This window comes from Apteryx rowi, unplaced genomic scaffold, assembly GCF_003343035.1.
Source record: "Apteryx rowi isolate R43461 unplaced genomic scaffold, aptRow1 scaffold_191, whole genome shotgun sequence".
Lineage (NCBI taxonomy): Eukaryota > Metazoa > Chordata > Aves > Apterygiformes > Apterygidae > Apteryx > Apteryx rowi.
This window is the reverse complement of record NW_020448208.1, coordinates 1,486,590-1,558,678: the sequence shown is the minus strand read 5'-3', so window position 1 is coordinate 1,558,678 and position 72,089 is coordinate 1,486,590.

Sequence of the window (72,089 nt, the reverse complement as noted above, 5' to 3'; positions counted from 1 at the left end):
CTTTCCCGCGTCTTCTCTTTCTCTCCGTATCTATGCCACTAATCACCTCTTAACTTGGAAGGTACAAGAAATAAACACCAGCGGCCCCAAGGTTCAGGCAGTGTATATTAAGGCCTGTGAAAATGGCCTTTTGCAAGCATTTATCTTGAAAATAATACTTAGCTTAAGGATTTAAAACCCAGTGAAGTTCTTTGTTGTTTCAGGCTTTTGGAAAGTGGTTTTTTTCTTAATGTGATAAGAAACTGAAATGTTTTCAAAGAAAGAAGAAATTTAGCTGTGTAGCCTGCATCGATTAGTAAGACTGGAAGCTGCTGTTACATGAATCCCCTAATTATGACAAACTTTCTCTACTGAGCTGCTATATTTACTTAATAAAATATTAAGCTACTATTTTTACATGTATCATAAAGGTATTTAGGTGCCACTGTTTTCTTGCAGTCTAATAACATTTGATTTGATTTGATTTACTTCAAGTTTGGGTAGGCTTGAACTTGCTATTAATTTCCTCAATGCTGAGGGATAAAATAATGGGGCGATAAAGCCTTTTGAGATTCACCAATATTGTTTAAGCATGGCATTTGCAACTAATAATAAGGACTATGAAACTCTGAATGAAAATACGTCTAATTATCATGGCACTGGGAAGATGGTTGACTCATCTTCAGCAGTTTGGATTACATGTGTGGGATTGTGTTTTGGATGGAGCACTCCAGAATAGCAACACTCCATCAAAAACACAGTCATGCACCTGTACTCCAAATGGCTAAGTAAGGCAAAACACATGTCATGAGGGCACTGTGAATCAAATTAAAAAAAAAAAAAAAAAGAGAGAGAGAGAAACGAAAGCTGGAAGAGAAATAAAGACGAGTACCATAACATTGGTGTGTGTGAAGACTTGTTTCTCTAAAGCTCCCTGAGTGATTTATTTATCGCTAAACCTCTGTTCGCAAGCCATGTTTGATTTTGCTTGATGCTGATACAGACACTGTAACCGGATCTTATGGAAAGGGCTGCCAGCAACTGTTTGATCCTGATAAATTACAATAACAGGCACAATTTACAATGAGAAGCTATTGCTGCTTCTGGCCCTAACGTGTGATGATGGTGGGCCGAAATGCTCATTACCCTGTGGCCCCCTCAGACCACTTACAGAAGAGTGTAAGAGAGCCACAGAGCAGGAGAAAATTACATTCCCAGCAGGAGTCAGGTGCTATTTTCTATCTAAGGTATGCATGCATGTGTGTGTGTGTGTGTGTGTGTGTGTATGTATGTGGAGTGAAAGAGATGGTGTAAGGAAAAAAAAAGGCACAAGAAGAGTTTATAAGCCACATGTTTGGAAACTTGTGTGTTAACTGAGCAGTCCATTCCCCTGGTTCCTTCTACACATGTGCTTACACAGACACAGACACACACAGACATTTATGCCTGCAACACATATGTGTTTTGAATGCTGAAGTTTTCTCTTTGGAAAGTTAATTGGGGACTGACTGCTTATTTGATCTTCACAGTGTCAAGTTCAAAATGTAATAAGCTATAAAAAACACCCAACAGTTGAACATGTAAGAGAGGCAAATTCAGAAAGGGATGTGAAGCAATACAAATGAGACCCCCGTGTGTATTTCCTTTGCAGTAGCCTTGCAGGACACCTGTCCGTGATTTCAGAAATGTATACAAGCTGCAGTCCACACCCAGAAGAGTAAAGCCAGGTTTCTTAAGATATTGCATTGCCTAGAAGCTTTTGATAATCCCCTCAGATATTTCTTTGCCTTTTTAGGTGACTTTGAGTCTGATTAGACTGAGATACACATCCTTACTGACGTGCTAAGAATTTGCTGTCTCAGAGGTCAATTGTTAATAAGCCAAAAAAGATGCAAATTAAAGAATGAAGTGGAATGAAAGGGATGTCACAGGGAAAAGAGGTACAAAAAAAAAAGATACAATCTATGTGTGTAGAAATGTATGTGTTACCCGAGCAGTTCATTGTGCTGGTTCCTCCTGTAGGAAAATATACAAAGGCAGAAGTGACAATTTCACACATTTTTGTTAGTGAGATACCAAGAAGAACTGTACCACTGGAAATTTTCTGAGAGAGGCTTCAGAGTCTCTAAAAGTGGTGGCATAATCAGGAGTGGCTCAGGAATTGTTTACTGTGCTTCTGAAAGACTGCAATGCACTTCTCCCACCACTGGATTTTAGCCTCCAGGAAGCGTTAAATGAACCAAGCCCATATAATAGCTCTTGCCTGAGCTTGTCTTCTGCTGGTCGTCTCATCCAGCTGCTGCTGGTCTCATACAGGCTATGTCCAGAAAGCACCAGGAGAAGATTTCCTCTATTTCCAGCATGATTCTCCCTTGCTCCCACATACATGCACACTTGCACATGAACAGTGGAAGCTGTCCCAATTTCTCCTATACAAGAACATCCCCAGGCTCAGTTAATAAGTGCCCTGTGCCCTATGCAGCCTTTAAAACTTTGAAAACTAAAGTGGCCTTTCCTTTCCTTTGCTTCTGCTCCTTCATTCCCCATTTAAATGTACGCATATATTGCACTAACCATGCCTCTTCTCCTCTGAGGAAATGAAGATATACATGCACCCACCACCCCATCTCCCTGCCTCCACTCTCCAGCTTTTATGTAGTATCAGTATCTCCCATGTCATCCTTTGGAGAGAGAGTTTTTGTGGGCAAGCGGAGCTGCTGTCTGTATTTGAAATGTGAGTGTCTGTGCATGCACACACGTGTATTGGTGCAGCCCATCGCAGGGAGTGAATAGGGAGAGGGGAGCATGGGGCTGTGCCTCAATAGCGCGTAAGCTGAGTGGAAAATCTTAGAGGGTATGAAATATAGGTCTTGAATGCACAGAGAGGGGGTAGAGAGAAAAAAAGGTTTCTGTAATTCTAAATGTAGACAAACATTTTATGCCAATGTCTGCCTTCTTCATGTGAAGGGGCAGATCATCTGAAAAAAAAAGAGGGAGGACTGTGAAAAAGAAGCTGAGAATCATTTCTTGAGAGCTGACTATTTGTATTAACTGTTCTGTAGGAAACTGGAAGAGCCAAAAATTAGGTTGGATAATTCCGGGCCAGATGCCTACTAAGGCGGCATATATTTGAAACTGGATTTAGCCATGACAAATAAATCATAGGGGAAAAAAGACTTGAAGTGAAAATGCTCTGACAGAGGGATTGGCCTGAAATTATATTAACGGATGTAGAGAGTGGCTCAATTGGAAATGCCTTAAATGGGTCTCGTTTTCTGAGAATAGCTATTCAAATTGCTGAAAATTTGCCTGGTTTGAGGTGGTTTTAGTTGGAAATTGTAAAACTGAAGTATTTCAACTAGCCACTTCTGCAAATGTATTCCAGAGTTTTTTATTCTGCAGGCTTCTACTGCATTTACACCAGGGAAACGCTCGAGTTTCGTGATTACATGGAACTAAAAAGCCTAGGGAAATGCTCCTTTTCCTCCCCACAGAACCGAGTGAGGATTCCTCACATCCTGCAGTGGGAGATCAACCGTAATTGCCATCTTTCTACACTTTGGTGGAGCATAAGTGACGTATCCCCAGATCTGTGTATTCCCAGAATATAAATGGTGAAGGATGACAGATTATGTAGTCTGATCCGCTGTCAGTCAGAAGTCATTACTTTCATCTGTTATTGTGGCACTGGGACTGGTAACTTGTTTGACTGTGACCTGCCTTCTAGGAAGGCAGCCATAAAGACATCACTTCCTCCAGTAACTAGTTCCAGTCAGCAATAAGGGTTAATCCTTTTGTTAAAAAACATCTAATTTATCACTGAAATGTGTTTGGCTTGAGCCTTCAACTGGTTAGACCTACCTCTGCTAGCTTAAGGAGCCCTGGAGTGCACTCTATTTTGTCTCTGTGAAAGTACTAATATGCCAAAGCCAAACCACTTCTTAATCTTCCTTTTGACCAGTTTTTGACTTGAAGCAAGTAGACATGCTTCGTAAGACTACTCGTTTCTGTTCAGCATTTTAAAACAGCATCTATGATAATGTAAGAGCTGGGTGTGCAAGGAAACAAAGTTTACATTTCCACCTGTTTGTTCTGACTCCAGGCAGCAAATACCAAGGATGAGAAAGCTGATGATCAGAGACAGTAGAGTTGGCCACATGCACTCCCCTTATGTCAGCTTTGCTTCAACTGCACTGGCATTTCTACATGGGATTTCAGAAGTTTTAAGAGAGATTTTCACCTGTCCCTTCTGCCTTCTCTGTTCAGTTGAAAAAAACTCTACCTTACATAGTTCAAATTTCATAATGATTCATGTTTACTGAGTTGTCAAATATAAACTCAGCTCTTTAGGCAAATGTTAGCAYGAGTAACAGAAATGCCAGCAATGAGCACATATGGCACTGTTTTTACTCTTAAGTTTGAAAGRACTAAACAAGTTAACAAATACAGATGTTTAAAATCAGTAAGAGTGTTTAATGAAAACAAACAAAATACTGTAGTCTATAAAGCAAAACCTGTTTTTCTTTTACTCCTTTTGACCAGCTGGGATTAGTGTATTCTGAGCCTATACCCTCCTTTGACATATGGGACGTTTTCAAGGGACATTAGTCTCAGCAGATGCTGGGTGGTGCTTGGGTGGATGCCTCTGATTTTTAATTAGTTAATAAATCAGCTTTTACAACCATGTGTATCCTATGATTTAACAGATGCATAACAATAATACTGGATTAGGAAGAACAAACTGTTTCACTGCAAAGGATATTTTATTTCTTAGTAATATTGCATACAGTATGAGTTTTTCTGTAAAATAAACAAAGGATTCATGCTATTTTTCATTTAGCCAATGCCCTCCATCCCCATGGGTCAAATTGTGCTCAGAACTATTAGTACAAATGCAGAGTACCTCCGCTGAGTTCAGTAAAACTCTTTCCATTCACTTCAAAGGGTACTGCTTCAAACCTCATGTAGACTGCTTTCTTTAGGCATCAGGAGCCGCTTCCTGCCTAATAACCCCCTTAAGTGATGTTCCTTCAATTAAAGAGACTTGCATAATACTTTACCTAATCAGTAGGTTAAATACAGTGTCATGTTGGTTTCCTACAGAAATCTATTTTCTATGTATCCTGGGCTGTTGTTTTAGCCAGTAAGACCTTCTTTTTAATCTTCAAGCTCCCACTTCAGATACGTGCTAAACTACCAGAATAAATGACATCATCCTTGGCGCCAGCCTTTGAAAGTGAAATGGTATTTAAAAACATGAAATTCTGGTAGCAATGTCACACCCGACGTTGAAGTTTAAAACAAAACTGACAATAAAATCAACTGCCAGGAAATTGACTATTTTTTAAATTAGACATCTATCATGTCAGCTTTGGGTTAATCTTTGGAGCCAGCTCAAGGATGGATGAGGTAATATTTGCACATGTTAGGGATAAGATAGAATGGAAATGGATTTCTTTTTTCTTTCGGGTAATGTGCTACAAAGATTATGAGCCTGATGGTTGGAATCAGTATGAGCTGTGATTGAGGGGTTATGTGTGAAGCAGCAGATTAGAGTAGTTTTAATATGTTGCATGATGGCCTCTGAAAGTCCCAGACTATGTACAAAGTGTTGTGAAGAGGGGCATTTGCAGGAGGTAGGAAGATAAGTGATAAGTGGAGGGTTGACACAATTCTGGAGAAAGCTCTCAGAGCCAACACATTTAGTGGATAAGTTTAAGGACTTGGTCTCATTGCTTTAGTTAGGAGTGTCAGAGATCGAGGCTTCAACAGGGAGTCAAAATTCAGTGACAGAGCCATCTAAAAGATGGCTGCATGTAAGTTATAATGCATAAAAGAAAAYGAAACATTGAATCATAACCTGTTATAATGGCAAACACTTTTGCTATTACAGAAACTATCTGAGAATTTGTTTTTGTCTGTGTTAATAGTGTTTAAAACACACACGAATTATGGCTGGAGAAGGGATTCCATTAATTCCTACTCTGTGTGCTTTTTGTGAAAGTTTTTCTTAGCTTTGTCCATGTAGCCTCTAAAGCATATTCCTGGCAATGGCCAACATTTGATCAGCATTTGCACCAAACAGCCTTTGAAAAGTTGACATGTGCTGAAACTCTTAAGAGGCAGAGCCTAGAGAGTGTGGGTCTCAGGTGGCTTCAATCTATCCTGTTCCTCCTTCTTCAGTGGCTACAGTGGTCTTTTGCACAATCTTGGCCATTCTGGAGGCCCAGTTAAGTTTCATCAGTCTTTTCTAAGAACCTGCCAGAGTYGCATGCTGCAGCCTTGCTCCCCGCAAACTCCCTTTCACTCCTTGGAGTCTGTTAAGGGTCCTTTGCAGCATGGCCCACAATTTGGGTAAGGAAATAGTTCTTCTCTGGGTACACCAAAAGCTTCTGGAGGCACTTTCTGTTCGTCTGACTCCTTCTGCTGGCATAAAGGGGTCCAAGTGAGAGTGGGAATGTCAGTTGTTTCTAATACATTTCCACATTTTAACCTCCATGCCCCTGAATTTTAATGAACAATTATGAATTGTTGGTCCTTTTAGTCTGGTCTGCCACTCCACTGTAGCCATTTTGGACCTCCTAAAAGTGCAAAGGAGCAGGAGGCAGAAGAGAACTGCAGGGTAAGGCAAAGAAAAGAGTTTTGTTGTGCCTTTTGTGCTCATTCTCCTCAAGTCCTCTGGTGGAAGAGGACTGAAGGAAATGCAGAGGGCAAGGAAGAAAACCATGAGTTGCCTCCAGAAGACAAGCATCAGAGGAATAAGTGAGATGGGCATTGCTCTCTGAATCAAAGAATCAAAGGTCTGTCCCACAACTGTTTCTGTTCCTTTTGAGAGTTATGTGGACAGGAGGCAGATTAAAGCCTGTAACACCAGGTCTGCAGGTGTAAGAGTTGAACTTTCTCCCAGGTTTTTTCACCATGGGCAGCCACAAGTTGAATTTGTTACAAACTTCTTGTAATTCAATAGTCAGGAGGGGAGGGTTGTAGTCTTTGTATGTGACTAAGCATTACATATCCAAATACACTATTTATATAGGTAGTACTGTATGTTTGTCCATGAAAGATATACCTAGTGCTGTGATACATTGTTCAAAAAAAGACAGAATGATGGAAACATTAACTTTCTTGTACCTCCTACCCTACTGTCTTTATTTCAATCTCTCAACTGTAAAGAAATTAGAAGAGTTTCCTTTTAGAGTTATACTCGTATAAGATTATCATCATCATCACAAGAGATTGCCAAAAATCCCCCATAGGGCATGGAAAAGCAAGAGTTAGCCCAGACAACAGCAGGACTAAAGTCTGCATTTTACTGTCAAGAATATGAATTCGAAGAATCATATATTTTCTACATGCAGCTGAGCAAAGGGTCTGAAAAGCAGTTAGTTGTGTTTGGGGCAAAGGCATGGAGCTACGCTATGGTCATGACACCGTCTTCACTGGGCAGAAATTCTTGCAGGAAGCATGGTAGGACTTGTGTCCCACATGTGAGGAGGGGCTGTGGCTGTTCCCGTGGATATTAGTATTCCCTTCTCTCAGCCTCGTGAGGATATCCTGAGGAATCAGTGCTAGCAGAGGTGATGATAGTGCCAGTTCCCTTGCTGAGATGCTGCCTCTTGTCTCCTTGCTGGGGAGGCATTCACATGTGTGGACAGAGAAGCCTCTGTCTGAAGGATTTGTGTGCTTAAAAGCTTCAGAGGATGCTCAGGTGAGAGCCTGGAAAGGGTAAAAAGATTTAYGCACGCCTTGACTGCAGACACCGCTCGACCAGAGAGCTCAGTTTTCCCCTGAAAAGAACACATTGCTAAGAAATAAAARCTTCTTATAGGACCACACAGAACAGGACATAACACAGACCATTTTCACAGCCAGCAGCAACTCTGCAAATGGATAGAGAAGTGAAATCATAAATGGAAAAGTCAGTTGTTGTGAAGTTGTTGGGCTTTTCAATAGAATGTAAAATCAGTACACAATATTCCAAAACACTATTTCCAAAAAGAGAGTAATTCCAGAAAATGTGAAGTAGTCACAATTAAAATKGGCAGTAGATTTAAAAAAAACATTGCTCTTCTCTATCTTTTACTTTCCTAAGAGTCTCAGCTTTTTCTGCATTCATTTTGACTAGTGGAAAGCTGTTTACATGTTATTTATGCTGTTATGTTATTTATACCTCTCTATGAAAAAAGTTATACACAATGTGCCATCAAGCACATCATGTATAGAAATGGCAGAACAATTTTACTGACAATAGCATGAGAATTATTATGAAACAGATGTGAAACAAGGCAAATATTAGCAAAAAGAATACTTTCCATCTAGCTGAGCACGACAAATCTTCATAAAACACTTTGATACTGATTAGATATGTAATGAAAATAAGTGTGTGATGCTCTGGTTGGAAGTTGTAGGCTGAAGTTCTGGATGAGCAATAGCTCGCTAGTGACACATCATCTGTATTAACACTAACCAAATGTCAGTCATCCTTTCCATCAGGTTTGAACTTTCCTTACAACTCCAGAACGACCCACGTGGGGAAGAAGAGACGGCATCCAACCAGRGGGAAAGATGTCATCAAACCCTCAACTATTTTCTGCTCCACAATCACAGCTCTCTAATGCATGTGTACGGAGCCTGATCCCAAAGTGGTTTAGCAGGTTTATACAGCAGACAAAGAGGGTTTGATTCAGTTGTTCAATCTTTGGTGACTGGGACCATCCACGATGCTGCAGGGTGTCCCCCGGGCGGCCGGCTGCTGCTGCGGAGGGGCACGGGTCCCTGGCCACGCGAGGATGCAGGGTGCCATAGGTTGTGTGTCACATCCACCAGCCCCTCGTGGATGTCACAGGCACTCGGGCCATTCTGAAGGGCACYGATGCCTAATTTTATGCAGCTGAATCATGCCCTGAGTGTTTCACACACCGATAAAATGCAGCCAACTCTGATGTGAATATGAATAGCAACACTGCACTGTGGGTTATAGCAGAAAGTAGAAAATAGTGTAACCATGGCATTTCAGAAACCAAAGATAAGTTTTCAGTTTGGAATTTACCAGGATATTGGTGCTAACATATATAATATATTATCCAGAATAATCACACTTTATCTATTTAACTAAGGTTAGATCTCCTTTTTATCATCAAGAAGTATTTACCAACTGACCAGGTTTCTGTTGAGAATGGGCAAGGGTAAACTGTATGATTACAATCTGATACTTTTTTATTTACCACTTTTTTATTTCTCACTTCATATGAGAACTTCAACAGCCCATCTGGCCTCAGCTGGTGGTTTTCTAACTTGCCAGCTTTGCTTAAGCGTATTGTGATAATATTATTTCAAAATAGCCACATCACTGAGTATCTTTCAAAAYGTTAAATGTTTATAAAAGTATATACCCTTGGTTCAATTTATATAATCCCTGCCATCCCTTAACTAGCAAAACTGTGGCATGAAGCTTTTATTCCATTATTAAAAGGGAGATGTAAAGTCATGTGGCCATACTATCACAAGCTTCTGCCAGCTGTAAACCTCATCACAGTTCCTGTAAAGTACATTTCCACAGATCAAGTTACTGCCAGGGAAGACTTTAACAATCTTCTACCCTACTTTCAACCAGCAACAATTAGTATTAGCAAATGGTCCAGGCCACTGCCTGGAATCACATATGATTTCTATTCAAGAGAGACAAACTTTTATTCAAACCAGACCCATAAGTTAAACACATGAGTTTCTCTGCTTAAAATAATGAATCTGAAGTAGTTTCTATCATTCATTTTAAAAATCACTCTCACATTTGAAATCAAGTTGGCTATTTTCCCTTGTCTGTATTAGCCATCTGGTAAGGGTGACTTTTCTAACATTGGTGTCTAGGGCTAGGATTTATTCTTTTTTAAGAATTCCCCTTCCCCTTCCCACTTTTTTTTTCAATTTTGGAGCTTGTCCTTCTAATACAGGCAAAACTCATCATATCTTTGTAAACAGAAAAAAACCACACATGGCATAACTTCCTCTATAAGATTCTTTAATATATTTTACAGTCAAAATGTATTTTGTATGTGCTGATTTAAGAAGGCACACACATGCTCTCAGGTCATTAAAGCTCATTGTAAAAATAACAGAGACACAAAGGGCTTATTCTCAAGTAACGATGCACACCCTCTTCTCAATGGAATATTGAAGATCTGTTTCATTTTTCAATATAAGGCAAGTTCAAGATGCTGTTTCCTTACCACATACCTCAGCGGTGCATGACCCCAAAAATAAAACGTGAGTGGATTTATACGCAAAAGAAAAATCTTGGCACTTCTTAACATTTTACTCCTCTTCCTAAATAAAAGACCTTGAGAACATATCCTTTTTCTGCTGCCGTTACTAGGTTAGGGGCTTGTCATATCTTACAGCAGATGCCTTATCTTCTGTGGATGCCAAACTGAATGAGCCAGGAGTTTAAATATGTTAGACACTTCTTTGCAACAAGCAATAGAGATTTGATACATAGTGTAAAACTGCACTTTATCCACAATTGATAACCAGCTATCCACCATGAGGATAAATATCAAGCAAACACGTAACAGTGAATGGTTGCTGATCCCAAAACTCATGTAAATATGGAGTATGAGCCTCCAAGGTAGGAGGCACCTAGAAGACAAAATTGAAACCAGTACGAGGTGGAAACAGCTGGCATCTCCCAGAAAAAAAAGGTTTCCAGTGAAAAAAACCTCCCACTGATTTTACCTAAGGATAGACTTGGCCCATGGCTCTGTCAAAGCAGCCAAGTAAAAGAGCAGGGTGGAAGCTGCTGTGTGCAGCCATGTGCAACAGATGGGCTATCAAGGTCCCTGATGTTGCTACTGGCATTTTTTCTCTGTTTTTCGCAAGTGGAAGTGAGGGGTCTGACTAACACCCTCACGGCACAGTGGTTTCATGGGAACATGGTCCACCCTGTGGCATTACAGCCACGAGCTTAAGGCTGGTACGTTGCAGAGCCAAGCTGACTTCATGTCATGAATGACTGTACCTCTTGGAGAAAACTCCTGTTCCCTATTGAAAGGAGGAGAAAATATAGTTATCAAAAGGAAAACAGACCAAAGGAGGGAAACTGACACACCTGCAAAGCTGTGGAAGAGAGATATTACCTGTTTTATTGATGGACTAACTCTAAAAGAATTAGAAGTAAAATCCAAAAGCCTGTTGAATCAGAATATTGTTCCAATTAAATATACTGCAAGATCTCTTACAAGGCACATTTTGGCAGAAGGAAGCTGTCTGTATTTTTTGACCTCCTTTAAAAGATATGAAATGTCTTGATACACAGAAATGGGGACCAATAAATTTCTTCTCTGCTATAGTATATCATGTATGGTATTTCTGATAGCTGTTGGTCTTGGTTTATTATCTGTCCTTGCAATGGTTCAGGTCTGTGTTCTGCGAAGGCGTTGGTTCTCCCTTGAAATAGAGCTTGGAATGAATGGAAAAGAATTCAGTTTATACCAGATTACACATCGCCTCTGGCTTTACTCCTCACCTGTTAACAGCCGATCGGCAACATAAATTCTATGTCATATGATAAATCGAAAAAGAAGAACATGATGAAACTTCGTAACAGCAATCCTCAGAGGCATTCCTGGAACTGCAGCAGACTGTGAAGACAGTTGGCCATTAGCTCAGGTAAGGACCTGAGCTGTGTGCATGAAAGCGTCTGCAATGGTCCTCTCCTCTGCGTGACCAGAGGCAAAGCAACTTCAGTGTGTCCGGCTGCTCGGCCAGCCTGTCCAGTAACGCCTCCTGTTGTCGATTAACCAGCAACCTTCCCAGTGATGAGGAAAACAAGAAAGGGCAGTCTGGGGCTCACAAGTACCAGCACTCTCCAGACGAGAGCTGGGAAGGGAGGAATAGGTGACCTGACACCTTTGGCGTGCTTGGTGAAAGGGCATCTGAAACCTCTGCTGGGGCAGAAGAATGATATGACAGTGGCCTCCAGCATGCCATAAAAAGGATTGGACACAGAGCCTCTAATGGCCATCCGCATCTCTAACTGGTACAAAACTGGGCTCCCTGTGCCACAGACCGGAGATAAGAAGTTAAAAGTTTCAGGCAGGAGAGTGTCACTTTGGTTTCCAGCATCCCTCTACGGGAGGTTTTGAAACCTGACCTTCTAATCTGAATGAATAATATAGTACTGATGGAAAGAACATTTGCAACATTTTAATCAGTCAACGAGGCAAAGTTTGTAAGGGAAGGCAATATCTTTTATTTTACTAGTTTGAAAAAACAGGTAAGCTTTCAGCATACAAGCTCTTTCTCAGGTCAGTAAAGGCAAGCCTAGAGAGCCATGAAAGTTTTGGTTTTGTAATCATTTTTCTGGTAAAAAAATGGCCTGAGGCATAAGCAAAATTCAAAGCAAGGCGACCTTGCACAGTGCCTTGAAAAGCTTTTCTGAAGCATTTATACCATCTACTGCATTTTTTAAATCCAAAGTAATCACCATTTTTAAACCTTTCAAAAATCTCTGGTTATGTGGAGAGCTGTTAACTCATGTATTAGCAAATATTTAAAAAATGTTCAGAAATACTTAAAAATACTTAAAAATTGTGAAATAGTAAATAGATTTAATGTTCATAAAAATAGATGTGGTAAGAGTAAGAAGGACAAGCACTTTCCATTGGTATTCTTGAGCTACATGACGGTTCTTTATTGAGCAGCCATTGCTAGTTGTTTCAAATTGTTTGTTTGTTTATGATGATATAGTCAATATATACCTATAGGAAGTTACTGTACTACTGTTTTCACCATGATATCCAGAAGTTCAAGCTCCAGAGCTGTCACAGACTGTAAGAGAGTTGAAGAAGATCTATCCAGCGCGTATTCCTCTTAGACAAGACCCTTCTCACACTGTGACCAGTGCTCTGTAACATCAATCCCATATGTAGGGAGCTATCTTTGACAACGCAAATGTATCTGCCCACATCCTCTTCTGTGGTCCGCTCATACCTGAGGTGAATTAGGAGGAGGGGGAGAACTCCATTGTACACAGTGGCCTGTTTTCAGGTGTAGCTGTCTAGACTATTTCCTTGTGGCTTTGGCTCACAGAGTCTTTTTAGTGTGATTGCTGGAACATGCACGCAAAAAAGCTGCGCTTGCTTTGAGCGATGCTCTGCACACTGGTGGTGCACATGGGGGTGTTGAGGATTAGGTGATGTCCACCGGAGTCCCTTTGCTTTGTGCGTTGCTGGGGACATGAAGCTATTTGCTGTCAACCAAGTGGCTGAATTGTTCTGGTATTGCCCCCATGCTGGAGAAGCTGGGAAGCCAGGTCCCTGCTGGCGGTCACCCYGCCTTGGGGCGGCCGTGCGCACTCTCTCAGGAGTCAGCAGAGGGTGCTCCTGCAGCGAGGCAGCCTGCTCCCTCCTGCATACACACAGGAGTATTTTGAGCAGTATGCCCAATAGGAAGTATTGGTTTATAAATTATTAACCGCGGTTCTCAGACACACTAGCAGGCTCACATCTGTGCACATTTTATGTAAAAGACAAGTAATGGGAGAAGGTGAGATCTTCAAAGTGTCCCGTAACTCAAGAAGGCCTGTATTATATAAGCGCAGGAGGCAGCGAGAGATTAGAAGAAGTTGTGTTTGGGCTACAGTGCAGAGCCTCTGCTTTGAGCGCCGTTGTTTGGTTCCTGGGGCTGGCGATGCCTTTGCGAGCAGCGAGTTTCCTGATCTCGGTGCTTAAGGGAAACCCCCAGAGGGGATATTTCAATCGCTTTCTCTCCTTTTGGGTGGGCAGGCTGAGTCAAGCCACTGTGTGCTCGCTGGCACGGCCAGAGGCTGCCAGGTGTGATGGGGAGGAGGTGCGTGTGGATGGAGGGGTCGAAGGGTTGCTCTGCACGTGAGTGCCAACAGGCCCATCGCCGGCAGGAGAGGGAGGGAAAAGAGGGAGGAAAACCCGAAAGAATAAAGGGAGGAAACGTGCAGCATCTCCAAACACCTGCTGGCTTTGCCACATTTTTCGTTTCATACTGTGATTATTTTTCCAGGCATTTTAAGTGCCTTGTGTAAACATGCAAAGAGGGGGTTGCATTGACACTTTGCAATGTGGATCCTAGAGCCTGCCATATTGACTTGGCTACTTCGATTAATCCCGCCTTGACTACCTGGAAGATTCATTTTAGAAAGCTTCACTCTAGGTACTTTGTCATCTCATTAAAGCAAGCTAACATGCCTGCTGGATCATAAATGCTTCTTTCTGGGTGAGGTTTTCTGTTTAATTATTTGCAGGTGTCCAAGAGATTGGGAGCTGAGGAAAACAAGATTTTTGCTTCCTAAATAATTTTTTTCTGTTAAAATTCTCACTCAGCATGTCCTCCTCTTGTGATGTTGAGAAAACCTAGTACAATTACCAAGTTTTTGGGTGTAGGCAATAAAATAAAGTAAAATGCAAGCATTTTTGTACTATCTCACACTGTTAGCTCCTGAGGGATACTCTCATAACAATGAGGAGGGGAACACACATAAATTAGGCTGTAACTACAGCTGACTAAATAATAGTCAGTTTTTTGTCAAGTAATTTGTTCAATTAATATTTTTGCCATCCTCCGCAGGAAGAAATTACTTGACCAATGTAGCTGATGTTTTCTTCTGCTATTAAAACAACTTTGATAAATACGGTCTCCTTTGTCCAGAGTGACCGGCCTGCTCTGCCTTCATATTCTTTTCTTGTGACCACTTCCTTAAAATACACTTATCCTAAAAGGTTTATAAGTCTTCTTTTCCAAGAGGCATTTATAGGTCAGAGGAAAATATACTCTGAAAATATCTAAACCAGCTTCCACACTCTTGTCTGAGCAAGACCCATTCCAGTGCGCTCCTATTTCCTCTTCTCTCAACCTGTGTCTTGTATCGAGTGTCTAGCTACACCTTTTTCTGCTCCGCACAGGTACATCTGTCTTCTCCTCCTGGAGACGCCTGACTTTCGGGAATGCCAGGGTGTGTGTGAGAACATGCATCTGCCTTTGCAGACAGGGCCTGCTGTTTGAAAGCTRTTTCGGCAGTGACCTTTCCTTCTGCTTGACAGTAAAGCCTCCAGCTTGCCAGCAGAGCTCTGTAACCAGCAATAGCCACATGCACATGGTGTAGGTCAGCACTGATGTGCAGCAGCGTATATGGAGAAGTAGCTGCAAGTCCAAGAATATACGATAATTTGGTAAAACTCAGAATTGCCTGGTGGATATGAGGAGTCTCAAGTCTACTATATGCATTGCTGATGACAGTCTTTATAAGTGCAGACTTTCAAAAAAAAATAGCAAGGTGTAACATCAGATATCCATTAAGCCAGGAACATTTCAGCCCCTGTTTACCTCTGAAAATCCTTCGATTAACTTCACCAGTGACACTATTAACTTATCCAGCCTTCAAACAATGGCAAATCAGAGCATTTCCCCAGACCTAATTCCTCTGGATATTTCATTATCCAGACGAGCCAGACTGTGTGAAGTGGCTTTTTGTTCCCTGGATTCATAGGATTAAGTAGGAGGATGTGTATTGTGTGGAGTTAAGAGAAAAAGGCATTTTAAGCCTTTGCAAACATGCGACACCTTTAACTTGAATTATTTCAGTTTTTACCCAGTGAGTCACTTTTGTAGTGGATAATTTAAAACAAATATATGTTTGCTCTGAAAGTATTTTCACAGCAACGAAGGCATATGCCAGGTCTGTACGCCCTGTAGGCCTGTGACAATGGAACAGGGAAGAACCATCTCATTGTCAAAACTGCCAGCAAAATGCTGCTGGGCCATTCTTACCTAGTGGTGTTTGGTACTTTAAAAATCAGTGTACCTTCTTCAAGAATTGCAAAGAAGCAGAAAGACATAGTTGTAACATTACYGAATGCAAATACAGATTTTGCATGTGGAAAACTTCTCTGTAGCAAAACAGCAATGACATGAAAAAGCATTTTTTTCCTCCAGACTGTTACAGAGTTCTCCTGATGCTGGTCTACCCCTCCCTTCCTCCCCCCAACTTGTGGAATTCGATGTCAAAATTCCCACATACCTCAGCAGGACAGGACTTGCGAAACCCAAACCTCTCCACCACTAAAGTATTCCAACTGAATTCAAGGACTACTCGCATGCATCCAGGTTTGTCTAATGGACTGCATTAAAGGACTACTACGTGTGCTCAACAAATTGCAGGATCAGACTGCCTGCCAAACGACTAATGGGGGATTGCAGCTGCTCCGCTTGGCCAAATTGAGAGCGGACCGAGAAAGGTTCCTATTAAATGGTGATTCCACCCCGGGGAGCCTTTGGGCTCTGACTCACGTGCAGCAGTGGGTTAATATTGGATGGCTGAGACAGTGCCTGCCCCCGGCCCTCCGCTCCGGCTGCCAACGGGGGCTGCCACCCCGGAGACCCAGCAGCCCACGAAACAGCTCCCGCCCGGCCCCGAGCTTCGGCTCGGCACATTGAGGTAGACCCAAATTCGGGCTAATCTACCCTCGCCGTGTCCCACTGCGCAGCAGCTGCGGTTGCAGGAGACGCGCTGGGACAGGACAGCTTGCTGGCGGTGGGCTTCTGCCGCCTGATTTTAATCTATGACTTAGCAGGGGCCAGGCCAACGTGAAGGGAGATGAAAGGAACTAAACTTCTGCCTTGCTTTGCTTGGGGGAGCTGCTCAAAAGTCACCTCCGTCACAGATGCGTGAAATGGCTTTGGCTTGTGACTGCTTTCACGCTGGCGTTTGTGACTATTTTGTCTTCCCGCTGAACTATTCTGGGATGGCTGATTTGTCTGCAACTCAGGAAAAGAAAGAAAAAAAATATCAAACTCACCCAAAACTACAGCATTCTGAGATTTTTGATGGATAGCACAGTTAAAATCCTAAAACATTAGGGATAAATCACACCTATAGGTCTGAGCCCCTTTTTTACAGTTTTTTAAATAAAATAAAGCAGAAGGACATTTTCCGAATGAAACCTCCCCCCAGTCTTAACTAGGAAAATTCAGAATATTTATCGTAAAATGTCGATGTGAACATTTAGGGTTTTTTTTTCCTAACATTTCTAACATAAGCAATTTGGTAAAAGCAAAATATATTCATAAACTATTTTGACATTGCCAGGTCTGCGTTTATGCCTCCCCAAACCTCCACATAATTAAAGAAACAAAATCCTCCTCTTATTTGAAAGCAAAAAAGAACTCTAAAGAACATTTTAATATTCTTCCTGTGATAAGTCCTTGATCCAGCAATAAATTTAACTGCATATTTAACTTCTAAAATCAGGCATATGCGTAAACCTAATGGCATTATGTAGTCAAATTTAAGCATATAAACGCAAGTTAGGTCTTTGTGTACTGCTTTATCAGTGGTGACATCAAATCTTAGCTCAAATCTTAGACTTGATACTTGCAGTGAATACTATGTGACCAGGTTGTAAACTGAAGCACATTACACCAGATGTGAAATTACATGAAATGAAAGAAATAAGCAGTCAAATCACAGTCTGTTCGCAGAAGATTTGCAAATAGGAAAAATAACTAAAATGAATAACTAGGCTATTAGGTATGGGTACCTCAAGGACCTTTAGTGTGTATGTTCAACTAGAGGGCTGGGAGAGGTGGGATAATCTGAAAAGCATAAAAGCCTGTATCAGAGATTCATGAAAAATGCAAAACCTTGATATGCCTTTTGGTTTGAATTCATACCTATGGACTGATGGCAAAATATTATTATGGTGCTGGAAGCCACAACCATTTTTCTGTAAAATTTAGTTTACTGCTTATCTAGTATAGGAGACAGTACCTCAGATGTTTTTAAAATTAATTCCATTCAGCTGTTAGTGAATTTTGCCTCCTGACAGTTGCAGTCTTGAATGTTTGCATGATCTACATGAAACTGGCCATTTTACAAAAGAGTTATACACATCCTAGGATTCCTGGCTTGCAAATGGACTGGAATGAATTTATGACCTTTTCCATAATAACGTTTCTTCCTATTTGTTGTGCGTAAAATTAACTAAAACCCTGACTGCAGGAAAATTCTTTCAGCCAGCTCTTTTCTGCTACTAGACTCTTTCTAAGGCCGCTTGTTGAATTAACTATTTTAGTTCCCTGAACTGCCAAAAAGTGCTGTGCCTGGCAAAGATGAACACATTCGCTGATTAATAGAAAAGCTTTGGCTTTATGAAACTGGGATCCTTTTGTTTTAGGAAAACAATAGAAAGTCTTCAATTTTGTTGCATTTTTAATGGAAAGATTCTCCTGTGTGAGGACCTGCTGCCTGTGAAGTTACATCATGGTCAGCAGAGCCCGACAAAGTGAAAGGATTTGGGTCTATTCCAAATATAATTATTGCTGGGATGGTTGTATGGAGTCCCCATACATCAGGAGAACTGAGCAATTGCCATGAAGCCTATGTGACAGAAATGAAGATCAGGATTCTTGTGTCAAATCACAGAAGAAAATCCCATATTTGGAGACAGATCAGATCAGAACTAAACAGAATGTTGAATAACTAAACATCATTAGATGCACTGAACAGATCAAATCTGTATTCTGGGGAATAGTTCTTACCACAACAAGAGATTCTGTCTTTATTCCTTAGAGAGTGGGGGAAAGAACTAGGGATTATGTATCACTTAAATGTGCCACACACATTGTCTCTGAACACTCTTGTAAGGAGAAAAGTGCTTTTTAAGGTCATGGCTTCCCCTCTCTTAGCTGGATAGTTTTCAAGGAAAAAAAAGAATGAAAAATTAATAAAGGAGGAGAATTTTTTCATGTTTCACATTACCTTTGTTTTTTAAGCTAGAGTATGATGTGTGGAAAAATTTTAAATCTTTAAGGCATCTTTTAATATTTTAGTTACCCGAAATATTAACTGATTTATTAGGTTCTATGATATTGGATCCAGGTCAGTACAGGAAATRCTCAGCTGCAGTGAGTCTCTACAAAAAAATAGGTCAGACTATCCATATATCTTCTTATATTATTGGGAAATTGCTTCCCAGATAGAATTGTAAGTAGAAATGTGAGGGTTTTTTGTGTCTCTCCATATTCCCAGTGGTTGCACTGTGACTTCCTGTGCATACTGCTCCAATGCCCCTCTGTCCTACTCCATAAAAGAGCTCACTTTGTATTCCCCAGAATATCGTGAAATATGGAAACAGCTGACATTTTCCAATTTAGGAGCAGAGCAGAGCATGTTGTGGCATTCTAGGAAAAAACAATGGCCAAACCTTTTGGATATACATTTGTGGAGCCTCACCATCTCAGAAGCAAAACAGCTGCAAAAGCTAGAGATAAACTGTAATATTTTCATGGAAAAATACAATTATTTTTGAAAACACTATATATTCATTGTACTAACAGAATGCAAGTTAAATTCTATTACAGCTTTATGGGTTTGTCTGAATTATTATACAAAACCATACTTTACTATTTGTTCCAGCACTTTGTTCCATTTTGTTGTATGCACACACACATGTAAAAAAATTAAGAGGATAAGTGAAAAATCTGCAGGGTAAGAGATAAACTGCTGTGAAGATGCAGGCAAAATCTGCTCTTTTGGATACTGAATTTTGGGAGTCTGTCTATAAACCCTTAGCCCTTATCACAACATCTGACAAAAATATCTCTGGGTACTTGTCCCACTGCACTCAGCTGARGCTACATCTTTCTGCCCCATTGTTGCAGCTGTAACTGATAACCAATAGCTGAATCCAGAGTGCTAGCGCCAAAAGCCCTGTTGAGAAACTGGGCATATTAGCTCAGACTCGTTTGTTTGCAGCAGGCTGTCATGTAATTTGCTCTCAACATAGACACTTTTCCACCTGTCTTCACCCTCCTGTAGAATAAAACACATGCAAAAAACCTCTAGGAGTGAAAACATACGGGCCTAGGTTCAGTCAGCCCTACTTCCCTCTGAAACTCCTTTTCTAGTGTTTTGTGTTGCCTAGGTCTGAAGGCCTACAGCCAGCCACAGGAAGCCCTAAACACAGGGATTTAGGTGGAATTAGGCTGCCTGAACTTAGACCAAGGAGCTTTAGGCAGCTCTTCCATCTTAAGGATGTGCAGGAAAATTGGATTTCCATTGAATTATGAATCAGTTTCAAGGTCTTGATTCTTGTTTTCAAAGCATGCCATGAGCTGAGCTCAGACTATCTAAAGGTCAGCCTAAGAGGTCTGGGAAGAAAAACAGTGAATGACTGTCTGGCTTTACCTTAAAGGTCCTGGCAGAGGCAGGGACAGCCTGTGCCCATGGAATAAATCATTATGAGAACGGATGACCAGCCACACCTGACTGATGTGCTCCTCCAAGTGCCAGGTGTGCTTCTGTGACCTGTGCTCTCTAACACAGCTGTGGCTACCCAAAAAGCAAAATACTAAGAAAAGGGAAAGCCTAAACAAAACAAAACTGCAACCACGTGACTCATGCCCAAAACGACCAGCAGATGCTATGACAGATGTCACGTTAATGCAAGAGACGTAGGTACTCTTGTGATGATCAAAATTACATGGAGTACAACAGGCAAAGCAATTTCTCTGGCCTCCAAATCCAGTGGCAGGTCAGAAACCCTGCATGTTTGGGGAGCTACTTTTGCTCACACCCTCACTGTGACCAAGGAAACTCTGCCTTCCCGTTATATTTGCGCACTGGGATGATCTGGCTCATTGCTGTTTACACATCGCTATCTGAAACACTTGTTTATACAGTTTTAGTCATCATATCACAGGAAGAGGATATAATTTGTCTATTGCTAACAGTGCAGCATGCAGGAATCTGAGGAACAGTGGGTCTCAAGGAGACCTGGTGATAAGGAAAGGTTATAGAAGCTAGATTTGTTTTGCAAAGGCAAAGGAAAATCTTTGAAGTGACCTTGCGTAATCACTCAAAATGATAAAAAAATTAAAACTCAGGTGACCTGGTCTACCACATTAAGCCCAGGAGTAGCTCCCTAGAAAGAAGTAGTCATTGTAATGCCCAAGTTTTAGGCATTATCTAATACAGATATTAAGATTGGTGCTTATGCAGTGCATGGACCAAATGCCTAAGAATGGGAATGACAAAATCCAATAGGCTAAACCAGAACCATATAAGCTGAGCTGAAAGAAATGGTGGAGAGGTATATCTTAAAAATCTACCCTACTCTTTAGGTTATTAACCCTGGACTCACTGATATTCATYGCCTTGAATTTCCTTTAGGAACTAGGTACTCTTTCACCCTTTTTAAACAACATCTCCAGTTTAGTTCATGTTTACTGTCTTCCACTGTGGACTCAAACCCTTAGGTGTTTCTTGTATTCTCTGGTTAGAAAACACGTTCATAGCAATGGGCAAGACACCTAATCACATCTTTTTGGCTTTGCTAAAGTGATTTTTTGTGATTTTGGAGACATTCCTGTTTGCCCCATTATGGCTAATGTCTTTTATATGAGAAAGATGACTCTGTGGTAGATCGGTGAGGTTTGGAGGATGCAGGGAAGACTGTACAGACTGTATGTGTGAGGTGTTCTTTTGATTCCATAATTTACTGGATTATTCAGCACGTGAAACCAGCTGCTGAAGCTGCTCAGTCCTTTGCCTCTCCACCTTCCTTCTTTCAGTGGAAAAAAGCCTATGTCTTCTTTTATCTTGGTGCTCTGTTAGATGCCTTTTTGCACTAAAAGCTCAAATGAGATGATTAACAAATGCCCTTGAAAATCTTTTTTTGCCAGCCTTTGGTATTTCATTCCATTCTCAGTTCACCACTTCAAAGGTGCCTAGGTTTTTGCATGTTGTCCATTTGAATGCTGTGCCTGGCTCATTGCAGCTGAGCCTTTAACACCTCAACCAATACACTCTTTACCTCATTTGGAGAGGGTATAATGGTGCTGCTTTGTACTGCAGTGAGGGATAAATGCAAGCAGAAAAGAGACTGTTTGCTTTTTGGGGGGGCAATGGAAAGTTTGCCCATTTGACATATGCAACAAATCGAGGAGTTAGCCATTGCTTAATGTGCCGTTACTCCACCGATGCTCCGTGCGGTGCATCTGCAGGTGCTCCCTCCTGGCACTTCTCCAGCGATGGGATACGTTTTCTGCGCAGTGTCCAAGTCTCACACCTGCAAAAGGGCAACAACCTTGTTCACCTTTCGTCTGGTGGAGAATTGGATTTCTTGCTGGCTCCATACTCACTTCATGAGCCTGCCAAAGGCCATAGATGCTTTCTGGATGTGAGAGACTACCTCTCTTTCAATGCTGGCATGATCATTTGCAGCATTTCCAAGGTAAGTGAGAACCTATGGCTGTTAATAAGGAGCCTTTCCCTACAGACTAGTTCTTCAGCATCAGATGGCTTTCTTTTCCAATCCATATACCTCCTTTAAAAATGTTGTCTCTGAATCAGTCACCTAGAACATAAAAAGGTTATTTCTGTCTTTGAATGGACACATAATGAATTTTTATGGATGAAAAGCCTTTGTTTTCTCTCTTTCACATTGCCATTCCTCCTGCCGTTTTATTCCTCGTAGAACAGAACAGCTGTCAGGAACATGCATATGTTTCGCTGCAGTTGTGTCCACAGTGACAACCAAAAATAATACAGGAGAGAGATAATTAACATATTGCTACTTTTCCCTTTGTACTGTGCTGCTTACACATGTATTTACTAACATGCTGCTCTATCATGGCTCCCATCAGAGTTATAAAGTTTTCCTACATATGGGTTTTAGGCTTTTCTAAGCACAAATTTGACTTTTATTAGAGAAACTTGATATAAGACAGTAATTTCAAAACTGACTTATTGCACACTTATTGGCTCAATTTGTGAAGTTTTATAAGATGCCATTATTTAATTCCCAGAACCTGCTTACAGCTGCCGCTGCTCTTCTTGGAACACCTTTTTGCCTTGGCAAAGCTGCTACAACCCCCTCCAGTTGGTAAACACACAAACAGACCATTGAGTGCTGAAACAAAGTATGCTGTATGCTTCTGTAAGTGATCATAATGCCTGTTTGAAGGGCTGAGTCAACACTTTTGGAAACCAGAGTTTTCTGTGCATAACCTCTCAAGCAATTGGTTATCTCTAGAGCCAAGATTGCCGGTGGTGTTGTTGGGACAGTGAGTGCAGCTGGAAGTGCAGCATGGTGCAGACATACTTAAACTAGTTTTAAATAAGGTGGTGGAGGTACTGTGAGCAGGCCAGCAGCCTAGGCTATGAAACCCAGCTGAGAGGCTGGCTAGATACCCGGGCAGTTGGCCACTCTGCGCTCCGTGCTGCCACGGCCGTGTTTTAGACGTAGCGCTGTCCCTGAGCTGCTCAGCACTGCCCCTCACCGCTGCTACGGCAAGGAGGAAGAGGAGGAGGAGGAGGAGGACCAGGGCTATAACACAGAAGGGCTCTGGCCAGTTGCCTCAGCAGCAGGCACTGTCCCACATGTCCTTCCCTTGGGGACAGCAGACGCTGAGCAGAGCAGACGTCAGGGCTATGGGCATTTTCCACACTCTGCACGGCTCTCTCCAGCTGGTGGATGAGATTAAAGCTAGTTTGAGTGTGTCTACATTGCCTTTCAGTCTCAGCTGTGCTCCCAGAAGGACAAGGGTGAGGAGCTAATAACACATAGTAAGGCTGGGGTAAACCGGAAGAGACTCTGCTAGATTGTGAACTAGGAGTAAGCAGATCCTCCTGTCCTACATCTAAGTTTTCCCTTAGTATGGAAACATCTTAAAACTTTGCCCTGTGATGTTTGACCTGTGCAACATCTCTCAGGCTAGAGTGCTCATAAGAGACAGGTCAGTTTAATGTCACTAATTGTTCAGTGAAGAGACCTAAACTGGACTATGAAGGAGGCTTAAGAATTCCTTAATTGCCATCATCTCGCAATGATTGCAACATGATCTTTAATTATTGAGTGTCATCATGGTATTTTGGGGGAATTGAGCAAGTATGGCCCAGCATTACACTGTTTTGGGCTGAGGGAGGTGACAGGGAAAGTGAAAGTGTTAGCGGTTCTCTAAATCATTCTGACAGTTGGTTGTCATTGTCTTTAATATTATTCACCTATCTCTGAGGAACCTGCAACAATGACTGGTAGCTCATTCTTGATGTAGCTGGTTTTCTTTCTCCATATGTCTCAGCATTCCTACATCTGGTGTAAGAAACCATAACAAAGCAAGCAAAACCATTACATTTTAGAAAAACCAAATGTGAAATGTTCTCGGGTACACTGTGTATGTGTGTATTTAAAAATGTGGCCGTTTAGAGAGGTGTAAGAAGGTGGAAAACAGTCAGACTCATCTCAGCAGACATACGGAAGGGTGTGGTTGTTTGAAGGCTGGTCCAAGGTGCTCACATGCTCTCTAACCGCTGAGAGATACTGGCTCCTCCAGAGGGAGATGGAGAGCAGGAGTCCAGAGCTCTAATTCAGGGGCTCTAAATGTAGGCGCACCCTCTGGCACCGGCCTCTCTAAGACAATCTTAGGCACAGACTTTTTTACTTGATGAAATGTATGCCCAAAACACACTTTGAAACTTACCCACTAAATGGAATTTTAGAACAAAGGTGCTGATATAACTTTACTTACGCTTATATTAATGCTAGTGATGCAGCTTTGTTGAAACATTCAAACTTATTTCATTAAATATACCCATTTATAGAGTGTACAGTCAGGGTAACCTGAATGTTTTGCTGCCCTAAGGGGATCATACCTTATTTTCTGAAGCTCAGAGTAATTTCCTCTGTAGACTTGCCACCCTTCCACCGGCTAATAAGTAAAATGTGCTGGAGATTAAAAATACTATTCACAATACTGGGCGATAATTTGGCAATCCTGCAACGGGAGTGTGAATTACCAAAGCTTATTAATTTGTTCGATTTTGTAATGTTTCAGCATATAACTTCTGCATTTGAATTGACTATCTGGCAAGATATCCTATTAAGGTTAAGCTCTTTGGAGAATGTAAGCATGTGCTTGTCACTGCTTGAAGATAACTCAAAGCCAGTACCTTGTTGCTAACAGTGGTCAGGAGCAGGCATGTCATGGCAAAGTATTAAAGTAAGGCGTGTATAGCTTGACACATCTTCCCAGCCTCCAGAAATCAGTGGCTTAGTGATGCTCTCCAGTGGCATCCACCATGATTAATAGCCTGAGATGGACCTACCTTCCATAAATCTGTCTGATTCTTTTTGTCTTCCTCATCATCCTTTAGCGATGAGTTCCACAACTTAACTGCACCCTGTATGAAAAAATTCTTCCTTTTAGGTATTTTAATTATCTGAAAATTTCACAAGGTCCACAGAGAACCTTGTGCATAAGGTAGGTCTAATGACAGTGCATCTACCCCTAACCCCCCAAAAGTAAATAATGTTTTCCTACTCACCTTATCCATGCCAGTCACAATACAGTAGATTGCTCTCTAATATCACTCTTCCATTGTCACTTTTATGAACTGAAAATTCCTAATCTAATTATTCTCTTCTTGAATAGAAGGTGCTGTGTAGGTGTAATTTGTGATTGTCCTTTTGTCTGTCTTTGTATTTTCTCTAATTCTAGTATGCAGCTTCATACTAGGTTAGGAGCTGGTCCAAACACCTGTACTTAACTGTACATTTAGTATTAATGTGCAGGACCAAAACCTCAGTTTTTTATTTGACTTTATTCTATTGATGTGTTGGGCTCTAGACCTACCTAATGACTGATTTAACACTCTAGCAGATAGTTTACGTACAGTGAAGGCAATAAGAATGAAACACATTCAGGAGCATAGCCAAAAACCCAAACCTTCTTCTCAGACAATAGAATCTCAAGTGCCCTTATGTCTCTTCAGCTTGCCTAGTTACCTGGTATCAATTGGTTTTTGGCCTGAGTAGTTTCAATTGCATCTCTAAATTTCATATCCTCTTCTCCTCCAGAGGTAGTCCAAGTGTGTAAACCTTTTGCCACAAGGAAGGACTGGACCTTCGCTTTATTTTTCTTACTATGAATGCCCTGGCCACTTTCAGAGGCAAGCTCTGACTTTTCAAGCCTCTTTGCTGATGAGCCTCTCCTGATCTGACATCAAGAGCTTTCCTGGCCACTGCCTTCATTCTCTTCCTTCAGCCACCTCTCTGTGGGAAGGTGAGTATGTTATGAATGGGAAGCTCATTTCCTAAGCAAAATCAAACCCTCTCCAGGTCTTGTACTGCAGAGCTCTCTGTACTTACCGTATTAGACGACTGTCAGGAACTGTACTTATTTTTCCCTCCTTGTGGTAGTGTATTTTGGCACTTGAATACCTACAACGCAAAACCACCATTCCTTAGATCTACCCTCAGTGCTCAGTGTTTTCTGCACCTCTCACATTTCCATGTCAAAGTTATTTGAAAATTCAGAAAAGGATAAACCTGGTCAGAGTACCATTTGGACCACAATTTCATGTAGGAAAGGCTGGTTCCCCCTAGAGCTTTTGGGGACCTGCACCACTGGCCTTCTCTGTGCTTAATGGGGCCTGTGGGCATATAGCTGATTTAGTGGAAACTAACAGTCAGAGTTTAAATATGCTCTGAAGACAGCTGACTTTACTTGCTAGAGCTGTTGCACAAGGCTTTTGCTAATGATTAAAGCAGATGGACAGAAAGAAGAAAGCAAAATGCTAGAATGTGTGAGAGGTGAAAGGGCAAGAAGAATTAGCCCAGAGATTTCCTGTGGGGGTTTTGTGTTGTGTGCTAAATCAAAGAATTGTTTTTCATGAATGAAATTGCTGTACTTCAGCAGCTTAATTAAAGCTACCCCTTTTCTCTCTCCAAATTGGGAATGGGTATGCTTGCGGCAGAGTAAAAGGTGATCTTGCTTTATGTTGCCAAGTGTGTTATCCTACAAACATTTAATCTGGGGCCAACCTCCGAAAGGCCGGGCTGCGAAATGTCACTCATGTTGAACAGCATGAGGAGCCTGGTGAAAACCAGGGGGAGATGCCTGGCAGGGTTCGGTGTTAGCTGGCAGCAGTCTTTGGAGCAGAGCAGAAGATGGGCCTCCGGGTGCTCGGTTGTTTCATCTGCTCTTTGGAAATGCTGTATGATTTTTCTTTCCATTGTCCTTCATGTGGCCCTGCTACCATCCTATTGTCTTTAATTTATTGGCACTAAGCAGCCGTTAGCCGGCATCACCCTTGGGGCCCACCTAACCCCAGTGGTGAGTTGAACGTGCACCTCTCCTAGGATGCCTGGGAGCGAAACACAGGAACTGCCGCAGCCATCCAGAACGCACGGGGCCGCTCTGGTTGTGGGTAATGAGAGGAATAAATAAGCCAGGGATTAAACTCCAAGGGGCAAGTTTCTCACCAGCTCTTTCCTAAGCATGAGCCATTGCATTTCCTGATAGTCACATTATCTAAATAAACACCCAACTTAGTTCTAAATCTTACTTTCCGCTGTCAGAGGTGTTGTGCGCTAATGTATTCTGCACTCTCCTTTTGTTTTCTGCTCAGGTTGGAATGTCTCCTTTGGATTTCCTTGAGTCACTAATCAAAAACGACCTTACTTGGGTGTCTGTTTAACTGCAGTCATAACTACGTCATATTCTGCTTTCCATGGCCACAGGGACACCACAATGTTCTCCTTTAGTCTCCAGTGATAAAACTATTTTATACATTTTAATTCCATTTTAAGACAAATTACAGTAAAATTGCTGCTACCTTTACTCCACTAGCAACTGTGTTACAAATTAAATAAAATGCACCCTTCTGTAAAGGAAAACATCTGCAATTCAAGGAAAAAGTGTGCTTGCTTTGGTGAATTTTATAATTCAAACCTGTAAGGAAACAATGTTTTCTAACCATATGAGCAAAAAGTTCAGTATTACCTGCCCAAGTTCTTTCAATTTATTATTTAATATCCATTTTTATGGATATATATCTCTATAGTCAGCTATATATCTGCATTAGCCTCAAGATAAGAATATATTTAAATTTCAAATTAATTATTTCATAAAGTAATAATTAAGTGTGCATAAAAATATCAATGAAGCAATGAGAAAAACTGTTTACAACTTACATTCTCCAAAACTCTTCTGGCTGGAAAAAAACACTCCACTTGTGGGCTTCAAGTAATAACGATGATTATGCTGATATAAGGAAATGCTATAAATTTTGCAATGGACAGGAATTCCAGAATATCAGAATTAGCTTCTCTTTTCTGCAGTTTTTCTGCTGATATTTTATTGTTGCTTTCACTTTCCTATTCCCTGTAATTTAACATTTGGAATAGTAATTTGCTTTAACCTCTCCAATAAATCCATGAGAATTTCTCTCTCTCTTTTCGGTTGAGATTCTCAGTATTTTTTAGGCAAAAAAAGTTCCCTGGTCTGGAAGAATCTATTTGTTGTGAAGAAATCCACCTTGAGAAAACTGTCAGGACTTTTATATTCTGGTGACCATAGATAGGGCATAATCAGAGAAAAACTTGTACCAAAAATCAACATGACTTTTCATTCATATCTGCGCTGGCAGACTACAGGCCCAGATATATTTTATGGAGTTTGGATCAAGATGAAAAAAGAACCAAACCTAAACAACTTTTGTTCCTTTAAAAAAATGATGAAAACCCCAACAACTTTTGTTCCAGTAATATCTCTCTAGCTTTGATTTAAGGTCTAGTTTCATTCAAATGAAACCACTTAGTTTTGTCTGGTTTGAGAGTCATAATCATATGAAACAACCACGTTTTGCCAAACACAATAAATCAGTGCAAGGTCAGTCTAAATTTGTCTCACATTTTTTCCCAATTCAATAAATATTTAGCAGGTTCGACCAAGGTTTGAGGTTTCTAATGGATTCCCTGAATGTATTTGGCTTCCTTTGATGGTTTGATACAGAAAAAAACCCACAGTTCTACYGAAATCTAGAAGGTGATGATCAAGCAAAGCAGATGGAGATCTGCATGAACATATATGTCTGGTCCCCTGGATCCAGTCCCCCAAAAGCATTTATCATACGAGAATCCTTAGATAAGGGAGCGCTCTAGTGATAATTAGCAATGCATGTGCTCACAGGCATGATGAAATTTAGATTGAATCCCCCATCCCCAATCACTCAGCTGAATGAATGGTTCTACTCTAGTTTATACCAGGTAAGGTCAAGGCCATTGATTTCAGACAATGATTTTTTTTTTTTTTTTCGCCTGGATGGTGCTGTGTAAAATTATGAGACTGTGTAGGACACTTTTAATCTTTTTTTATACATAGGATCTTCTTGATGTTATGGTATTTTTGTAACTGGATAAGTATTTACTCGGCCTGGAGACAATTTTCCTTATCAATGAGAAGATTTGTTATTTGATGAATATCTTTAATTACTAGAATATCCTCAATTACTAGAGGAAATAGGGAACCGTGAGGATCATGGGCCTCAGAAATTAAAAAATCCTGATTTATAATGAACTGGGAATGGTGTTGTGAAGTTTGCAACACCATATTTCATTTTATAAATCATCCAGGCATCCCAGTCCAGTCATCCATGCATTTCAGAATTGCTTCATTTCAGCCTCCAAATAAAAATGTCTTCTGTGAAGTAACATTTTCAACTGTCCTTGAGTACACAGAATTATGAAATGTTCCTTATGCCAATTTTGGGATTAGGGAATGTTAAAAACAAACGAACAAACACGTGAAAATAGCAAAGAGGTATTGGCAGTAAAGTGTGGAACAATCTAAGACAAATTATATACATAGATTGTATTTCATGTTAATCAGTTTTTAAATTAAATAGTGTATTAGTTGTTCTGACAAATTAATATTATTGCTAACTCTGAGGAAAAAAAAAGAAGTGGTATTTCAAAGTGTCATATAGTCTACTTTTGTTTTAACCAACCTCCTGTAAAGAGAGAGATGTAATTAGAGCATGGAAAAAAAATAAAAAAATCTGCATTTAATATTAGTAGAGGCAGAGAGCTGACTTTAGCTACTTTCCATCACAAAACACATAACTAAAATATTGTTTTTAGTGAAAATGAGTCCAGGCTACTGATTGTGCTTGTTTATGGCAACTTTGATCCTGACTTTTGTACAATTGTGAGAGACTCCCACTCTGATGCAACATTGCTTTGCTGCAACAAAGCAAACAGAGAAACGGAAATAAAGCTATCTTTCAGTAACATTGCACATAGTAACATATGATGGCAATTATGAAAGACAATGAGCTTGGACAAGGCAATATGCACAGGTACTTCAGATATACAGGGCTGGCTCCAACCCTCCTGGTTTTGTTTAAAGCCCCTGCCTCCCCTGTGCTGGGGATGCCAAAGAGACCTCAAGATGGAGGCAAGAGGATGCTGGGACTGCTGGGCACCAAGTCTGACTTATGTTAAACTTCACCTGTGTTTGGAGCTGCACTTGAGCTCCTAGTTTGAATTTATCTCTTGGTATAACAATAGGGGATAACTGAATGTATCTTAAGCCAAAATGAGCTTTTTAAGTTACCACATGAATCTACATCTTGAGCCACTGAAACAAAAAAAACCCACTGTCTTTGCACCTTTTTTTTTTAAAGAAAGCAAAACATTTTCTTCCATTTCTGTTTAAAAGTGTGTGCTATTTTTAAATCTCAAATGATCAGTTCTCTCACTTAATCGCTGTTGCCCAGGTATTCATTTATCTCAGGTGTCTGTTCCTCATTTGTACCTTGGGTAACAGTCTATCTGCAGAAGGGTGGACAGTGTCTATAAGATACATCATATAGACAAAGATGAGAGAGAACAGTCAAAAATTGTGAAGCCAAGAGGAGAATCAAGAAAAATCAGTTTCAGACATTAGAAGAGAGCACTGTCACTTCAAATTCTGAGAGTAAGGAAGCTGGTGAAAGCAGGAAGCAAGGGAAAGATGCATTGTATGTTGCATATTTTATTTTACTTTTGAAATGTCATAAAGAGGAGTCATGGATAAGATTAAATGAGTATCAAAAGTGCCAGAACTAAAGAGGGATCAATGCATAAACCCCCATCAAGAGAAAGGAAATGATTTTTTACTTTGTTTTTCTATCCTTTGCTCTGGAAAGGATGAGGGTGAGAATGTGTCACAGCAGAATAGCTGGTGTTGCGGGATTGGCACTGCCAGGGATTTCTTCCCATGGCACTCAACTGTGTCAGTGCTGAAGTGCTTCAGGGCGCAGCAAAGGCAAGAGGAGCTTCTGAGTCAAAGATAAAGGGTGGCAAAGAATAAAGAGAGTGCAGGAAGCCAAAATGTGGAAGTAAAGGTTGAATGAAAAGTCAGGACTTGTCAGTTCATGGTGGAAAGCTAATTTATGGAGAGGGGAAAGGAAGTGAACAAAAAAAGAAATAAAAAATGTTGAGGACTAGAAAGTAATTTAGAAGCAGGCTCTTGCAGAAAGGGGACAGTATTTGCTACATGTAGGCTGGAAGAATAACTAAGGCTTGATGTGTGGGAGTCAGTCCAAGGCTGTAAGTTAAAAAAGGGTAAGAAAACATACCAGCAGGAGTGCTGAATTGAGATCAAGAGCAAGCATCCTTACAGGTCATTGGAAAATCTGCATTTGCCAGTCATTACCTCACTGTGACCACAGATATCTTCTAGCCAAAATGTAATGAAAAAACATATTAAGCTCAGATATCCGTGTGCATTAACTGTAGATCTGTAATGATATGCCAATGATATTGAGAGAGGTCCTTAGATCTGACTGGCTTCAGCAGAGAGGTGAAGTTTGAACAGCGATTTTTGAAATAACTTGCACCTACCTATTCTGCCATTTCGTAACATGGGTGTCCGCCCCAGCCCTGTGGGCCCAACTCCCAGTGGAAAAACAGCATTTATCCTATGTAACTAAGTACAGAAGAATGCCATTAGCTCCACAAAGAAAATGAAATATAGCGTTTGAGAAGAGACAGTTCATTTCAGTGTGGCAGTGCCTGTTTAGCTAACTCCTTGTAGAGTCTGCTGGTGGATGCTAGTGGTAGAGTCAGTCTCTGTTTTCGTGCATCATGACAAAATTGCAACAACAAATAACAAGCTTGAGACAAGCTGAAAATGAAACAGAGGCCTGGGCTCCAAATGTTCTTTGTTTCATGGGGTGCAGTGAAAACAATGGTAGAAGCAGTTGGCAGGTCATATTTTAACGACTGAACTTTTCCATTGTTTCATATTGATTTTCATAAATATTCATTAATGTGGCACACAGAGTTGACTTGTGTAACAGTTTGCAGTATCCGAGGCCATTCTGTTTGTCTGATTATTTTACTGCTTGCCCATCTAATAGTGACAAGTGGGACAAGCTCAAAGTGTTTACCCTGAATGTCAGTCTGTTTTATTCCTCCAGCTCATTCAATAACTCCTCTCTTTTACTCCCTTTATTTCCCCAGTATTTCCTCCCTGCTGGGCTGTCTGGTTGAAGGATACTCACACTGTAGCCTCGCTTCCGTCTTTGTAATCATCATAAACCTCTCATGTGTGACAACTTCTTTCCATATTAAACACACTGCTCTTCATTCACCAAAGGATCAGAAAGCTAGGGATATATTTACTAAGCAAGTCACCTCCAGCTTCCTTTTCCCAACATTTCTTGCACACACATGCCTCCCAATTCATGTTATTTCTCTGAGATATAAAGCCTTAAGGATTTGTTATTCTTATTGTCACTGTTACTATTATTTACAGAATAGTAGTTGTTTAGAACAATGTTGTCCTAAGCACTGTACAAATGAGCGACAGAATCAAAAGGAAGCATCTCTATGCTAGACAAATTAAAATATCAGTAAATAAGAAGAGGAAGTGCCCTGATTAAATAAACAAAAAGTTGAGGAAAGTGAAGAAGAAAAGTGTATTTTCTTTGAAAAGTTGTGACTAAGTTTTGCTAATAGGTAGAAAAGGGAGTATGAAATACCTTGGAGAGCTGAGAGCCAGGGCTGCAGACAGGTGGCTGGTGTCCCAGCTGCTGGAGACAAGCCCTTGCAGACCAGGGCCAGTGTTAGCAGGAAGGGCGACAGAAGCCTTGTCTCTGAGCACCGTTCTGTGTGCAAACCTGAGAAGGGACTGGCTGGGACCAAAACACGCAGATACTAACACGGGCTCTTCCTCAGCTCTTTTGTTGGCCCTTGCCTTATACAATGACCAAAAAATGAGAAAGGCAGCAGCTGTTTCTCACATATATCACATTGTGACTGACATGCAGCAGGGTTGGTTGCCTGAAGACAGGAACCACAGTATCATAAAAGGGGCATCCTTGAGGGGCACCAGCTCCCGGCCACTGCCCTCACTAATCCTGAACCCAGTAGGAGCCCAGAYGCAGATGCTGCTCAGCAACTCCTAGCAGCACCTTGCTTCTCTAATGGGCAACATCTCAGTATGTTTCTACTAGCACACTTAATCTCTAAGTTGGAAAAGAAAAACAAAGTCTGCCACATCTCTCTTGAAAATTTGCCTGCTGCTGGCCTAAGCAATCTATGTCCACTCAATCAAATCTTTCATTATGCATGTCCAATGAAAACTTCATTGATGTATATTAACCTCCCTGCCACTAAATGAAGCAGGAGTCTCACAGTGCAATTTCATACTGTACATGGCATGTCCATTTGAGGAGCAGAGAGTCTGCAGCTGGGCTTTGTATCACATACACAGAATAGGATCATTTTGCTATCAGACCAACCCCAGCAAAGACTCTTGGCTTGATTTCCAAAGTTGCTGAACATCTGCTGTTCTTGCTGACTTCAGCGCATGGTGTAAGAGCTCAGCAAGAGCTCAGCAGCTCTGAAAGTCAGACTGGCTGTGTGACATCCTGAAGTCTCCTGCAGTATAGGGAAGCTCCACAGCAGGTATGATGCTGGCATGAGACAGGTTGTTTCACTCTGCTGGAAGAAAAAAGCACTCATGCTGTATGGCTGAATAAGCAAAAGATGGGGGAAATGCAGCAGTGACACAAAAAATGTGGTGCAAACTGAGGCAATCATTGCTCCTGCAAACACAATGAACACCTTCTGGCTGTATACATGGCTACATGTGTTATGCATTAGAGTTACACATGTTAACTATACCCATATATTTTTTCCTTCTGCAGAGATAGCCAAACCCTGGTACTAAAGGCTGATTGACTGACGGACATAACATGGTTCATTGGATTCACGAGTCCATGGGCACAGGAGGCCTGAGATCACTGCCAAGCTACTGACCAGCAGCTTCGCCTTAAGTGACTTTGTTTCTCTGCTACTGCAGTTGGTCATCTGTTCTCTGCCTCCGTTGCAATTGTAAGTTGCTGTCAGGAAACACCRACAGGAATTGGGGGAATATAGGTAGCTGTTTCCAGTGAGTGCCATTGCCTGCTGACGATTAACTTTGCCTTAAGAGAGGCTGTGGGATTGAGTGGGATTTCTTAGGAGAAGGGACAGGTCTGTCGATACGGAGTTAGTCAGGAAGAGATGCTGGGTCCAGTACTGTTTAACCTCTTCATTAATGACCTGAAGGATGGGGCAGATGAGGTGCAACCTCAGCAAGGTTGCACATGATACAAAACTGGCAGGAGTGACTGATACCCCAGAGGGTTGTGCTGCCATTCAGAGGGACCTTGACAGGCTGGAGAAATGGACCAACAGGAGTCTCATAAAGTTCAAAAAAGGGAAGTACAAAGTTCTGCCTCTGGGGAGGAATTACCCTAGGCACTGGCACAGGCTAGGGGCCAGCCAGATAGAGAGCATCTTGGCAAAAAAGGACCTGGAGTCCTGGAAGACAAGTTAAACATGAACCAGCAATACACCTTTTGCGCCAGAGAAGGCCAACAGCATCCTGGGCTGCATTAGGCAGAATTGCCAGCAGGTCGAGGGAGGTGATCCTTCCCTTTTACTCAGCCCTGGTGAGGCCACATCTGGATGTTGGGTCCAGTGCTGGGCTCCCCAGGACGGGAGAGACACGGGCCTTCTACAGCGAGTCCAGCAAAGGACCACAAAGGTAATTAAGGGACTGGAGCATCTCTCATACAAAGGAAGGCTGAGGGAGCTGGGACTGTTTACCCTTGAGGAGAGAAGGCTCTGGGAGGATCTTATTAATGCGTATAAATACCATAAGGAAGGCAGTAAAAAAGACAGAGTCAGACTCTTCTTCATGGTGCCTGGTGACAGGACAAAGGGCAATAAGCACAAACTGAAACAGAAAATTCCATCTGAAGATAAGAAAATACTGCTTCACTGTGATTGAACTTTACTGTGTTTGAAGTGGTTGAACACTGGAGCAGGTTGCCCAGAGAGGTTGTGGAGTCTCCATCCTTGGAGATATTCAAAACTTGACTACACATGGTCCTGGGCAACCTGCTGTAGCTGACCCTGCTTTGAGCAGGGGATTAGACTAGACAATCTCCAGAGGTTACTTTTAACCTCAGCAACACTGTGATTCTGTGTGGTTCTGAGAGGCAAAGACCAAGCATAGTCTCACAGAAAACTGGGCTGTGAGGAGCTATGGGAGGTCATTACCCATCCCCTTGCCTCAAGAGAGGATCAGCTGTGCCTGAACCATTTCTGACAGATGCATTTCTTCTTAAGAAGGCCTCCAGTACTAGAAATTCCACTAGAACCTCCCTCAGAAGCATTTTCCAGGGCTTATGTATCCTTATCGTTAAAGGATTTTCCTAATGCCTAACTTCATTCTTCCCTGCTCCAATTTAAGCATGTTACTTGCTTGTCACATCTGCAGGGAGATGAGAAGAGCAAGAACAAGTCCTTCCCATTTGGCAGCTAACATTCAAGGCATTCAAAGCTTATTACTATTTCTCATCTTGATTTTATTTTTTTCTAGGCTAAGCAGTATCAAACTTCTTATCTCTCCTTGTTTCCTAGATTTCTGCTTGTTCTTATTGTTTGTCTCTGAGTCCCTCCTTTTGCATCATTTTTGAAGTTCAGCTGCCAACACCAGACTCAATACTTCAGCAGAAGCCTTCCAAGTGAGCCCAAGRATGTCTCATGAACATCACTGCTGTTTATACACCCCAGCATTCACCTTCTCTGCAGGTGTCTGTGTGGCACTGGTCACTCACATTCGATGTCTAAGCCAGGGTCACCCACAGGTCCTTTTCTATGGGACTGCTGTGTAATGAGCTGTTTCTCCTGAGGAATTCAGGCTGCTGATTGTCGAGGAATAAAACACTGTTAGGACAAATGAGAAAGCCAGTGCTTTGACACGTGGTTCATTTTGAAACAAACCATTGTTTACCAAGCAAAAACCAGAGAACTCAGCACAGATAAAACCGTTCTCCCAAGTTCACAGAGAGCTGTTTGCCCCAAGGCCAGTTTGATTTAAACTACCCTGCCCCAGCCATCGCCATTGTAGCAATGAAAGCTGGTGGAACAATAGTAACAGCCGCAGCAGTAAAGAAAACAGAAGCAGTGAGATTTGCAGGAACTGGATGCTGGCCATACATCTGGGCTAGCCCACTGCACACAAGCCGTGATGCAAGCCCTGCTCAATGTGAACAGACATGTGCATTTAAGCCCAGCCTCCTCGTAAGCTTTGAGCAACTGAAGGATCTCCTGGAGTGCCCCCCTTCAGCGTTAAAGGACCATTTATTTCTATGCTGGAACATCCTGGAGAAGGGCACAGTTAGGGCAGAAGGGAACTGTCGCAGGATCTGCTCACCAGAAGGTTTCTCTTTGGCCCTCTAGCAGAAACTGATGCCTTCCCCCCTCACTCTTTATATTCTCTTCTTTGGGCATTAGGTTCAATTATAGAAAATCAATACTAGCGAAAAACTCCCCCTCAAAGTAATAAGTAATTCGAAGCAATATTTTAGCTTTCACTCAGAGTCTTTGCAATATCCAAGTCAATGGAAGGATTTGAGTTGCTCTCAGTTTGAAAAAACAGTTTGCCAAAGGTACTGCATTGCTCTATAAAAAGTTCATCTGTTAAAGGTTACTCTTTTCTCAGCCATTTTTAGAAAAAACAATGTCTTGATATGACTATGGGTTAAGAGCACTGTGCATGTGTATGTGTGTGTCTGTGAGTGTGTGGGAGAGAGGGAAGCACGCAGTGGTTTTTATTTTGTTACTTTTAATGGGGCTATTTTGTGAGGCTGAAAAAAAATTGTTAAACTTGTCTTAATTGATTGTTTAAAGTACCATGGTGGATTTGTCTTTTAAACATAGCCCATGGTTAAAGTTCCCGTTGCATTGTATTTGAAGTAGGTCCTTTGTGCTTTAAAATGAAAACTGTAAAACTTTTGGTGTTTAAGGCTTTCTGACTCCAAGTTAATTGTTTTCCTTTAATATGAGCAGAATTAAAGATATTAAAAATCGACTGTTGGAGCACATAATTGTGGCCTCCCATCTATTCTTCTTGTGGAAATGAAAGGAATATTGAAAGAGTTTCTATTTTACAATACCAGAGGTGGCCAAGCATTTACAACTCTATATATTCTTTTAGTTGAATTCTTCTGAACCTCACGCCTGGCTAGCAGTTTTCTCCCAGACGATTTTCATTTTCAAAACATTCACATCCAATAAACTACACGAAACATAGGGTGAGAGAAAAAAGGGGACAGGAAATGGCTCTGTTGCATGGTTATTACGTCCTATTGCCTGTGGGTTGCTTTGTTATGAGTTTAACTATGTAAATATGACGTATATGACATCAGAATTTAATCTAAAGCTACTAGGTGGGAGATAGAGTGTGACTTTATTGTTAAGGCTAAAATCAACTGGGTGTTGACAGGTCTCAAAAGTCACTGAGTATAAGCTTGAAAAGGAAAAGCTCAGACTGATAAGCTGTTCCTTGATTGACAACTTCAGGCTTGACTGCAAGTATTGAAAACAGTTGAGCAAATGGAGGGAAAAAAGTTTTATTTCATAAGAAACTATACTGGGAAATACAGGAGGATTTATAGGCTGATGTAGCACAAAAACCTAAGAAAAACAGGTGTGAGGTTTATAAAATCTGGAAACTGGGAAAGGACATTGTCTGTGAATGATTTCCCCATTATGGTTTAATTAACCTTGTAAAAGCCCTTATGCAAAAATAATGCCATGATGGGGGGAAAAAATAAAACACTGGTGTCCACTAGCTTCGACTTTCAACAAATCATATGTCAACAGCTCAYGGCAAAAGAGGTGGATTTAAAAAAATGAGAAGAAAGAAAACAAGAGAGAAGGATTTCAGTGAGAAATAAATGCACCAGGGAAAACAACACACTGATTTTTCAACTTTCTAGTGAAGTCAGACCAATTTTTGGCACTGTAAAATCCATTATGGAGACAATAAAATAAATACAGTTTAAAGTAGCAATCGTGGGTTGATTGAAATGTTATGATAGCTACACATGCTATATCTTATCAAATATTATCCATAAGGAAGCATTAAATTCATATTGTGCCAATTATCATACTCTGTGCATCATAAACTTTTATTGCTTGTTATGGAATGCCACTCAGCCAACTTTTTCTTCAGATATTGCATCATCACATTCAGATGGAAAACATATTCTAATGTGGCAAAGTGTTAAAGAAATCTAATACTCTGGGGCTGAATGAAAATGTTAAGGTTCATCTCCTGGATAAGAAAAACAATTTATGAATGCAATATTCATTTCCTGAGGTGGGCATAAGCAAAAACCTCATCTGAAACTTAAAACCGAGATGTTGGCCTTTACTAGTTTCCTTAGTTTAACTCATTCATGTTATGTATTATGGACCACTGCTAAGCCCACATCTGGGAAGAACTCACTTTTTTTCAGCTCTCCAGATCACTTTTACAGGGAACTCCTTGTATAATTGCATGTGTGGAGACTGAACCTCAAGGGCCAACAGATCATGTTTCACTTTTAATATATTACTGAAGAATATCAAAATAATCTACTTGTTTAATCTTGATCATGCCAGCCGATTAACACTTTGACACCTTGAATCACAGATGTTAAGTAGTACAGGGTAAGGTTTCAGTGAAGCATACAAACTATAATGAGGCTTTGTGAAGTTACAAATCTGAGGTTAATATATTTTCTTAAGCATTCGCAGTACACAAAGCAGTGCTGTAGCTATCAAAAGATGACTCGGACAACATTCATAAAAAGCACCCATTGTATGTGGGAGTAGGTGCCGTAGTCAGCAGCAGCTCTGGGCCTGCCTAGGATGGGGTGGAAGTATTCCTCCTGGAGGTGGTGACAGAGGGCTTCTGACTTCTCTTTCAGGGGCTTCAAAAGTGAAGCAGGAAGGATACGGTAGTAGGAATTCAGTCCAAAGGACTCATGAATAAGTGACTTAAAATGGAACGTCAGACCATGTCTTGTGCACCTCCTACGTGGAAACAATAATACCAGGAAACAGCAAAACTCCCCACACCTGCAGGGGACACTCTGAAGCAGCTGAGCTTCATGGGGGCATCACAGGTAATGCCCCCATGCATAGAGGGTACACAGAAGACCGGATCAAATTCTGTTCTCTGTCTTGATTTATGGGATCAGCCAGCACAATTTATTCCACTAAAAGCACCACTGTTTTCAATGACAATTCACAAAGGCAAGATAACTTCTTAACACAACACTAGAAGAAAGCCTTTCTGAAGGAGGTAGATTTTGATTCTTTTCTTTTCAAATCACCATGTCATTCACTTTGTAGTTTACTGACAGAAATTACCTGGTTTGGTAAAAGCATCCTTGGATCATTATAGATGCAGGATATATGGCAATATATCAAGGAGTAAGACGGTATGCTTGACTCTGTCATTCCGTATTGCTCCAAATATCTGTTTCAGGCTTTATTCATCTGGACCAAGCTTGTTTGAGAGGTAAGCAATCAGAGACAGGAGGCAGTAGGTTACAGTCAAATTATCTAATATGTATGAGAGAGTAGGAAAGGGCCTATACTTAATTTCTTCCAAGCACTTCCATGAGTTTCTCTGTCAACCCGGTGTTTGGTGACCAGTTCAGGTATCCTGCTGTAGGTGCCCTTTCTTGTAAAATTGAAGAATATAGAACTTCAGGGATAAAGTCTACTCTTCTGTCATGAATACTTCTTTCCTTGTGTGAAAATCTTGTATCATCACGAACCTTGTCCCGATGAGGCGTCTGTATCAGTGTAAAGTGAGTAGAGCAGGAGCTGTAGTCTTTGGTATAGCAAGTGGGGAACCAGATGAGTGTTACTGTGTTTGCTGCTTCCAAAATGCAAGTGGATTTAAAACAAATAGGAGTCCCTAACCTTTCCTGACCTCTCTCTAAGTATATAAAGCTATTCACCTAGTTGAAAAGCCCGACACACATACCACATACCTCAAAAAATCAAGAGGAGGAAGAACACTGCAAGATGGCAGCAGCTCCTCAGGTGTCTGATGGCTCCACTGTGAAGGATGCTGGGGCTGGGGAAGCAACCAGGATCCCAGGACACTTGGTGACCAGTCATAGGCTGGCCACTCCTGTTTCTTTTTCAGCTTTGTTATTTAGCTGCCTAAAGTAAGAAAAAAGAAGCCTGCTGATCCTAGAAGTGCATATTTCCATTCCATGAAATATGACCTGCTCCTGAGTCCTTGATCTCTCTCCCAAATAAGAAATCTTTGCTAGTCCCAGTTTACCCTGGTAGAGAATTAATTGACATCTATAAAGTGTACATGGTACCAGGTTTCACTGCTATAATGCCTCTGACTCACTGTTGCATCCGACTCATTTCTAAATGAAAAACTAGGAGTCTGGAGGTCCTCCATTAATACCTCTTTATGTGACCCATTGCCTCTCCTAGGCTGCGTTTTTCCTTATTGCATAAGAATTAAGAGTGAGGTTTGCAAAAGAACTCAGCAGTGGATTATTTGTTCTTTTTGAAGTCAGCAGGATCAGAGGTAAGCCAAAAAGTCCTGATCCTAAAAATGGATAGACAAAAATAAATAGTTTCTTGAATGTGCTGCAGAACCTGAGAGTTGCTGAAGATCCTTCTGCACTGAGAGCACGTGGGAAAACTACTGTGCTTCCTGCATACAGAGAAGTACTCTGCCTCCCTTCTTTCTGCTTTAGTGGGTAGTACTGACAGATTCCATGTATTAAAGAATGACTTTTTTTTTTTTTATAATAGTTATTCCTGGCCACAAATACAGCAAAACACCACAGTCTTAATCACTAAAGGGAGAAGAAAGGATGCAATCACATGGCCAGGGCTGCTTGCCATCCCATGGGCCATGGCAAATGAGAGTTATGTAGGGGGAAAAAAAGAAAGCACGCCCGTTGCATTTCTCTAGCTCTTGTTAGGCCTTCTGTATTCACTTATTGAACGCACTTATTTCCCTTTCTATTAGACTGCAGTGCCAGAACTCCTACCTCACACCTATGGACTCCGTTGACAATATCATAAAAATAGATCCATCAGCCATCACCAAACCTGGTCCAACAAAACAGTGACAAAAGAAATGTGAATATAACTGAAGCTGATTCTTTGAGCAACAAAAGAGAGCAAATAATTTGCCACATACTGAATATTTTCTTTAAACTCTTTTTGGAATAAGACTATTTTCCCATTCAGTTATGCTTCAAAACTGACACACTATGCAGAAACATTTGTCAATGAATTTCATAATCCTTCTGACAGAATTTACCACTAAATTGCTGCTGTTGTTACAGCTGCAGGAAGACTAGGGGCCTTGATCCAAAACTCAGCACTAAAAAAGATCTGGGAACTCAATGCTAGAAATGATGTGGGAACATCAGCCATGCAGCAAAGCCAAAGGGGTAAAAGAAGGGCATGGGTGTACCTCTGTTCCTTTCCTGGGGAGTTGGAGGGACACCATAGTCAAAGCAACAGGTCAAAAGAGTGCAACACTTCAAGCTAATGTGAGTTTTATCTTGGAATAAATATCCTGCCAAACCATTTACTCCAGTAGCAAATTCATGTTCTTGAAACAAATACTCCTGGGTGCTCAAGCAATAAATCCAACCTGTAATCAACTGGACACACATGTGCATATGGTTCTCAGGAAACAGGGAGTGTTAATCCCAAGGATGTGTGCCTCTAGCACCAGGGGCAAGAGAGGGCTGCTTTGGCTGTTAGAGCAGCTGAGGCAGTTGTAGTTACAGGGCCAGCCGTCTAGGGGGAACATGGACACATTCACAGAGGTTAATAGTAGTTGTGTTGTGACCACTGTATTTTTAGCGCAACCGTTCATCCTTATTCTTCTTTGTGCATCAACAATGTTCCATTACAACCATATCTCATCTTTGCCAGTAAAAACAGCTCTGCCTAATCCTTCTGCCAGGGGCTGTAAAGTAGTAGCAGGGGCCAGATTCAAACAGTTGGGGTAGTTCGGAGTGCGTGTGATGGCTCCATCAGTTTTACTCCTACACTATTTTAACTCCAGTGCCACTGTGTACCTGGTAGTTTGTTCTGGTGCTTAATTCTGGAATAAACCAAATCATTTCCTCCAAGAAGGAATCAAAATATAGAGGGGAGGATAGTTTGTTCCAAAGTTTCTCCCTTTGGATTGGCAATATGGATGTGAGCCAGTTTGCCTGGAGATCTGGCAGGGATCCCCAAAACAGTTTTGATGTACCCTCTAAAAACCAGCCAGCCACATCAACCAGAAGAGCTGAGGACATGGAGTGACTTTCATCAGCATTCATGCAAAGTGTTACCTCTCCATTTACATGCACTGATTCTGATGTGAAATGAAAAGATTTTACTGGGGAAGGAGAGGACCCAGCAATAATGTATGCATAGGATTAATATAACAGTCCCCTACAGTGAACAAGAGCGAACTTTGTTCTGCATCTTGCAGCACTGAGTTAATAGGCAAAAATATCTTGGTACTTGTCCCTTCTTGGCCCCCGAAGCCCTACTCACAGTTGGTTCTCAGCAAGTAGCATAGTCCCAAACTACGCTGATACTAGCAAATTAAATGGACACTTCTCTGGCGCTGAAGAAACTGGTGTGGAGAAGACCACGTTCATACTATTCTTGCAGTCTCTAGAAGAAAGAGGCCACATACAAACTGCCTGTTGTCTCAGGGTCACAGTAATTTCTGTACTGTGCCTGTGAATTTCTTGGGAGGGTGTGAGTTGGTCCAGGCCAGGACCTGCCCCTTGGCAGGCCCATCTCCAGGGCTTCAAGAAGGGCTGCCTAGTCCCAAGGTTTTAATCTATTTCCATTCCTGGTAGTATTTTGTGGGAAGGCCTTCGTGGAGTGCAGTTGGCTGCTGCTGCCCTCTGCAACATCAGAAAGGATCCCTCACTGGATTGCATCCCCCATGCCCTGCAGACCCCTTCCAAGAATGCAAGGTCTGCATTGCAAGGAGGCCAGTAATCTACAGCTCCTTTGGATAAGTCATTTAGTCATCAGCAATGCAAGAAAGAAACCCTGCTCTTCTTCTTGGCATCCTGTTGTGATGGATGAGGATTCTGCCATACAGTTGTGATGTCTACATTGTCTAACCACTATGGCATATCACTGAAGGAATTTGGGTAGAAATCTCCTATTTCCTTTTTACTGGTATGTATAAGCAGAAAATTTCTTCCTCGCTTGAGTTCCATGTCAGAGAAATTCCAGATAAATTATCATATTCCAGTGAAGCTGAGCAGTGTCCCACTTCCTATTATTCACCAACATATAGAGGCAGAGATCTCCTTACCTCTGCAGCCTCAGGATTTACACTTCTAAATAATTGCTAGAAAGATACTGTGGCAGTCTCATGGAAAATAGACTTTTTTGGCATTATACTTTGCTTCTGTGCCTTGGGCTTGGAGACATCAGGCCTGCACACACACATCTTGCTTTTAAGCTTTTTGTTACACACTACAATGTAGGAAGTGAGATCAATCTACATTAGCTTGGTTTCTGCACTGAAATGCATAAACAGACAAGCTGCAAGAGCATCAGCTGTGTTTGCTTAATGATGTTAAATGCAGTTCACTTTCTAAGGTCAGAGATATCTCTTGTCCATCTTCTGTCTTCTAATAGATGCTTGGCAAATCTAGTAGAGTTTAGACTATGTTAAGAAAGGAAATAGGACACAAAAATCAAGCAAGAGAGGAGGTCTAAGGAGATATTACTTTTTCTAAGCTGTGTATTTTTTTCAGCATGAGGTGCCACATGACTCTTTAAAAGTTAACATCAAAAGTGTGAATGGGAAAAAAAGTGGCCTATTCAAGAAAGTTTGTCTATGGGAAATAGCAGCTGTAAATAGACTCATTTATTTACTTGCTGACTAAAACTTTGGTAGAATTCTGCTTGGAGTTGTAAATCTGGAGTAATTCCATCCATTTTCAATGAGAGCAACATTTCTCACTTCCAAAAGATCATTAGGTTCCTTCAACACTTTTTCTTTATTTTGCCAAGATAAAGATTCAGCTGTTTTGATTTTTCAGTTCCATTTCTAGAATGTAGTTGTTCTATGTTCTGACAACATATGGCATGAATATGTTCTTTTTTTATTTAATACAGGAAAATTAGCCAAAAGTTCAGTCTTGCTTTAATGCTTTCATTCCCTTGTAAATGCTTTAATTTTTTTTTTTGATTGCCTTCTGTATCATGTCAAAAGCCAGGACAAAAAACCCCTGCCATTCCACCAAAGTGTCTTCCTACTGAAGTTTTGGCATGCCCAGTAAAGCAAAAATTTAGGAAAGGAGCATTTTCAGTGTGCACTTTGTTGGACAACTTGCCTGTCTTGGTAGAGGTTTCAACAATGAAATTATTGTACACATATTTGCTGTAATGCCCCTGTTGTTATCATGTTTTTTTAACAGTGGTGTTCGTTGTTGCCAGATGTTCTGTTCAACAATGCTTAAGAACACATGGGAATGTTTGTGATGTCCAATCAAGTGGGCTGGCAAAATAGAAACAGATGGCCATGTATGTGTTCCCTAACACATCTTTAATGAAATGTAGCCCTTGCATAGATTATTGCATTGTATTAATCACCATTTGCCTATCCTAAGGCTCCTGCATCTCCAGTTTTATACCACCTAGTGACCTAGTTTTGAATTACAACTTGTTTATTCAGCTATTTTAGATTCTGCTGCATCGGACCATAGCAAAACATGGTCCAGTGCAGGGAAAATGGCATAAAAACTGCTGTTTTAACAAAAGCACATGTAAAAACTACAGCATGGCTTGAGAAGCGCACAAAATGGAGTAGAAACATACTAATGATTTATTTTCTGTTTTTTACCTTTCAGTGGTTTTTGTTAAATAACTTAGGGGCTGTGCATCTTAGAGTTATAGTTCAAATCTGAATCCAAAGCCACTTGCATTCCATTACTACAGTGAGTGTCAAACTTTAATAGATGCCCTGTGATAGCAGAGATGTGTGCCAAACCAAACTCTAGCTGTACAGCTTCCCTCAGTTTTCCTGGGTCTCTTTAGCTAAATGGTAACTGTTTTCAGATGCAATCAGATAGGTCCAGGATGGCAGAAATCTTGCAATAAAATCCAATAACTTGGTACCTCTCCCATCTCTGAGGAAACTGCATGATCTTTCAATGCTTTTGGCATTGAACCCCAAATTAATTGCTAAATCCAGGAGATTCTAGGATGAATAATATGCTTCGTTCCATCTATGCTGAAGCTGTAAATGTATGCTTAAACATAAAATAATCTTATTGACTCTAATGTTTTTTAAAAATAACCTTCAAATCAAATACTCTAAATCATTAAATTAAGAAAATCATGGAACTGGAAAGGAGTAATAACCATGCAGCTCTCGTATAGGCTTCCAAAAGTGAGATTCTTGTTTTCAGGCTCTTCCCTACAGCTACAAGAGCTAAACCTTGCCTTTTTAAAAAGCAAGCTGAGATTTGAATGCTTAAGAGCTCCAAGGAAGCCCCTAGGAGGCTCACAACAGCATGGTGAATGCTGGCATTTCTGTACCCACAAGTACAACTCTGCTGTGTCCAGAACTGGGTGAGGGAAGAGTGAATAAGAGGGAAAAAAAAGCAGTATTGTTTTTTTCTCCATGCTTCTGCTTCTGTTATGGAGGACCTTGAGGAACATGGGCAGCTGTTGGCTCTACCTTTGTTAAGGCAACTAAGTGTTTCAGTATTGTGTCCAGAAGATTAAATTTGGAGAGGATTTGCAAGACTGTTAAAATAAGGGGTGTGAAAGGGCAGGAAGGCTCTTCCTCGCTTCAGTATGGACCTGCGCAAGTGGGAGGAGTGCCATCGGAGGAGCAGAGTGGACAGTGCTGAGGGGACACAGGGGAGCATGACCTGGCCCCCAGCCAAGACCACCCACAACTCGCTCCCTCCTGCCTGCTGCCACTGTACCAAGACACCACTCTTAATGCTCTAGCATTGCGCTTAATGTAGCCTTAATGGGTACAGCTCAGTGTCTTCATCACTCAGTGTACCCATCAGAGGACACCAGCCATTTCCTTTTAGTGTTTAAATTACCAGTGGATACTTTTGCTCTCCTGCTTAACATATTCTAGAGATTTTTTTCACATATTCAGTGATAAGTGTTATTCAAGGGACCCATGTGTTATTTTAAACTCTTTTCAGTTACTTTTTTTCTCTTTCCTACATATCTTAGAAAGAAGAGGGGAAAAAAAACCCTTTAAATCCCACAGAAAAATGTATTTTCAGATTATGTTTGGTATAAACTTATATTGGGCCAAATGTAAACTGACAGTATTTCTTTACAAACCCTCTTTGCACTTTTCAAGTAAAAAGGGTTCACGTATTTTTGGAAGATTGCAAACAATGGAATGTCAGATTTCAGTTACTGCTCTTAATATATTTAACCATTCAGCATACTGTAATTGGTTCAATCAAAAGTTATTTCCCTAAGTAATACAAACAAGACCCAAAGGATGATGAAATAATTCTGAAATGTCAATCTTTCAAGATTCAGATATGTTCTAATAACATTACAGAAATTCCAAAGGTCTCAGTTTGGAAGTAACAATAATAGCACCAAGTATAGACAAATTTTTAAGGCAGGAACTAACAAAGTGATTTGTTCTCTTAAATCCTGTTTTGGACTAAATCTTCCTATTTTCAGGCTAAAATAATTCAAAAATATTGTTATATCTAACATCACAAGGAGGAAGCATGGTCACTAGTTCCACGTATACATAATTGTATTTATACTCTGACTTTTCACACTTCAGACCATGACAAAATCTGCTCTAATGTTCCATTGAATTCTTTGATGTCCACTTCTGTTGAAATAAAGCTTTTTTTCCATTCCTAAAAATATTGTTACACTAGGTAATTCAACCTAGTCCTGTTCATTAGACTTTTAAACCACAAATATATTAAGTCAATACAGAATATTACCATCCATCAGTGATGGTAATGCCCTATTCTCTGTAGCTGCCAGTGATAATATTTGTTTTACCTTTGCTATTCTAACACCTCCTAAAATAAATTAAATGATTACACAGCTTTTTCATAAGCATTTTGTAAGCAGCAGCCCAGTGCTTTGGCAGGGCTTGAGTCTGGTAGGTGGTGGATGAGTGCAGTTTTCACGCATTGTGCTCAGCATGATGCAGGGCAGATTTAAATTTACTTATGAAAATACATAAATACTACTGAACAGAGCCAAGAGAGAGCAGAAACCCAGGAAAATACAAAGGATTTGATTCTTTATACTTCCAAACTCTGCCACACAGCTACAGATAGCAGAAATCAAATTCACGTCTCAACTGCACTTTTGCAGTCAGGGCCAAGATTAGAGTCTGGTCAATGCAGTTCTAAAACACTACCGCAGCTCATCTAGGTATTTTCTTTCTAGTCCTTATACTCATCTCTAGACACATGTTCAAACTGTGACTGATGAGAGCATCTTCTTACTTATTTCACTGAATGTGGGGGAAAAAAAAAAATTGGGAATGCCCCAACCTCACATTTCCCAGTGCTAGCTTATCTTTCTTCTGGACATAGTGCTAGTCTGGAATCTGATGGTACAGAAGTTTGTTTCTAGATTTGACTTCACAGACCCACAAGACAGGGGCACAGGCTCAACCATGATGAATTTGTGATGCATGACAAATTACCACTCAGATACAGCCAACAAGCAGTAATCCATTACAGTGATGTAAGCTGATCAAGCCTGATCATATCTCCGTTCTCATAGACTAAATATGGGGAGAGAGGAAGAATGAAGAATACCAAGTTTTGTATATCAGTGGGCTGTGCATCTTCGGATGAGACAGTGTTGGGTGAAAATGGAACTCCTCTGCCATTCGTTCAAGAAAAGAAGTTTGCTAATTTAATCAAAATTCTTGTTTGATACAAATTGTTGTCTTTGTTGTTTGCCGTCACAATGCATTGCTGACCTGCAGTGCTGTTGCATTGAAGAAATAGTTGCACTACAATGTGATTACAAATACAAAATTACTAGCTATATATAATTATCCAGGTACATGTGCCAAAACTGAACTTCAGCTTTTTACATGGACATGGTTGAAGCTGCCTACATGACTGCTGGACTCTCAATATGCTTGACTACCCATCACCACTGCCACCAATGTGTCACTCCCAAGAGTGAGAGCAGGAAAGTAAGCTTCCTCATTTGACTCAGTACTGTACAGGATACGGAATAAGCTGTGGCCATATTATGCTATCTGTACCTAAAAACTGCAAGTATTTTTGGTGTTGTCATTCAGAGACGGAAAGAACAGATATATGATCTCCCCGGCTATCCTATTAAACATACTATTAACCATATCTGATCAGCTGGCTTGAGCCAAGCTTGGGTGTGCCTTCTGGACTATCATATCCTGAAAGGAGACTTGAAATGCTTATCAGCCACAAGCAATAGGGCACTGGCCACCTCCCAGGAGCTCAGATCCAAGAGTTCATTTGCCACAGAGAAGGGTGAGCTCCAAATTCCTTGTTTGTGGAAGTCACAAGAAACTGGAGGTCCTAGGGGTACGCAGTCTTAGCAAAGCCTCTCAGACATGAGCTGCTAAGTGTCACCGCACATTTGCACATAGTTCAAGCTAGTGCTGTTTGTGTTATTCCTATAAACTGCAACTTCCGTTATTATAATGTATTATTGTGCCACCACAACACTTTGGAGCTCTAGTGGTGGATCAGGGCCCTAATGCACTTGGCAGAACAAAAATTGTGCCAACAGCTAATGGGTGCAGAAGAAAACTCATTTTGAAGAGTTAAATAGTTTACTTTAAAACTCTGTTATGGTTGCCTTCCTTATAACACCACCACCTCATAACAACAACTTAGATGCCTGGGATAGTGTTATGATGAGAGCAAACTAAAGTATATTTATAGCAAGAATAGGTCAATGGTCCAGAGGGTAGTTTCCTGTTATGGGAGGGATAAAATAACTAAAATCAATAAATCTTCAGATCATAAATGTAGCTACAGTCTGGGCAAGGTTGAGAAAATTATTAGCAGAACCTCATGATGTCTGGATATTGTAGCTTGTAAATTTATACATACATATGTGTGTGGTTATGTACACGCTTGCTATTCATCCCCCACAGAATTCATTGAAATGCTAAGAGGAATGTGCATTTGGTGCTCCTTTCAGTTCTGGTTAAAAAAAAAAAAAAGAAAAAGAAAAGAAAAGAAGAGAAAGAAAGAGAAAAAGGCAAGGGAAAGAGAAAAACAATAATTCCCAGAGAATGCACATGGCTTTACTGCATTTGCCTTTGAGCTCATCTAGATGGTGCACTTTTTCATACAACTGTGACTGTAAAGAGGCATGACAAAATGGCTGCATGTACTATCCAGAGGTCCATGAACTGTTGTGCCAGGTTTAAAATATATTTGAACTCTTCTTGATCATTTCCTTTACCTACACCTTTACTGTGAGCTATCACCCTTTTTCATTATTTCCTAAAAATTTATTAGAAAAAAAAATGTGGACTTCATCTTTTCAAACTTCAGATGTCTAAAGGTCTGTTGTTTAAGTCTAATGTATTCATTTAAACTCCCTTTGTTGTCTACTAAGAGAAGAAGTAGCTCCAAAGAATGTTTCATCTTAAGTGTCTAAGACTGTTTTGTCCCTAGATGTGCCTGTTTCCTTCCATACAGGTCAAACAAGGAGCCTTTGATTAATCAGTTATTAGTCTTTAATATTAGATAGGATAAATCTCACCCACTGGGTCTAAATTACCTCCTGTTCCCACATAATCGTAAAAAATAAGAGTTTCAAACTCACATAAATATGTGAAACATAACTAAAATACTATGTTCATGCTTTAGTTACCATTAATAGCTAGGTATTCTCTGTCCATGTGCTACTCAGTGATATGGTGTAACAGTGTAATGAGAAAAAAACTAATAGCCTCAGACAATAGAGCATTTAAAAATATGAGGTGTTTGAGCTGTGCTTTCTACAAGCTGTTTGATGTATTTTCTAGAGATGAGCTCAATCTCAGGCTTGACTGAATCCAAATACTCACTAATTTGAGAAAAGTATGAGCCTTGTATTCAGATGTGAGCTTTGCCCCCCAGGCAGCTTCAAGATCAAACTGATTAGGCTTTCAAAAGACATGACTTTGGTATGGAAAGCTTTAAAAAAAAGGAAAAACTCTGGAGAAAGTCATGATGCTCTGATGTAGCTGGTGATTCCAAGACCATAGTCACCCATGTTTTTATTGATTTCGCTTTTGCTAACCCCATTATTTTGTTTGTTTCTGGTTTAGATTAAAAAGTTGTTTGGCGAGAGTCAAAATAACAAAGCTTAGTTTCCTGTGTGTTTGTGCCTACTGTCCCCACATGCTCTTTCTGCAGTAAGAACAGCACCCTCATGTTCCTCTTCCTCTCTCTGGTGGCTACTCCATATACCCGAGGCCTCCCTCATCACACTGTTAACTCTTCCCTGTATGTCCATGTCCCTTCCCCTGGCGATGCTTCCCATTCTTCCCCAATCCTTGACCAGCTCGCACCTCCTCAGCTCCTTCTGGTGCCCCAGTGCCCATAGAGCAAAGTCCCTGGGTCAGCCCCAGCCCCTTCCCAAGTGCTAGGGTATGGGGCAGTATGTCCCTTGCCTGGCCACTGAGCTGTGAGAGGAGCTGAGCAGTCAGGTCTTTTACCCATTGCCAAAGCAAACTGGCCCATGTAAAGTTACTGGGACACTGATGAACAGGCAGATGCACAGGACCCATCATCAGATGCATTTGATGTTCTGCATTGGTTGTGATAAATATCTCTCTTCAAAACAACACCAAGGTATAGTAAAAACTCACCGAGAAAAGAAGATATTGGGGGCAGCATCTCATAAGCATAAAATATGCTCTCCTGTTCACAGGATATTATTTGTTATAAAAAAACATTTAAAAGATCAATGATTTTTAAAAAGGCTTTAGGCATTTGTCCTAACAAACTGTTAGCAGTTATAAATAAGGAATGTGTTAAAACTCTTGCCAGTTAGCCCAACCAACATGAAACTGTGTATGAGCCTGGAGAGGCAAGAATTTCTCTAGCTGAGCCATTTTAAAAGAACTTAGTTTAACAAGGGTGTAGAAGAAAGCATGGAAAAGGAGCCAGAAAACATATGAGTAAATGAAATACCTCAATGTTCAGAGCCTAAGTTGGTGTTTTTAGGAGCTGTCAGAAGATTTATTAAGTCTTTTAACTTTACTACATGCAGCAGAGAAATTTAAAAACTATAGACCAAATCAGAGGCTGTAGGGGACTCAAGAGAATCAACAGCCTGCAGAAATTGCATAGCACTGACCAGTCAGTTCTCAGACAATCAAAAATTATCTTGGGAAAGTTATGGGACTTCTCAGAACAGCAGTAATAAACTTATATAAATGGGTGCTTTATAGAAATCCTGTTCCCATCCATCCCTATCTGTTAGGACTGTGGTGACTTAAGCCAGGAGGAACAATCAGATCCTCGGGTGTGGGGAGAAGGCTTTTCAGATGGCTGGCACCAAACACATTACGTTTATGAGAAGCTGGAGCTAAGCATGCCAAAATCACCAGGGATCCTCCAATGGGGAGTGCAGGCAAAGGCTGACCACCAGAGACAGCCAGCCTGCCCTGAGTGTCCATCAGCCCTTGTGATAAATAGCTGTTTTTCCTTTTCTTGCCTAAAATGTAGGCATCTATTTAGAACTAGCCACCTAAGCTTCTTCTCCATCAGTGACACCCAGGGGTGAGTCTTCTCACTTATTTTAGGGACTTGCTTGTAGAATAGCCTTTGGGCTGCTTGTTTCTTTCCGTTGACTCCAGAAGGAGGCTAGATGATGCCAAATTTCTTCACATTTAAAGGTGAGATAAACCCCACAACTTGATATAATGGTAGTTTCTAAATAGAAATTGTATGAAAAAAAATGAATTGGAGATAATAGACTGGGACCTTGTTAAGGTATCACAGTGGCTTGGCCTATCAGTTCCAGTAAGTGGGGAGCTATTCTGAAGTTAAAAAAAACTTCTAAAATCAATGTGATACAGAGCCTGTGCAACCCTCCTGTTCCTGCAAAAACCTTACAAGGGCTGCACATGAACAAGAAATGAAAGATGTTTTCCATTTTGAAGAAACATCAGGAGGGTTTGAAAGGCCACCAAAACCACCAGAAAAGCCAAAGGATGCAAACAGCAGGAGACTCAGAAACAAGGGGGATTAGGCATAAACAAATGGAATGATAAAGCAATATAGGAGAGAAAAGCAATCTCATTTGCCTACATAAGTCATCAGATGAAAGAGGGAATATTTTCAATGAAATAACATGGCATCAGATGCGCAGATGTCGGTACAATAATAACATTCTTGTATTCAAATGTTTCCTGGCTGTGGCTGTGTATGTATTATATCTTCAGTGAGAGCCTGCTGCAGCATTTGGTTACAGTGCAGGAGGTCTCTGCTGTGGGGTGAGATGATGGGGCAGCTCTGGACACACAAACACTGGTATAGGGAAGGCTTCAGGGAGCAAGATGGATAGTGCCGTCCTGTGGAATACATGCTGGCACACTGGGGCAATGCTGGATACGTGCTCCTGGGGTGGGATGGGGGTGTCATCCAAATGCCTGGTGCTGCCTTAGGAAGGGCTGAAACTTCCTCACAGCACTCTCAGTAGGTTGCACAAATATCACTCCACAGGAGCACCAGAGCTGAGACAGTGTGGATGGGCTCAAGCTGGCCTCAAGAACTGTCTCTGTAGGTCCTGTAAGAGGTCACTGCAGACACAGATGTCAAAGCTCTATCCTGTTAGGCAGGATGTATTCCCACTGCAGCAGCATACTCCATGACACTGCCAAATCAGAGAAGACCTCAGCCAGCAATTATCCCTCCTGTAATCTATTAAACTTAATCCTTTTATTAGTAAGTAATGTTGAACACCCAAGAAAGCAGCTGGCATTCAGTCTGTTCTGTGGGTTGTAGCTATTTTGTAAGGATGTAAACTAGGAGCTTTTCTGAGTTCTGCTCTACCACTATTTCTGAATGCTTCCTAGGGAGTAAGAAGCTCAAAAGAGATACCTTGCTGGTTGGGGAGAGATACTACATTATGTTGAGAATGAACAGACACTCTTACCTCAGCRTGGCTGGAACCAGTTCTGAGATTCGTACTTCCCTATTTTCTCTTGTTCCAGGCAGGACTTCTTCCTATTTGACTGTCCCATGTCTGGCTCCCACCTTCTCCTTCTCTGTGCACTCAAAATGGTAGCTGTTTTCTACACCACCTGCCTTCACAGTAGAATCCAGTAGTAAACTTGGCAATACATTTAACAGACTATTTGGAAAAGTGGGCACCATCCATTTCTGCTTACCTCATAGCTAGATCAATGCTCTGGTTGAAATTATAGGATTTCCTAATATGCTACAGGTGTATTATCCACAGGCACTGTGCCAGAAAATGAAATGCTGTGGAGTACTGGTCTATCACAACATTTCAAGAGGTAGAACTCAGTGTCTCACCTAGTACGTAGCACAACACTACAAATAAGCAAGCTCTTTTGTAAGGAGTTTCACAGAAAAGCTTATATAATCATGAAAGTGCATCAAGACAATAAGTAAGGCACCAGTGGAGCAAGAATCAGAACATTTTGCTTGTGACCTTAGGAAACAACACTTGTTGCAAAACTCTGTTTTACAGTAGGCTATGCCTGTCTGCCTAAGTGATAAAATGAAGTTCAAGTTACAGAAAATACCTGATCACAGTTCTAACATGATGATGGAAGCAGCTTGTGGCTTTCCTCAAAATAGAGGCTTCTGCCGTTCCAGACATTGMCCCTTCATGGTCAACAGTACTGGTAAATAACATTACTGCAGCAGCTGGTCTGAGATGGCCTTGACCTGCCTTGACTTAGAAAACTACTGAAAGGAGGAGGAAGATGAAATCGCGGTACCCTGTGGACACCTTTAAAATACAGAAAGTTCCTCTAGCTCCTGGGAAAGCCCTGCATCCTGGGAACAGCAGTCTATTCCCTGCACACTCACCATAGCATCCCTCACCCCTGTCCAGCAACAGCAACATCCAAGGACCCATTTCTCATCCTGAGACCTGTGTTGGGGAATACCTGCCACGTTATACCATCCACTTACTGCTGCAGTGACAGGGCAGAAATCCAGCTAGAAAAAGCCGGCCCAAGTATGCAGGGTCAATGCAAGGCAGTATGGGTATGGTGGAGCTTCGTGCCCTGCTCTTGCAGCAGGATGTAGGAGTAGAAGTGGACTGGAAATTCTGTTTTTGTTGCAGGATGATTATTGTTTGTTTAACAAAATCTGAGAAATAGAAGTACAGCAACATAAAAGCCTGCACAGGAGAGTGCAGTTATAATTCTTAAAAATATCTGTAGGAGGCAGTAAGCTTTACTGTAGGATGTAGGATATGTAGGATAAGTTTCATAATATATACTATGAAATCCTCATGTAATATTTTTGACATTTGCATGGAATATTGCATATACTGTTAAGAAAATATTACAATCACAATTTTAACAACACCTGTGTTTAAAATCACACACAACAACACATGTAGAACAATACAGTTAACTCTCCACTATCAGGAGTGATGGAGAGCTGGGATAACAGATTAGATCCAGATAATACTGGAAAGAACCGTTCAGAAATACCCATATGGTGCCAGTTTGAACTTGAGCCGATTATGTTGCCTGGACAGAAGACATTTTCTGCAGTGTCTCAGGTGTCTGCTCACTGCAAGCCCCAGCGTTCCTGTTGCAGTGACCATTCACTAGCTTCATGCTATACCTGGCCCAACCTGACTGTGTGTGTGATACGCCTGCATTCCCAGCAGGATTGCTTTACTGCAATCCTCTCTCAGATTTTGTTTCACCAGCCCAGAAACAGCTCTGCACTGAACAGAGCTAGTCAAAGAGACAGGGGGCTCACAAGATGCTGGTCAATGGTGGCCTCTTTCTCCCATTGCTATTGCAGCTGATGGAGAAGGTACTGTTGAGGTGGACACAGTCACGCTGCTGCTTATCCTTCCTGCGACATAAAAACATATGCCATGCTGTTACAAACATTTGGGCTTTGGAAAATAAGGTGTTCTTGCACATCAGGAAGTGAATTCAACTAAAGAAATTAAGGCAATTTTAATTCTAAGTGTTTTCCATGCAATGATTGCTGCACTTTAATTCATCTACATGAAATTTAGACTTTTAGTTAATTCAAAATAACTTTCTCCCATATTCATTTACAAACTCTAAACTCACAAACAAGGCTAGAGAAAGTTCAACAAATGACAGTCAGAAGGTGGAAGAAACAGAAATGGGGGCATTATAAGCCAGAATTATGGATGGCATACCATTGTTGAATTATTATAAATGATTATTTTTACTGGTTTTGTGATAAGATCCAGAGGCCTCAGTGAGATCTAGAGCACCATTATGCAATAATACATATACTTCATATGCGCAAATACAAATACAAATACAGGTAGGCATAAAGTCTGTTCTTCCTAGAAGATAAAAAATGGTTAAAGCTCCCAATTATTCCATGTTCAGATCAGCTCTATACAAGGTGKTTTTTTTTAAATTAAAATCATGGCAAAGATGAATCTTCAAGGGAGACAGAGGAGAGGAGAAAGAGAAAGAAATCAGTAACCATCACTTACAGATCACAGAGCCTGGAGAAGTGAGCATGAAAAATTACTGGATTGACTCTTGAGGTACTTAAACTCAACAAATACTGAACCTTTTAGAGTAATTTAACTACCCAGATCACTATTTAGTAAAAAATATAGCCAAAGCGTGCATAATCAAAGAATTCCCTAAATTGCATGGAGACAGCTTTATGGTATTTGGCTTATACATCTGAGCACTGGCCTGTCGCCTATAGATGCATTTGAGACATTTGGCAAAAAAAATAACAAATAATAAATACTCAAGCATTTGATGTAGGGTTTTATAAAACCTTATTTCAAAATTAGTTCAGAATTGCCTGGGATAAGAAAGACAGCTTTCAAAATATTCATGAAAGAATTTAAAAATATTTACAGTTCTTTGCTTTAAAACAACATCATCTGGAAAGGGAGAAACCTGGAAAGTGTTAATATTGCACAGGGCTGGATGCAGCCATGATGTGGGTAAGAGGGTTACATAGGAACATGGCTGATCCTGAGACCCAGAGCATTCCTGCTAGGGAGTGCCGAAGAAGCCCAAAAGGAGGTGGGGAGGGCTACAGCTTGCCTTAGCTCCTGTGATAGATCCACGCCAGCTGAAAAAAACTTGAGAATGAGCTAATTAAAATGGCACTTCTGGTGTACTAAGGCAGCAAACTCAGCTCATGCAAAAGCTAACCTCATATTTTATATATGAAGGGATCTCATACTCTCCTTGGAACTGTACCCTGCTTTGCTGGGCACATTTCTAGGTCTCTCGTTGAACAAATGTACTGCATGTTGCAAGGCATTGGAGAAGAGCAACAGAAGTGATTGAGCTAAGACGGAGATATGCCAGTAACTCACCAGTGTTTGTGCCTGACTGATGGGGTCGGACAAAGTGGTGTGGAAGACACRAAAAGATGATAAAGTAATTAGGGCTGCACCGCAAGGTTGCAGCTAGGACAAGGGGCCAAAACTTGACAGGGAAAACTTGAGGAGGAAAATAAGGACAATTTCCCAACTAAGAAGTCTATGAATGTATGAAGTACCATCAGAAAAAAATGATGGAAGTCCTGCTACAGGATTGCTTGAACTGGAGAGGACAAGGAGCAAAGTAAATTGCTGGAGACCCTTTGTACTGCTGGGGAAGTGGTCGGGTGTCCCAACAGATCCTTCATACATGTATCTCTTATTTCTGTCTGCTAAGAGCAGCAACTGTGGTAATTAGGCTGCTCATCTGAAAAGAAGAGGAAAATATTTGTCTCTACCTTCAAATGCTACTGGGGGTGACAGCTTAGGCACATTCACTTTCTACATTTTGATAACGCTGGTGTGCATCTGGAAAGGGCCAGAGAAGGTGCTGGCRTACATTTTGAGGCCCGTGCATCCATTTTGTGCTGGCAAGGGCATGTGTGCGGGTGTGCAGGGAGACGGGGGGGGCGGCGGATGTTCTGGCTTGTGTAAATTTGGCTGCATGCCTCATGCTCACACGTGCAGATCATCGCATACTGCTGCATAAATCCTCCTCCCGCTTATTTATAAATGTTTCCACTTAAGCAAATTAAAAAAAATTTTTGAAAAAAAAAGTTGAAATTACAATTGGTTTCTATCTTTTCCAGCTTCAGCCTTTTCTTTGGGGGGGGGGGGGCATGTGTGAAGACAAAGGGACGGGGACCCTCCACTGCCCCGCAAGCGCAGGCACTCCCCACGGCCCCCCASCAGCCCGGCCCTCGCTGCTCTTCCCCGTGCGTGCGGGGAAGCGGTGATTTTGGCCATGCCCGGAGGCAGCCAAGGGCTGAGCGCTGCCTCTAGCCCCCTTCCACCGTTCGGGCGAGGAGTGTGGGGCAGTTTCTGCCCCGAGCCCAGGCGCAGCGAGCCAGGCTCGCAGCCTGCCCCACGCTGAAAATCGCAGGGCTGCACGGGACGTGCAGGTTATTAAAGATTCTGCTTACTTTACAATGGTCTGTTAACAGCTCTAATGTCTTTAACATGTGCAGTCCATTGACTTTTAAGTAATGTTTTATTGAAGTAACTGCCGTGGTTATTAGGCAGTAAGATTTACGCTTCATTTTCAGTCCTGAATCTGGAAATCTGGAGAAGAGGGGGGAAAAAAAAAAAAAGCTGGGGGAGGAGGAGAAGTGCAGGGATGACATCTACCAGGAGACAGGGAAGGTGCTGCTTGAGGCAGGCGCTGTTGAGCACCTGTGAGACATTGGTCCTGTGTTTGCCRGGAAATGATTCCCACAAACCAGGGGGTGCTAAACAAATTGCTAATAGGAGAGACAGATACAGCACCCGCCTCATCAGTGGAAATTCAGTATGGGTTGCTTTCTTCCCTCCTCAGTATGAATTAATATTTGCAGATGTGAACTGGGGGAGAGATTTGTGGCACATTTACATTGCAATGCGGTTTGCATTAAAGAACTGGCACTTGACTTTTGCTTGCTGAAGAATTAGCATAAATCTTAAACCTTCATAATCCACTGGCACTGGTGTCAAATGGGATATTCGAATGCGATGCTGCATGTTTCTACTGGCTTGGTGTTTTGAAGTCTCACATGCTGCATAAATCTCTTTTCAATATGAAATGAAACTTCTAAAATAACTTGTTAGGCAGTGATGGTCCGTTATATTTTCCTATGCAGAATTTTATGAGGTGCATTTTTTCATTCCCCAAACCACTTCTTTTAATCTTGTCATTTTTCTGAACCACCACTTAGAAGTGGCTTGTGCGCCCAAAAGCTGCAACTGCTCTCACAGAACTTTGTAAAACCAGAGATAAGGCATTTTTGTACATTTATGGTAAAACAGAGATTACAGCCCACTGGCTGGTCTTGGCCTGCATTAGTTCCTTTGTTTTCAGAGATGTAATCTTTTCTTTTTCATCCCATCACCCATGTCTGAACTGATGGAAGATGATTGTCTGTCATACTCCAGGCTTAAGTTACTAGCCTTTCAGCTGTGCGGAGGCCTTGAGAAATGCACTAATATATTCACAACAGGAGGAAACTGCCAACAGAAACAGATCCTGAACTGGTTCCCAAACAGGATGACAAAAAACGTCCACTCGGACCACACACAATTCCTCTACTTTGCATGTGGGTCCTGTTGCACACGCCTGCCTTGCCTTTGCTGTATAAACAGCAGACAACTGAACTCTTTACGCTGGTACACAAAAACTTCTCAGTTTTAATGAAATATTGCACTTAACTCAGCACCTCAGAGCTTGCCCTGGTAAAAATTGATGTTTCTCATGAAGATGTCCTGTGCCGTTCTGAAAATATCACTCCAGCCTTCTTTCAACAACGTCCCCAAACTCCCGAGCGGAACAAGGCACCTGTACACACACTGCATTTCCTACAGCTCTAAGGACATCTATGATCTCAAGATATTCTTATTTATATTACTGTGGCTAAAACAAAGCATAAACAAAACCCAATTTTGTATTGAAGCTATAGAATGAGCCCAAATTGTTCTCTTTAAAGCAATGATTAATCAGGCTGTTTCTGAAAATATGGCTTTGATGATACCACACATTCAGGTCAGGCATGCAGCTATTTGGAAGGAGGATTTTCCAGCTCTGAGTGCTTTCTTCAGCAGGAGAAATAAAAATCCTGGGAAAGCAAAGCCAAATCTTTGTAAAAAAGGGTGATGAAATCTAAGTCACCCAGGCACAAACTGTAAAAGTCTAGAGCCAGAAGTACCTGCAGAGCATCATTCTGTTTCAGACTAATTGTAAAAGTGCTCCATCATGTACCATGCAAAGAAAGTTTATTATGGGCTGAAAATGCTTGGCCGTTCTAAATTCCAAACCTAATATAAAGCCTCTATAGGGGACTTTTCCAATGCTGGATAATAGCCTAGCCCGACACCTTTAATAAAATCAAGGTGACAGACCATGAAAACATTTACTTCAGCACTATAAGCAAATCTGATACTGTTGCTGAAAGATGCCTCAAGGCATCTGTACAAATCTTCAAGAGACGTGGCAGTGGTGCGAGTATGTGGGGGGGCTTCAGATCAGCGAAGCCAGGGCTCCTTATGGAAAATGGGGCTAACTTTGATATTTTAGACTGGCTAGAAACACAAAGAGCTGAGCTTGAATACTATACAAAGATCATGTGGCAGAAATTGTCATTTAAAGGCAAAGTTTTCCCATTAAAATAGGAGTGTTTTTAATGCTTGATCACGTGAGAGATGTGGTTTCATAAATTAACACTGGTAGAACATGAAGGAGTCTAAGAAACAAGCATGAAATTATTTCACGCAGCAGTTCGCAACTCACACTTCATCAAACCTGACACTGAAAGTGTAATATGTAAATTTACATCTAAGCAAAAAAAAAATCACGACTAAATACAGCTCACTTTTGTTACTTTCAAATGCTGTTTACCGTATAAACAATGGGAACTAGTTTTTAAAGCCCTGGACAGGAAGCAAGCAATCATAAACAATAAGTTGAGTTCAGAATTTTTTTGGTATAGGAGAGTTCTGTTTAGTTAAGCCTTCATTTTTCTGTGTGAAAATATAAGTCAGATTTATTTTAAACAGCTTCTCTATTTTCCCTCCTTTCTTTTTTCACCTACACAGCCAATATCAGATATTTTATATTATTTTAGTAAGAGTTTTGAGAAAGCGCTCTCCCCAATTAATTTCTTTTTATGTCGTGTCATTGCATGTCTGCCATCAGATAATATCACAGCTAGACCCATATTATGTAATAGTGGGGAGACTGGAAGGGCAAAAGGTACATTGGAGCATTTGAAGCACAACATTAAAAAATCCTTCTAAAGTCTATTTTACTTTTAAGCAAATTAGCAGTCAAAATTATATTGATTTGTCAATATGAGCAGGACACAGTTTTGCCTAGCTCTCACCCTGGATACTTGTAGAAGTCTGATAGTCACAAAATACATATTTAAAAGAAAGTCTCAAGGGAAGAATATGGGAGCGAGGGAAGGGAGGATGGTGGACTGCTAGAATTGGACTTGAACTGTAATTTTGCTTAATCGAACCAACCTTCTATACTTTCTTTTCCAGTGAGACAAACAATTAAAAAAACACAGCGCTTAAAAAAAAGAGAGCAAAATAAATAGTACTCTTGTGTGCCAAGTGCTAGATCTGTAACATGCAGTATGCAGAAAGAGGTATGAAAAAGGCTAGAGCAGAATGGCCTTTTTCACTTCATTATTCCAAGGCTTGTTGTTAAAGATGGGGTGGAGAATAGAATTATTTAAAAAGATCTAAAAGAAGACTGAACTTTCTGTCTTGAGGCAACTATGAGCTTAAAATTCAGCCATGTGTAGCAAGGTCCCATAAGACCTATAAACTWCTTAACTCCCTCTTAATCAGTTTTTTGGGAAGTTTTAAGAATTGCTTAAATCTTGGGCTGCTCCTCTGCGCAGAGACAACATGTCCCAGGCAGAAGGTAAATTGTAGTAGATACACTTCCCAGTCCCAAGAGAAATTATGTGCAAGATGAAAAATTAGGAACACAGAAACAGATCATGTGACATATCAATATTACCCATTTATTTACAGTTTCTGGAGTTCCCCTTTTTATGATTTGAGAGCCAAAAGCAGTATAATGAATTTATGCAGGAATAGTTTGCGCCATGGTAAGGAACCGTGACAATATCCGATCATCTTTCAGTTTTGGTTAGAATAATCCTGGATCATCTTTTCTGCAGAAAACCACCTCATGCACACAGAGTCTCCTGGTGGCTGCCAGGATCCGGTGTCGCCAGGTGGAGGGAAGCGGGGTGCCTCTTCCAGCATTTTGGGCGCTGCCTGACCCTCCAAGACCACCTCCCTCCCCTGCTTCCACCTCCCTGAAGAGCCTGGCCATGGCATGGGCTACTGTGCCACTGGGTTTTCCTGCTGTTGCCATAAAATTACAGATGTGGAAGGGGTTAAGCCACATTTCCTGCTGCCTAAAGCATGCCAAGCACTTACCGCGGCCAAGCTGGTAGGTGCTCCTGTGCCATACACTGGGGCTGGCGCTCAGAGATTTCGGGATGTCTGATATTTCGAGACAGTGCTGGAGAGCGGTGAAGCAGCTCCCTAAACCCATCTCTCCCCGTATGTGCCACGGATATGCTTAGCTGTAACTTCTCCTGCCTCTGAAACGGGAAGCACTGTATGGCCTTTAATAGCTAAGATGATACAGCTTTTCTGCTGTGGATTTAATTTAAAACATCATTCAAATATTCTGTTCAAACACTATGTATTAGAAGTGGATGCAGCTCTTTTTCCCCTTAGAGCTCCAGTTACTTCTACTGTCGCTYCATTTTCGGCAAACGAGAAGATGAAAAGAAACATTACATTTTTATACGAAGGAAAACAAGTTCAAATATTTGAGCAGCCATTCCTCTTCACTTACTTTTAGGAAGAGGCATTTTATTTTTCCCTTCCATCTCTTTGTGGAATCATAAGGCAAAGAGCTGGACCTTGACCTGAACGCTATGAGATTTGGTGGCAAGGGGCCATCGGGATTTTCATTATTTTAATTCCTTATTAAAATTTTATTGTGGATTGAAATGAGACAAAAAGGTTCCTGGACCTCATTTTATGCCTTCATTTTCTTGTTTGTTATTATGCTTAGCTTTGAAAATATAATATTGAAGCTGAGGTATGGCAGGGTTGCCTATCTATCTATTTATTTTTAACTTTCATTTAGCCCTTTGCGACAGTGTGATGTTTAATGGCAAACAGTTCAGATCGGTGCCTAATGCAGATTAGGGAAAAAGAACAAAATAAAAATCACAGCTTTTTAATGTTTAGAAACACCTTGAGTCAAACATGCTCTTTCCAGTACTTTTCCAATCAAAGTTGCCTGTGGATTTTCACATGTGACAAGCTCAGCACTCAGGAACAGCTGAAAAATGTTGAGATTTAAGTGTCTCGATGTCCTCGCTGRCATTACTGATTGCAACAGTTCCTTGAACATCAGGTCAGAACTCAGCTTTTAAAAACTCCCCAAATATATATTCATACATATGATACTTTAAAATTCAGAATGTGACTTGATGGTCTATCAGAAAAATATGTATTGTGAAACCTATTTAAATGCCTGTTTATAGATACGGGCACAAGGGCTAGAGGGGCAGTTTAGAAAAATCCTTATCTCTGTTATTACTGACCTTATTTTGCAATATACTTGAGTAAAGGAAAGGRACAAAAGGGAATGGAAATATTCTTTCAATTTGGGGCATTTCTGTCAAATGTTTTACTGTTTCTAAAGCTAGTATTACCAACAAAAAAMCAATTATCTTGCAATAGTGAATGGTCTGGGTCTAATGTAAAGTATTTTAAATGGTGGATATAATGAATCATTTTCTCTCTTTTCCTCAAAAAACATGTATGTTGTATGTCCTTAAAATACAAAATGCAAAGGAGTGTAGGGCATGATTTTCATCTCACTCATTTGATATATATTTTAAAGAAAACATATAAAGTGGATTTACTCCGCAGTTACACTGGCATAAATGAGTTGAGGACTAGTATTTTTGAGTAACAGAGGTCAGGTGTAACTTTGATGCAAGTACTAATTTCCAGTTATCTGAGTTTTTATTTGAGTTAATTTCCAGTTAGTGCAGTTATTTGCATTTATACTGCTGCAAAAAGCAGAGTTCAGCCCTAAATGAAGTTCTTCAAGCAATGGTATTTCAAAAACAGTATGATCCCCTGTTAAGGTTGGTCTGTGCCTCCCTTGGAGACAGAGGGAGATTTTACTGCGCTTCTCCCCGCAGAGCTGGGACGGACGCTGCTGAGGGGAGGGAGCRCCGCTAGGAAATGCAGGGAGCTGCGGAGAGCTGAACTGTGGCACGAACTTGCTTTAAGCTTACAGGCAAAACTAATTCTTGATTCCTGTTACCAAGTACTAAAAGACCAGTGAAATTCATGAAACTTTTCAAATGTCTCACATGTTTTAGTCCGGGCACTAGGCTATTGTTTACAGATTGGAATTTGGCTGCCCTGCATCCCTAAAAATTGTCCTTGCAGTTTCAACCAGGGGGAAAAATTTTTCACTTCTTATCTAAATAGGTTTAACATCTTAGCACTTCTAGAGAAGCAATAATAAGCTTTCTATCATACAAATATTTCTATAGAAAATCTGCATTAAAAATTGAAATGTCAGCACCTTGAAAATGTTCTTTAAAAGACTGTCTCCTTTTTGTTTGCACAGTATCAACATTTACAAAGGAAAAATCATGTTAGCATTGAAGATTCCTCTTTATTTTCTAGTTTGTTCATGCAGGCTAAGAAATGTCGGCTGGGACTTAGACCAGAGGATGAAAATCATAACACTGGGGCAGGGAAGCCAAGTGAATCTGCAAAATCGTTGYATTAAAGTTGTTTCTGCCCTGATTCTTTTCACTAGCTTGACATAACAAAATCTTACCATGAAAGAATTAAACAAAAAAAATGCCACRAAGAAGTTTTGTGAGAGGTGAGTTTATAGCTAATAAAACCAATACAAYGGCTCACGTGTTTCTTCTCAAGTTAGATTTGAAGAGAAGTTACTTTCAGAAAAATATATGGGAAGATCACGCCAGAGAGATTGCAGATAAAGCAGCTATTCACATTCATTCACTGGTCTCGCCATGTGGTGGCAGCCTAAGGCATATGTTCGCCAGGCATTTTCATCCTTGTAACTGTGTCCAGAAATAAATATCCTGCTCTCCCAAATGTCGCTGTACTGGTGCTTTCCCGTTGCAGGCGGCAAGGAACTCKGTCGTAAAAATAATGAGCAGTATGCCTTATCTATGGAAATGCTGACAATTCTCCTTTAAAGAAAGGTGAGACAGAAACTGAGAGGCAAATTCAACATATTCACAGCATCAAAAAGCCCAAGAGAATCTATTTAAATCATTTTGAAACATCACTGATACAATGCCTTCATTTTCTGTTGCGGTTTGGTTGAATGTTGACTGAAATCTTTGCAAAAATTGCATGAGCAGTTCCCTGTCTCCCTCTCCACCACACCCTGCCTTTTTTCTTTTTTCTATTTGCATGTGTGTTTTTTTTTTTAATATTCTAGTTCGTTCCCAAGCCACAAACAATCTCATAGACTTTTGAATGGCAAAGACCTGTTTTGTGCAGTGTTCTATTCCTGTGCTGTTGCAAAGCATCCTCTATGATAAATTTATTACTGCTCTGTTTATTTTAGTGTTTTATCCCTTAAGAAAACATTTCATTGAGTTTAACAAAAATGAAAATGAGAATCTCTCTGCAGTTTTTTAACATCATAAGAAATATGTGTACCGTATTGCTTTTGATCTCAAACACGTAGAGAAAGAGAAACTATTCTTAAAGGAATCGACTCATGGTATGTTCATTTTAGAACTTCAGCATGTGTCACTCTCGTAATATCGTTCGCTCCTGATATTCAGTTTACCCTTTTCCATTTTTCAGCCTTCATGAGCAAACTCATGGCCCCCTGTTCATCTTTTCATCTGTGTAGCTTTTCTGTAGTGGTCCTGATCTTCACATTGCATTCTGCTCTGAGGTAAATTTTCCCTTCCTCTAGCATTAGGTTAGCCTGTCAGGACCTATGATAAGCATTTCTTAACTAGTTTATACACATATTTAATCCTTTGAATCCCATTTCTATATTCTTCTAATAAACTCTACTGTRATTCCTTGAATTCTCACCAGTTCTTTGGGGGGCAAAGAAATAAATGCAGTGCCACTACCAATGTACTATCACTTAATGCTCTGTTTAACTTCACCTCCTCCTTTGTACTCATTAACGAAAAGGTTAAGCAACCCAAATTTGCTCGGACTATGCTGAACACTTCTTCTCCCTGCCCTAATTCCGTACAAGCTGATTTAAACCATCCTCTGATTTTTTGCTTATGGCGCATCAGTCAGTTTCCATTCCACGTGACAGTAATCATATCCAAACAAAAAAAGAATTAAATAAATGTGACATTTCGTGACACACTGTATCAGATGCTTTCCTAAATTACAGGAAACCACCCACAGCTTGGGAACCCCTGCTAGGCACATCACCCCCTTTTTTCTTTGAAGCCAGGAAGAAGGACTCAGCTTCATAGCAGAAATGCCTCGACTCCCAGCCCATCCTTGATTCCAGGGTGGGCATTTCTGGTGTTATCCCGCACCTTCGCGTTGGGGGCAGCTAATGTGACCCAGCAGACGCAACACCATTGGGAAGGGCTGCAGATGGGGTGCTGCTGGGTGGCTGGAGTGGGGGACCATCTCCTCCAGGAGCCTGGGGGGTTCTTGGAGAGCAAGGAGCCATGGTCCCACCTCGGCCACCCCAGCCGAAGGGAGCTCTGCACCCCGCTCTGCCTTGCATGCATGCGGCTCAGCCTGCTCTGTACTTGCAGTAATTCAATCAGGACAGTCACGTCGCAGCCATGTGGAGTCAGTTACAGAGTCACAGTAAATTACTGAGGAAAGGATTTCATAATTAAAAGGACAATAAAGTGAAGAGCTTTCCACAACAGTGGAGTCCAGAATTATGATGATGACATATGAGAAACAAGAAAACGATGAAATTGGGCTTGGTTTAAGGCAGGGGAGCACCTCTTCGAAAGAGGGCCCAGGCCCATTCCCCTGCAGCAGGTCAGGAAGAAGGGCTGCGAAGGGGAAGAGCTGAATGAGGGGTGGCAGAACAAGGACGTCCTCTAACCCTTGGTGGCTCAACAGAGACGGATGGCACTTTGGAGCCATCTGATGGAAAGTAGGGCCCAAGACTCAGTATCAGCTGAGGAATTCAGAGAGGAGGAGAGGCATGTTCAGGAGAAAAGACATCTGTGAGGAGACATGAGGAAAAGAAATGTTAGCAGTGAACATTAACATGGCAAGTCTCCTGCTGGCCCAAGTGCCCATGGCACCTTATGGAGGAACTGTATTTCAGGTAGTGCTCAGCTTCTCACGCCGTATCTGTTGCCCGCTGTTCGAAAGCCTTTGTGCCAGCTGGCGTCAAGACACTGAACCAAATGACTTTCCTGGCAGGGTGAACAACAGAAAAAAAAAAGTCACAGACGTGGGCTCAGACTCAAACTGTCCTGTAATGTTTTGCTTTCTGCCTCGCTCTCCAAATTGCCACATGGTCTGTATTTTCCTGAGGGTCCATGCCAATTCCTCATGAATTCCTCATTCATCTGTCAGACCTGGGCACACATGGTTACAGGACTACCTGAAACTTGATGGTTTAAGGGCTTATCATTAAAAAAAACCCAACAACTAAAAAGTAGATGAGATGATGCTAGCTGGTTTCTCTGTATGTGATATCCCCAGCTGATTGCCAGTACATTAGAAGAGTTGTCATTTGAAATACAAAGTCTTGGGTATTTTAAAACCCTATGTGTCACACATGTAGTCATCTGCTGTCTGGGACAGAATTTATAGTTATTCATCTTTGGAAAATATCAGAGCTTCCATAGGTAGTAGAGAACAGGATGTTACATACCTGACTAAGATCAGAACACATAAATTTTATCCCCATCTTTCCTAAAGATGAAGTCAAAGCTCCCCTGTTCTGTCCTCTAAAATACGCAGTAAAGATATTTTTGTAAAGTATTCTGAACTTCTACAAACAACAAACATTAATGATTAATTATTCTTGTGATGCACCTAGGCAGTCCATACGGTCCACATACTTACACTTTATACTATAGTAAGAGTACTAATTTGACCTGGGAACATCTGTTGTACACTTGTTTCCTAGGCTCAATGAAAGTACTTGTCTGAAATCCAAATCTGGAAGTGATCCTCACTTTTGAGATAAAAAAGAGGCAAGTTGTCTCTCTATCTGACTATTAGTAACTGTGCAAAACAGGTGATTTGACTCGATTCTTGATTTGCTTACTGGAGAACTTCTTACAGGTAGTAGTTGTTTTTATACGGCGAGAGACTGTCCCATCAAGCAGAAGAACTTACATGTCAGTCAAGAACATACCAGAAGGAGATGACCTTTGTAAAGTGCTACTAAAAAGTGCTGAAGCGCTAACTTTACACACACCAGCCTCAGAGATAGGAGGAAGAAGGAGCTCAGGACTCCATTGTTCTAGCTAGAACAAGGTCACAAGTTTCAGAAGTTGGTATGTCACATTGGAGGCTTTAAACTGAAGCATTTTCAGACCTAATGCATTCAGATGAATAGCATATTCTGCTTATATTTCACTCCTTAGTAAAGTATCACTAACATCACATGAGAGAATAGTTAATCTAAATACTTATTATCTTCTGCGTTTCATAACAATATTGCTTTGTTGACTATATCTCACTTACAGTCCTTGGCCATGTAAAAGTGAAAACAATTTTTTCGTGCGCCCACAGTTGTTTGGTACAGAACCATGTAACTAAAATTATTTAAATCTTTCAAGCAAAAAATCAAAACATGCCTGCATTGTGTAATCATGCTTTTGCATGTCTAAACATATCAATGTATTGTCAAGGAGCCTTGCCTAAGATAAAAACATTAAAAATAAAAAGATGAATTAAGGTTAGATTTCTGAACTGAATGCTAAGAATCTTACACAAAGAAATCTCTCACTAAATTCAGACATTAACTTGATGACGGTTATTGCAGTCTGTGCTGGTGGATAAAGTTCTGATGAAATCATAGCCTGAGGYGTTTCCAAAAAATTTGATTTACTAACAATTAATCAAATAGAGCAGGACCTTCTCCAGCAGAACTTCCTAGTGCTTCCTATTGATGTTAGTGGAAGTGGGCTTTCATCCACGCACAAGAAACACATTAGTCCTATAAAGATAAGGCAAGATACAGAAATTGTGCAGAAGTGAGGGTTCATTCAGATGAAGCCCTGTTTTGCATCTAACGTAGGTCTGCACCCACTGCACTTTCTTTTGTAGTGTCACAGGTAAATGAAGCCAAGTGAAACACAATGAAAGCTTGGGTCTGAACCAAGTTTCACTTTGAAACCATCAATCAGGCCTGGCATGCATAAAAGAGAGCCCAGCTTCAGGCGTCTTAGTGAACCTTTTCAAACAGCAGCTGAGTTTCACATTTACAATAAAACATGAAACCAAGGGAGCATTGCATAGCTGCAATGATAAGTCCTATTGTCGCTGGCTATCCACCTGTGGATGCCTGTCACTTTGGTGAAATGAATGATACCATATTGTCCTAACCCATGAGGACAACATTTAGGGGTTTAATTGTACTAGGAGGTATGACATCCATTTCCCTGCCCACCTGACACAAGCACTCAGGTTGATTCTTGTGCTTTGAGCTGATATCACACCTTAATGCTTGATAGTAATTACTTGTTTTATAGTTCCTTTTCCAGATGCGCTGTGAAACAAAACAGTACCTTTAAGCTTAGCTTTTAATATCCGGTAATTCTAACATCTAAGTGAGAAAAAGTGTATAGCAACATACATTTTTCTCCTTGATCTCATGGACAAGCATTGTCTGAAGACTCTGAAACATTCGACAATGCATCCTCTTCTGGATCAAAGAAAACCCACATCTGCCTCTCAGCTTGGTATGGTCATTTAAAACATCCCTTCCCTCCCCTGGCTCCAAAAAACAACTCTTACACAAAACCTATACACAAAACCCACTAGAATTTGTACAAATTAATTTTTGTTGGCATTTAAAGCACATTCCATTGAACTGACCACAAACATTTGAAATCTCTCTCTTGGGTAATAGTAGCACAATGGGACTGGAAAGGGAATAGTGCACACCTGGATATACGAACTCCCCAAATCAAAGGGTTAAAAACAAGGGATCATTTGTTCTTAAGGGATACAAAAACCACATTCACCAAACAGCTGCTTTGGGACTTGAAACAAAAGCTTGTAAGTGGCAGGTTTTAATGCAAAAATATGAGAGGGAGGGAACACAAAACATCTCTGATCCTCACATACCTTTCAGCATTAAATCTGTCTGTTTCCAGCACCAGTAACAACTTAAGAATTCAGTTTGCCTCTTTTTGGCTGACAAATTGGCATCATTTATTCAAATCACTGCAGCTGACAAACAAAACCAGAGCTGAATTATGTCAGCTCGTGTCTGCCGTTCCCCCATTGTTCGTTACAGAAAGAAGGATATTACTGCCCGTTTTGTGACCACTGTAGTTAAACACCTGAAAGCCTGTAAGTAAACTTGCCTGTAAATCAAAAAGACAGAGAGTTTTCTCATTTCATCAAGTGTAGTTTTACTGTCTGCTGTCACCACAGCTGTCAGCAGGATGCTTAACTGCTCTAATTGTCTAAGGGTTCATTCCCTCACCCTAACTAATTGTTTAGATCTGCTAATCTGCATCCGTCATCTGTGAAGGGGCTAAGGCTGTTCTCATCTTCCAGTTTGTAGGAATCAGCTATAGGGAGTCTGTAACAGGATCTCGAGGCTTTGCCCACTGCCCTGTGATGAGAAGGTTGTTTGCAATTGGGTGGATGAGCTGGTGAGGATGAGGACAAAATCTTTAGGAGAGAGCACATCACAGCAGTTTCTCAGACAGTGACTTCACAAGAAATAGTAGCGCAGAAGCAGCTACAGCCCTGTAATATTGAACACAGCTAGGAATTAATAGAGGGGSTGCATCAGAACTGTATATAGTCAAGCTCTTAAGTAGATCTCACAGTATTTGCAGTGTGTGTGTGTGTTCTTTTAAAGTAAGGTATGATAAGTCAATGGTGCATGTATTGCTTCTATATATCAAATCCTTTTTAAAAATGATTCTTGCATTTCAAAGAATTTTCATCTCAATGTATATGCTACTTCATTTGGTCAAATTTCATTAAAACCCATTTATTTAAAGATCACTTTGTGCACATATTGTCTACATGTGGAATGTCATCATTTTCCATTTTTTTTTAAATATCCTTAGAAGTAAGGCTTAAGATTCTTTAGGGTTTTCTGGTGATTCTATTTAAATGCCCCATGAGTTTGCCAAATATTTGCTGTAATTAATAATGAGTTGAAATTACCTAGATTCTGCAAGCAGAATTCCTGCTGAAACCAGGGCCAGTCCCTAATTAGCAAATCCCAGGTTGTTTGTGTTCCTGGTTGCAAGATACTAGCTGCTGACCCTACGCTATTCCACTAGTGCAGAAAAAAGGTAAGGTTCTGTCCAATGACATTTTTGCAAATATAAGTTAGTGTCATTGTTTTTAGCTTTGTAAAATCTGCCCTAGGATGTATCAGTCTGCTGGGACTTTACCTCCAATTCTTCACACAGGGCTATTGCATAGCTTAGATCTCCATGCGAAATCCATTGCAAGCGTTTACTTCAGTTAGTTGTCACATAATGTATTTTCCCTTTACTTTTCCCTTTCCTTTTCCTCTCTCTTCTTCAGCCCCGTCCTTTGCTGTTGCCTGTCCTTGCTCCCTTCTTTCCCCTTGGCCAGATGCTGCAGCTGCCAGGAAGGGCTTGCTGAGGATGCTAAGCCACGCTGGTGAAGCCATGTGCAGCCGAACACCAGCACAGCCCCTGCTGCTGGCCACAGAAACTCTAGCTACTGCCTACATGGATGTGGAAGGCTCCTGCTAGGCTGAGGAAACATGAATGTTATTTAAGGTCTGCAGCCATTGGCACCCTGTAGTTTCTCTGATTAAATATGTGCAAGGCTTCAGGCATGACCACAAGATAGTTATCATATCTGCTCCTCTTCTTTTACACTTCCCTTCTTATGGCAATTGGAAAGTCCTGCTCCAATGAGCTTGCAATGTAATATGTGTAGATATGGTGAGCTTTTTGTGAAGGGGATACTGATAGTTCATGAAATACAGTGCTGATAGGTTTTCTCAAAAGGTTAAAGCCTAAATTGAAAAGATAGGCAGAGGGTGGGAAGAAAGAAACAAGATCATTCCCATTTTTGAAACAGAAAAGGTAAACACTTAAACTCCATATTTTAACTCTTAAAGATTAAAGCTACTTATTTAAAGTTAGTCGGCTAAGAGATCCCTCTATAGACAATGAAAAAAAAGGGATTGTTACATTCAGATCTTAAGTGTAAGTGGACTCCTGATCTAGGCACTTCAGCTAAGTTCCTAAAGTGTAGTCGGGTGACTTTTGCCCTAAGAGATTAACTGAATTGGTCTCACACAGGAAATCTATGGCAGAGCCAGGAAGCAAATTTACTGCAGAGCCTTAGTTCCAAGACAGGAGCTCATAAAATCAGTAGCCATCCATAGCCAGGAGATGACCTGTCCTCTCCTGTGTTTACTGTTTCTCAGTACAGTTTTATTTTCAGGAGAAGTGATTATAGCACATTCTGTAAGACCTCATT